The following is a 61,067-nucleotide window of genomic DNA, read 5'->3' as shown; positions in this document are numbered from 1 at the left end:
AGAGATGAGAGAGGAAGCGTAGAGAGAGAGAGAGAGAGAGAGAGAGAGAGAGAGAGAGAGAGAGAGAGAGAGAGAGAGAGAGAGACGAGAGAGAGAGAGAGAGAGAGAGAGAGAATGAGAGAGAGAGAGAGAGAGAGAGAGAGAGAGAGAGAGAGAGAGAGAGAGAGAGAGAGAGGAGAGAGAGAGAGAGAGAGAGAGAGAGAGAGAGAGAGAGAGAGAGAGAGAGAGAGAGAGAGAGAGAGGAGAGAGAGAGAGGAGAGAGAGAGAGAGAGAGAGAGAGGAGAGAGAGAGCGAGAGAGAGAGAGAGAGAGAGAGAGGGAGAGAGAGAGAGGAAGAGGGAAGAGAGAGGGAGAGAGGGAGAGAGGAGAGGGAGGGAGAGAGGGAGGGAGAGGGAGGGAGAGGGAGGGAGAGGAGGGAGAGAGGGAGGGAGAGAGGGAGGGAGAGGGAGGGAGAGGGAGAGGGAGGGGAGCTGGGGTAGAGTGGAGCTACAGTGGGTGGCAGCCTGCTCCAAGCCTATGACCTAATGCATGTAAAAAGTTGGTGATGTTGGGAGCCACAGTGCGTCCCTCTCATGAGCCCTGCGCCCGCTTGGATATTTATTGAACCTCCTGCGCCGTAACCGCTGGCGAGGGGGAGGGGAACATTGGGTGTTAGGCCACTCGCAATTTTCCGTGCGTGACAGGCAGTAAAAGCAGAGCCCCCCCGCGCGACTCCAGCCAGCCGGATTCCAGCGCCATTTCTCTGGAGGGACTTTAATGAAAGCTATGACCGTAGGCCCGTACTGAATGATGTTGGAGACACATCATTTTAATTTGAGGGGGAAATTAAAGTCATCTAAACAGCAAACAGTCAATTTATGTTATAAATAGAGCTGCCGGGTCACACTTCACTCAATTCCATTCCCAATAATAATTAGGCTAAAGGTGTTCCGACTAGATACGTAGGCTACGATGTGAAGGTAAATAGAAACACAAAGTCTGACAGGTAAGGCTTGGTTTGGAGAATCGTATTAGTTATAAACTGTTTGTAAGCCTATGTTGTTTGAAATATATGAACAAATGAACAATTCAAAGAAGTAATTTAACATTCTAATTCAAACGGCAGCAATATTATTATTTCATTAATTTCAAGTATGTTTTATATAGAGAGCACCTTAGAGATCTCTATGCAGTTGCAGTTGCTCCCTATAATAACCTACCTTTAGTTGTTCAGAAACCGATTGGTAAGAAATGCCCTCTGCTGCTGAAGCACGGTACTGCCATGGTAAATAAGTCCGCTGGAAGTTAAATCAAATGTGTACATAATATAAAAAAGAGGCATGTTAAGAAACCTTATATGTGCGGTGTTGTTTTCACAGTGATGACCACTAGTTGTGAAAAGTTGTGTCCACTGGTTTGAAATTGTCATCGATAGGAAATACAAACAGGCCAACACACTACTAAAGTTGGTCAGAATGGGTCTGACCCCGATGGTCGTATTGCATGTGATCATGTAGCCTGACTCAGCTTAGGCCTAACAGATACCACTTTAGGTAGCTCACAATATCTGGGGAACTACAGACCAAGCCAACGGAAAACTTTAGGAGAAAACAACTCCTCAAACCTCTCTTTGGACGGTAGAATTGACGGTAAACTGTATACAAAAACAGTAAAAAGGAAAATAACGCTTCAGGAGAAGGAATAGCCTCTCTCGGTTTACATTTGTAATTTTCACAACGTTTTTTTTTATTTCCGTGAACAAACAGAACAACGGATGACTGCCTGGGCAGCGAGAGTGGCAGCGCTGTATCAAGAGTCAATCCTACGCTGGGGAATAAGATATTGCTTCCAACAAATAACAGCTCCCCACTGAAAGGAAATTCCTCCACCTCTCCTCTGGGCTGGAGCACACAGCGCTCTTAATCCCGCACTCGTAATGAGGTCATTTCAGAATGTAATTTGCTGTTACCCCCCCCCCCCCCCCCCCCCCCCCTTCTTCCCCCCCCCCCCCCCCACACTTTTCTTTCTTTTTTTTATTCAACACATTGATTTCTGCTGTTGCCCGGTTACAGAAACACACACACACATACACACACACACACGGAAAACGTATTTTGCCACAATCATCATGAAAACAGCAAACTGAACTGTGTGGTGGGGGTGTTTTTTTCCCTCTAATGCCCTCTGATGTGCGCTGGGTCTTTCTTGCGCCGAGATCACAGACCCTCAGCAGGGTGGGAGCGGATGCAGCAGAGGTGGTGAGCCAGCAGTGGAACAGACAGAGATATTGTTGAGGGCAGACTCCTGCCAAAACCAACTCCCATCACTGCTCCGAAAAACATGTGATGGCCGGAGGGTGCGTCCGCGGCCCTGTGAGTGGAGGTGACAGTGTGTCCCGGGGACAGGCCGCGAGGCCCAGGAAATTGGAGATAAACTGATTCAAGGAATGCAATCTCTGCTGGCAGCAGCAGGGGGCCAGGCGGGCAGGAAATAAACCTGCATTTAAGCTGGTTACCCCAGGACTCCCGGGCCCTTTCAGCAGCCCCCTCACTGTCCGCTCGCCACTACCACTGCTGTTAATGAGAGATCTGCTAGGGGGAAGAAGGCAGCCTTGTCAGACCTGCGGGAGTGTTAGTGATGGCTGGCTGGAGGGGGACATGCAGGGCTCCTAATTGGGTCTGTATGCTGTATCGGTGGCTGGCCGGAGTGCCGGTGATGATTGCTGTGAGCAGGTGGCCGTGGTGGCAGTTCCATACAGGCCGTCCCAGGCCAGCCTGTCTGTTCTTGTCAGGACCCGGAACACTGAGCAGACAGCTCCCGAGCCCCGCGCTCATTACGCCCCGGGTTGCCCTGCGGCGTTGCCTAGTGACGGCCCTCACAGCACCTCCGCCAGCGCTTCCTAGACCTCGCCTGTTCCCACATTGTACCTTTCGCATGCAGGCAAAGTGTCCGTTTCCTTGCATCCTCCTTCCAAAGCACAACATTGTGCTCTGCGCCAGAAACCATCCATTATCTATGTGCATCATGGGGTAGTACCGTCCAGGGAAAGACACTGTAGAGGCATAGCACTGAGTCATGGCTGTTCATACTGTCTAATTATCCGTCTTAAAATGACCCTGACGACTTTGAAGTGTTGGGTATTCATCTCTCTCTCTCTCTCTCTCTCTCTCTCTCTCTCTCTCTCTCTCTCTCTCTCTCTCTCTCTCTCTCTCTTTCTCTCTCTCGCTCTCCCTCTCTCTCTCTCTCTCTCTCTCTCTCTCTCTCTCTCTCTCTCTCTCCCTCCCTCCCTCTCTCCCTCCCTCCCTCTCTCCCTCCCTCCCCCTGCTGTCAGATTGGTTTTCCTCAGCCCTCTCCTGGCTCAATGTCAGACATGCCAAGACTAGAACACTACATACATAACGGCAATCGAGATCTTGCTGAGGAACATGTGAACCTTGGGACGGGAAATGGGATCCATACGCACGGTAATCTAGCCAGTACACGGAAAAAAGTAGTGTAAGTTCTTGTAAGCGCTCATGTTAAAGTCTATTTCCCCTCCAGGGATTCCTGTTGGCACCCGGACTTGGTCAACGTGAGCGAGGAGATCTATGGGTCTGACCTCGAGAAAAACAAACCTGCAACCATCACGAGGACAGACACATGGAAAGTCAATGGAACTTCATTTATTATTTAATTATAAGTATTTTCATTCAGAGCAGGGATGGGCAACTGGCGTCTCTCCTCACTCAGTGCGGCCCGCATCCTCACTCAGTCAGGCCCGCACACAAAAAAAAAAAAAAAAAAAAAGAAGAAGAAGAATTGATCGAGTTACAGAAAACTCGGTCAAGAAAGATGAGAAGAATTCATAGAATTCGAAGGCAAACCCATGCGTCTAGTTTGCTTAGAAGCGATATCAGTCATTAAAGATATCCACTTAAGTCGCCACTACAACTACTACAACTGCTTGTTGGGTTTGAGTTCATTGAGTTGTTGCACTTAATGTTGGGCCACTGTTTTTCAGTTTTTTGACTTCATTGAATGATGATGTATGTGAGCCCTTTGCACTGATAAAAATACTGACCATTCATGTGGCTGTTGCAGCATGGAAAACATGAAATTAATGTATGTTGATTCAATTAACATACCGTACATAGGTTATGATTCTGGATGATTTTTTAAGTAGTGGCCATCCCCAAAATGCACCAGAATACAGGAAATCATATCTACCAAATTCAAAATTGTGTAGCTTCTCTCAGCTCACGTTTAGTTGAAGTGTACAGTCATGTGGCCCTCCGATGGTTATGATGAAAAATGTGGCCCTCTTTATCATGAAAGTTGCCCATCCCTGATTCAGAGCATGTCTCGTAAAGGGAGTTCCAAAAGCACAGCAGATCTAATGATAATGATACAAGGATTAGGATGTTTAGCCCCTGGGTAGAACACATCTTGGATGAGACATTGTCTTCATGTCAACCTATCACATCACATGTCTTAATTAATTAAATCCTGCGCCCCGGCAGAGATCCCACCATTCCTACTTGTGAGAAGGTGAAATCCTCCCCCTTCTCACTGTCCCGCATTAGAGGAATTATTATTATTATTATTATTATTATATTGTGTGTGTATATATTAGATTGGGCTGGTATAGAATTGGTCTTCCGTCCCGGTAGGGGGCAGTATGCTAAGGGAGCTTAGGATCAAAGTATCAGGGAATAGCCCAGGGGGGTGTTGATAGAAACAGCTGTTTTGTAAATATCTTTAGGTTCTGCACAGGGTGTGGGTATATATGTATTTGGTGATTGTTTGTTTAGTATCATGTTTATTTAGTATTCACACAATGTACTTTCTGTTCAGTTATGTTGGATTGTTAGCTTTAGGTAAATGTTCCCCCAGTTAATGGTCTGGCCCATATGGCCGTGATTGGTCCAATTACCATTTCCCTATTTAAGGGCCTTTTCATTTGGTGTTTGGGGCGGAAGGTGGCGCTGGCTTGGAGTGAGGCCAGTATGAGAAACGTATGTTATGGTATGCTATTTTATGTTATCTTAGTTTGGTTTGCTGACTGATGCAGTCGTTTCCTTTTCATTTTGAACGTTGCTCTATTTTTGTGAATGTTTGGAGAGATTAAAACTTCACTTTTCTTAGTCGTCAGTCCATTGCCCTCATTTTTGCCCTCACTCGCGATACCCAGTTGCCCGTATCCCAGATACGTGGGGCGACCACGTCGGTCCCTCACATTTGGTGGCAGTGGTGGGATATTTTTTTTTCAACGCCATCTGAGAAACTGGAGAGACGAGGGGGAAGACGAGGACGAGGCCGAATCTGGCGACGAATGGAGCAGAGGCTGTCCAGAGGGGTTCTACTGGAGATGGCGGAGGAAGACGGCCATGGTGAGGACCAGGCATCCGGCGGAGACCCGCCTGAGGAGTCGGACCTTACCGCAGTGCGTAGGCTCTTCGAGCGGTAGGCGTCCAAGCAGGAGCAGCGCTGGTGGAGTGTCCAGATGCAGCTGAACCAGATCAGGGAGGACGTCGAGGCTGACCGGAGGCCTTCATCTGCACCGGATCCGGCACCAGCTCTGGCATTCTCACACTACTGCTTCGGGCCGCAGTCCGCCCCGGAGTTTCACAATCCAATTGAAGTTAGAAAAATACTGGAAATGAAGTGTAAAAAGAATAAATCCCGGCCTGTGACAGGGCCGCTGGAACAGGCGCGTGGAGCCATGCCTGGGCTGGAAACAGGAAGGCAGAATGACATCAGTTATGGCGCAGCGCGATGCCTGTTTAATGAACTGGAGGAATCAGCCGGCTTCCAGGACACCCTTTCAAACACGCAGCACACCTTCAGAGAGTTCACTTGTGAATTAAAAAAGAGGGACATAAGCCTATTCTGTGTGATTCCAGGAGAAATGGGAGTGAAGCTGGAGGGGACTCAAGACCCACAGCGCCCGCTAATACTTAGTGACTAATCTGGCAGTAGTCAATGTTATTTTCTCTCTTTTTTTCGCAGGGTTATGGCTCGCAACTTGAACCGCACTAGCTTCGTTTTGCACCCGGGCCTATAGAATCGGCTATAGTCAGGCAGATTTCCTCCACTCAATGGTCCACACCAGTGACACACAGCCCCTCATAGGCTTGGCAGCGGCTTCGACTCGGGCAGTCCCAAGTTGAGGAAAGGTCAGTGTTAGATCACAGCCCCGCCCTGGAGGCCTTAACCAATGCAATAATCCACAAAATCACCACCTCTGTCTCTGTCTCTCTCTCCTCCCCCCCTCCTTCCCCCCTCTCTCTCGTTCCCTCTCTCCTTCTCTCTCTCAGGATGAACCCATTAGAGAGGGGAAGACCCACACCAAGCCAATGACACACAGACAAAACCTGGGGAATAAAGCCATCACAATCCTCTCAGATGGTGTTGATGGACAATGTCATGGGCAAACGATCACAAATGGTGGACCTGGAAGGTCTGTCTTGTGCTCATGTTTCTCGAGCTCAGAGTGTCGTTGTGTGTCTGGCCCGGTCAGCCCTGCATCCAGACTCCCCCCGGGGGTCTCACTTGAGCAGCAGGTGTCAGCCTCTGTAAATAGACAGTTCGGTCGTGGTGTTCACACCCTCATCCCCCCGGCACGCGGGGTCCGGTTTGGCCTGGTTTTACCGTCTTCTCCTCAGCCGACTCAAGTACACACAGTCTTGCATAAACAGCTACACACAAGCATGCACACGCATGCACACACACGCACACACACACACTTTCTGTATTCTACACCTTTTTCGTCCTACTTCGTCAGAAAATGAAAAACCCCGGGAAGTTCCCTTTCCTACTTGCGCTGTCGGAGCCCGGTGTTCAGTGTCTAGAGATATCCAGATAGCGGCTGAGAGACACTGTCTGTCTGCTACACAATAGGTGTGCTTCCTGGAATGCGGAAATGGGATACTTGTTCGCACTGCTAGACTACACTGACACTGTGATCTGATCCCTCCCCCATCACCTCCAAGTGTTTCTTTAGGACTCAATCCTAATGCCTCCCCAATGAGTTCAGCCAGCACTTGCACCTGATTCGCTCACTGCTCTGTTGATATCATAACCCCAGACACATTTCTAGGCATGAACAACCACTATTAGTCACTCAATTATAATCCCAAATCATGCCATGAAATACGATATAACGATATAAAACGTGGCCATTTGCGTCATTGAGATTAAAAAAGATTTTGCAATATCAGTTTATCCGTTCCTTCATCCCAGCCAAACTGTTGGTGGGTCCTCTGTTTTTTCTTCAGTGGCTTGTGTGAGTGCTCTGTGTTCAGGCTGGCAGGTCATGGTCAAGTCAAAATGTATTCGATACTTTTTTTGTATTGCCTTTTATGACAGGATGACTCTATATCGTGAAATTAAGAAACATCTGGTTTCTTATTTCATAAGAAATGGAAATATAGTGCAACTGGCATTGTTTTGCATATTTTGTCTCCTTAAAAGTTCAGTTCAAGCTTTGTTCAAAATATCTTTAAAGACATGGTGAGTGAAGTGAATTGTCAAACCCCTGGAACGACATGGATTACAGCATCCTCATAGGGTGTGTAGTGGTGGGGGGAAATGGTGGGTGAATGAGAGCAGGAGTAACGTTGGGCAAATGTTGGAGCTGGATATCTGTCCTGAGGTCTTCCTATGAGGAAAGTAAGGAATACCCAAACCTCCGCTGAGTCAATATTTAAAGGTGCAGTTTGTGAGATTTAGGGGCATCTAGTGGTGAGGTTGCAGATTTCAACCAACTGATAGTCCCTCTCCTCCCCTCACCCTCCCTATGTAGATATAAAGGGCTCATTCTAAGGTAACATAGTAACTAATCTGATTTCCATTGGGTTATACACTGAATAAAACATACTTTTCGGCCAAGTCCCTTCCACTAGATTCTACTCAATTCTACACACTAGACCTTTTTAGATTATATAATAGAGCTATCTCTACCGCTCACTGTAGACACATGCTAGACTCAAGTATTCTCAACATGTCCTAAATTATAATGTAGTATATTAATTATTCATTTATTTCATTATTGTTATTTCATATTTCAATAAACTGTGAATGGACTCTTCATTTAAGAGAACTACTGTACAAAAAAGTGAAGCAACGATGGTAGTAAATAAGACAATATTGGCTTCCCTAGCTTGACCTTAAGCATGAGGGTGCTTAATTAGTGTGCGCAGGGATTTGAAATACAGACACCAAAAGTACTGCTGCTGGGGGGGGCTAAAGGAAGTCATCAAGAAGGAAAGAATAATCCAAGATAGTCAACCAGTCTGCAGAGGTGGACATGAGTTCTATTGGACATTGTTTGGGGGTCCCAGAAGCGAGGCGAGCGGAACAGGGAAGCAGGAATGCTGTTTGGGTGGTCAATTAGTTGACAGATTTCAACTGTGACAGAGACACTCTCCTTGGCTTTCCGACCAGCCCTCCCTGTCCCCATACCGCCAAACCACATCGTATCAAGGTCCAAACCGCATGCCATGATCTAAAGCATTCCTCCGGCTGGAGCATAAAGAAGATCACTCCATTTAGCCCAAGCTAAATCAACAGTTTTTTTTGTGCTGTGGTTACATTAGACTGCCTCGCTTCCAGAATGTACCCGAGCCCTGTGCCCATTGCAGGCTTCCATGCAGCCGCTGAACGTCGACGCGCCAGACCTCCATCAATGTCCCATTTTACAGGACTGCTACCTCCCCCATCACAACCTCTACCCTTCAACCTAACACACACACAGCTTCACACGGTGTGCAGGCTAACCTGCTGAGGGGATTTTTCCTTCATTTGACTCGCAAGCAAGGATCCAATCAAGAGGAGGATCAGGAAAACAGTCATTTTGGGTTTCCTTGTGGGTTCCTCTTGCTAATAAGGTGAAACAAAACGTCTTGTGTGTTAAGGTGCTACACAGAACAAGCTAATAAACAAATCAATACATGGCCTGTACAACAATTGTAGAACACATTCAGTACCTGCCTCTCTCCCTCTCTTTTGTTAAGAGGTACTGAGGCTCTATGGCTTTTAAAAACATCCATCCAACTATTCATGTCTAAAATACGTACACACATAGTTTCCTGGCTCTGTTTGCGTGTGGATGGGGGATGGTACTGATTGCTATGAACCCGTTCCAATGCACAGCATTCCCAGTAATTGTGCGTGCCACTTTGCATGTACTTTATGCATACAGTATGTTTGGGATGTTGGGGCAGGATACGTGAAGGTTGAGTTAGTTTCTTGGAAACAAAGGCTCTGGCAATTTCAGCAGAGGCTTCTCTCCACTGTGACTGTTCATGCTTCAGGGGCCCATATACCGACCCCTACCGAAGCCCCCCGTCTAGCAGTACCTCCCCGTCCGACCCTACAGTATGTACACATACACTCCGGAGGAAACCCAAGAAACCTTTAACACTTAACACGTTTTCATCAGGGTTCATGGTTTAGTTCTAAAACGGTTTACTTTAATTAATTTTTACAAAATGCTTTCAATCGCTCTTCGTTTGAATCTCAAAAAAAAGAAGTTAGAGGTTTAATGCTCCGAAAACAAAGAAATAAGCCGTTTGAGACGGTGGGACCTATTGATAGATGTGGAGCTGGGTGTCTGCCTATCCTCAGCTGCTACTCCTGGAGGAGCCCTGATTCCCCGGTGGCTCCTCCACCATCATTAACACTACCAACCCCTCCCCCCTGTCCACACACAATTATCTTTTAAATTTTACATTAAAAAATCCCCCACCACCCTCCACACCCCATCCCTACTCTGCCTCACCCCCTTTTTCTCCCCTTTCCATTTGTCTCCCTTTGCTCTATGTCTCTCTTTCCCTGTTCTGCTTGAAAATTGAGTCATAACTTCCTGACGGCGCTATTCAAAGGTCAACCCCCCCCCCCCCCCCCCCCCCCACCCTCTCTCCCCCTACCTTCCTTTTCCTACTCTCCCTTTTGCGAGGCCCCTCGTCCAACACGCCCAGCCCCTGCATTCCACAGACGGTGGGAGCCCCTTTTCAAACGGCTAGCCCCGGCAGAGGAGCAGGCACCTCGACCCACACGAGTGGCAGCGCCGCACAAGGCCCAGCTGCCACCAGGCCTCAGTGGGGCTCCTGGGCTCTGCTGGGGAGGGTTTGTTGGGACAGGGAGCGGGTGTAAATGCCATGTAGCAGCAGCAGCAGCAGCAGCGGCAGTGGCGGCAACACTGTCTGTGTGTTGACAACGAGAGAGCAACTGCAGTGCTGTAGGGGGAGTGATATCTATGGCGCATTAGCTCTCTTTATGCTGCTGAAGCCAGCTCAATGTTAAGCCCCCCTGCCACTATGAGGGGAAGGGAGGCGGGGGCGGGGGGACTGCCTTGTCTGCGCGGGAGGCTGGCAGCTGTGTTACTGGTGCGCGGACCCTGTGGTACCTCACCCCCTGACCCCTAAAGCCCGGGGCGCTCCCATACGCTGACAGACAGCTCCAGTTTCAGCCTCCCTCTAACCTGGGATCAGCTCTCAAAACACTAAAACTCTTATGCAGGGTCACATACCATAGGATGGCAAATGTGATGGCCTGTCTTGACTGAGCCCCGTCTTAAGACTGGTGTTACCAGAGAGACAGAGATGCAGGAGGATACCAGACAGGTATCCAGGGAGGGAAGAGAACTCAGTGTTGCTCATTATTACACATGAACGTACGTCAGTAGAACTAAGTGTATTTATATAGCACATTTTCAAAGGAGGATTCACAGAGGGCTCAATCGACGGTAGTCAATATTGAAAGGAAGGCTATTTCAAGTACCACAGAGGCAAAGTCCCCAACCCCCCCAATGTGACTGGGACAATCAGCAAACCCTGATTCAATACATTAACTCTAAAATCGGAAATGTACACAATTCTTCTCCACGGTAAATGACCCTTCCTCCTTCCCGGTTCCTCTCTGATCGAATGGGGAAACAGCCCCATTTGTACTCTTTTAAGCCCCGCCACAGGCATGCGTAATGGGGTGTAACAAATCATGTGTGCTGCTGCTGCTTCTATGAGTAAAAAAGGAAGAGAATATTCGACTGAACAAAACAACATCCGTAAAAAAGCTGACCTCAAAAACAATGTCAGTGAAAAGGCCTGAACGGCGGCGTGCTCAGAGACAGGCACGTAGATCCACAGACAGGAAGGCCATGAAATACCTCAAAGGGAGTACACTACATCCTATCCTGATTCAACAATGGGACGCCGTGTGATTTAAGGGCTCACCTATAGTAAGTAATGCAGTTCATATTGTGGTTGCAGGATATTACTCGCTGTCTTTAGATAGGGGGGGATGTATAGAAGGCTTGCATCATCGTGTAAATATCCTCGCTCTAGGCAATTCCGCTTTCCATTCTGGACCGAATAGTTCGTCCAATCAGGAAAGAGATGGTATCTAATGATACTTATTTTCTCTCATCTTGAGGGCAGCTCTTTTTATGTACGTGAAACGAGACAGGTAGAGGTTAGAGCTGTCATCTTGGCCGGTCGCCATACTATTTCAAGTGCCGCCTACATGCTGTGATAATCAATGCACACATCTGGAGAGACTTAGCCAAGAAATCCTATAAAAACCCTAATGGGGTCCTCTTTACATTTCTGAAGACTGATTAAGAGCTGTTTTAGATCTGGTTCTCATCAAGGGGTTCCATCTGTGATTTATTTTTTAGTTTCTACTGAATTTGTTATCTTCTTAAATGGCTCCCTTTCAGTGTGAGGGAGTGGTTGTTGGTTATGTTAGATTCAGTTACTTCAGTGCTTATTTTGTCATGGTAGATAATGAGTTATTTAGGTGTTGCAAAAGACCTAATTTCCGAATAAGCCTATTCGAAAACATGTGAAATTGTGGAACTTTTATAAACTTGCTTTCTCTGACAAGACTTCCTCTAAAGTTTGACAATATTAGCCGCATTAGTAGAACAAACATATTGCTTCCAACATTGTATCCTTTATATTTTTATAAGGGAGCATGTTACTTTTCTGGACTGTTGAATCCTTAACGTGTCTTAAAGGCCCATTCACACCCTACGATAAATATGGATAGGAACCCTTTCAGTGGGTCTGGAGTGGGTCATAGTATGGAGTTAGAATCATGCCAAAACCCTGCACACATGCAAAACGTGTTTTGCTCAGGCATAACGATTCACACGCACACAAAACGTGTTTTACTCACGCACAATGATTCACACACACACGCTCAGTGTGGTTTGCAAATATAAAAACATCATTCACAAACTAATGCATTTTGCTTCAGAAACAAATACAGTATGTTTTACACAAAGTACAAAAATAAATGCTTCAAGTACACAAAACAATTCTACAAGTACGGAACACGAAAGCTGCGCGTGGATCGGAATGCATTTGCGCACCGATCAGCAAGGCGGAAAATTAGTGCCAAAAGTCACGTGACAAATAAATGTCCTGTGATTCACACTACACAACAGCAGGTGGCGCTGTTGAGTCAGTCTAAGGCCGCCAGGACGATCTTTTTTTCTCCCCAAAATCTTTATTTGATGCCGGCCAACCGTGTGTGGATTCTATGGAAAGCCAAGAAGGCCACTAACTGGCCCTAGAATGGCGAGGTAAAAGTGCTAAACCGCACGGAAACCGTACGGAAACCTTACGGAATCCATGCGGTTTGGCAGGAACAATGCCACCTGTTTTGTAGTGTGAATCACAGGACATTTGTTTGTCACGTGACTTCTGGCACAAATTTTCCGCCCTGCTGATCCGTGCGCAAATGCATTCCGATCCGCGCGCAAATGCATTCCGATCCACGCGCAGCTTTCGTGTTCCGTACTTGTAGAATTGTTTTGTGTACTTGAAGGATATTTTTTTGTACTTTGTGTAAAACATACTGTATTTGTTTCTGAAGCAAAATGCATTAGTTTGTGAATGATGTTTTGTATTTGCAAACCACACTGAGCGTGTGTCTGAATCATTGTGCGTGAGTAAAACACGTTTTGTGTGCGGGTGAATCGTTATGCGTGAGCAAAACACGTTTTGCGTGTGTGCGGGGTTTTGGCATGATTCTAACTCCATACCGTCGCCTCCTTGTTCACACTACATACGTCCGTCGACGGATCACATTGACTTTGCATGGGGCACTCGCGAAATGCATTGTGGGTCCGTCCGTAATTTAGGCTCCGTGACCTGCGTCAAAAAGTTGAGGAATGTTCAACTTTTCAGGCAGCGGCGGATCCGTCGGCCAATCAGATCGCGGTATTGCAAATAAACTCCACACGTTTCCTGGATCCATTTTGCAATAACAAGCAGGGAGAAGCAGGAAAAATCCGGCGGAATGATAGGATTGTTTTTAGCCACCTGTTGTTTGCGTCATCTTTTCTATCCACACATCGGCTTTGTAGTGGGAAGCGATTTGATTGGCTGCAGTATGCATCTACATAGACTAGCCCCCTATACGTCAGACACACCCTCGGCCATCTGTTAACGGCATGGACATATTAAAGGATGGACCACAGACTGGAAAATGGCCGCCCATTCATTCCTATACAAACTGCTCAGTGGCGCAGGGTAACATACAGGAGCGATTTGCTTCCGCGTTATGTGGCCAAGACACGTGACCTAGTCCGTGACGTACCGGATGCAGAGATCTTCTTCTTCTTCTAGTTTAGTGGAGTATCATAGTTTTTCCCCATATACCGCCACCTACTGGACTACTACACTAGGGTTGGGCAATCGTCTACAAGCTTCCATCGTCCGATAGCGCCCCCTAGCGATCGCCGATAGTCGATACTATCGGGGGTCATCTTTATAATAATTGTATAATATTAATTATTTATAATAATTTATCACTTTGAAAAAAATCGCGTTTTTATTTTTCGAATTTTTTCTTAAAAACAAATACGATGGTCTTCCCCTTGGACCAGCGTGAGCCATGAGCCTCCGCTGATTTAAGTTTCGATGCGTCGGCGCCGGCGGCGCTGTCATGACACACGCTGATGACACACAGCTCGTAGCTGTGTTCGAAATCGTTCCGTATCACGGATATAGTGCACTATATAGGGTGCTCGCTATTTTGTAGTGTTGTTCGAATTCTCACTGGTTAATTTCATGCCCTATATAGTGCACTTAAAATACCCAAAATGTGAGTGTACATATGATGTTCCCTACGTGTTACTCCCATATACCACAATGCAATGCAGTCGTGTTTTTCCGGAGAAGAAGAACCTCAATAACCGCAAGCGGCGAAAACGACTACATTTAATGATGGAGTCTCCGGCTTTCGTTTAGAAATATCAACAATTTATTTGGGATTTAACAAGAAAATGAAACATTAAAAATTAATAAGAAAAAACTTGTTCAAGGAAATGTAACATTCAACATCAATACAACCTCGAGCTTTCCTCTAGAGTGCCCGGTTTGTTTACACAATCTGGGCGCATCTGTCTGCGTCACACAAATACCCGGCGCATTTACTGACGCAAATGACGTTTAGAAATGTTCAGCGTAGTGTCCGAATTCTCGTTTGTACGTTCCCTATGTAGTGCACTATATCATGAACACTATAGGGAATAGTGAGTGAGTGAATAGGGAACGATTTCGAACACAGCTCATGTACCACAGCTGTGACCCGGAAATGGTGCAGCGGGGTGTGATGTCATTTAGCCGTGCGAGCAGACCGGTAGGTTTCGAGCCCCTCCCCTCTCCTCTCGCAGCAGTGAGTGAATAGAGTGGCGAAGTCACGCCCCTTCCGGTAGGGCTCATGGGACCTATGAGATCGAAAAATATGAATGGGTGTCAATGGAGAGAAAATAATTATTTTCTGGTCCCGGTCTTTATATGCCCTGGATTACACATATGTTGTTTGTGGATTTAAAGGATAATTTTTCATGCAAAGAGTTCGACAGTTTATTGTGCAATTGTTCAGATAAAGGCTGTAGAGAAAACACAACGAGAAAGACTACACGGCTCGTATGTGACGTCACGCTCCCTGCGACTGGCGTGGAGAAGACCGACAATCTTCCCATCGGCATAACTGAAACTCTGCACGTGCCCCGACTTATAATGTTTTTCACCTCTTTCGATGCTTTTATCCTCCCCTTGGAAAAAGCGGTGAAGTGGGGCAGAGAGATCGCCATCTCTGTGCCGAGTTCCAAGGGCGGGTGTGGTGACGTATATCATATGCGTCGAGAGCAGCGAAGAGCTGTAGTTCACAAAGCGGCCTCACATAAAACCTAAAATTATCAAACTTCTTCACGAACATTTTTAGTTTTCTTTGCATGAAAAATTATCATTTGAATCCACAAACAACATATGTGTAATCCAGGGCATATAAAGACTGGGACCAGAAAATAATTATTTTCTCTCCATTGACACCCATTCATATTTTTTGATCTCATAGGTCCCATGAGCCCTACCGGAAGGGGCGTGACTTCGCCACTCTATACGGCAGGTCAGCGCTACATAGTATGTTTTCCACCGGTGCCAGTTAATTTCAATTACAATTTGCGGGGCTTTTTAAGTTGAAAAAATAGCTACCACAGCGCTTTTAAAAAAAAATAATATATATATATATTAATTATTAAAATATAATTATCGCCTTTTTATCGGCTACTTGAGACGATCGACGATGGAATCCATCTATCGTCGATAGTCGATAGAATCGACTATCGGCCCATCCCTATACTACACAGGAGTTTGTGACAAGGACGTTGGCAAATGATACTTTAAATCATAAAAATAAATTCAAAGAAAAAACCAAACTAACGAAACAAAATAAACAAAATAAAACAAACTAACAAACGAAATGAATAAATAAAAATATATATACTTAAGGTTAAATTCTTCTAATTAGGTTAGTATCTTTTAGCTAATTTATCAGCAATTTCATTGCCATATATTCCATGGTGGGCTGGAATCCAACAGAACTGAATAACTAAACCAAGGCTTATAATATTTAAAAGAAGATGCTTTACCTCTATCACCAAATCTTCACGTATTGAATTATCTGTTATAAAACTTAGTATCTACAACCCATCTAAGAGCGGTTATTTTTGTGGCCATCTCGATTGAGTATACTGATAAAGTCACCCACTCTATATCCATATCCTTTTTCAAATTCTGGAATATATATGCCAATACCACATTGTCACCAACTTAGTATCTACAACCCATCTAAGAGCGGTTATTATTGTGGCAATCTCGATTGAGTATACTGATAAAGTCACCCACTCTATATCCATATCCTTTTTCAAATTCTGGAATATATATGCCAATACCACATTGACACCATTCTATTATAGCTGATAACCAAGGTACACACTGTAATACTATAATCAAGAGGACATACAGGCAGTTCAAATAAAAAGAGATAGAACTTTATTGATCTGGAAACTTCATAAATATGTAAGATTGCTCCATATAATACCATAGTAACATAGTAAACGTATGTAGGCCTAAAAAATTCAGTTCAATGTTATTGCTTAAGAAACAGATTCCTTCCAACTAACTATTTACGAAAAATGCAATCAATAATTTATGTAAAAGTAAATCTTTACATATCGACCAGCAACGAAGTTGGAGTAGCCTACCCAAATAATGAATTGTAATACACCAACATTGTCAACTGTCATACATAGCTAACCATAACCCTGTCATACATAGCTAAACAAGCAAATGAAAATGAAATACCTACCAACGCAACTGAAATGTTAATATTAGACAATTAACAATATTATGAAAATTACGTAGGTCTCCCATAATCATTCAGGTAATCAATACGTCCGTGCCTGTTACAGCTATTTCAATGATATGTGTGTTATATATCCGTGTTCAACGCCATTCATGTTAAGTAAAAGGACAAATCTCAGACTTTGGAAGTTAATGGAGTTAATGGAAGTTAATTCGGAATTTAATTTAATTCGGAAGTTAATGGAGCCGTGCACTTCAAAATAGGACCATAGCAAGGAGCCGTTTGTTTCAGTACGGCTCCTTTCAGCTGCCCACCCAACATAAACTGCTAATAAAACGCTTGAGGAGGCGTTTTGAAAAGAAAAAACTTATTTTTTTTTAGAACAGGGTTGAAATATAATTATGAGCCTTTGATTGACATTTTTTGCGGAGACACAATCCTGTTCCCCACTTGTATTGGAGTGGACGGCGATATCTACTTCTGGGCCACATGAAATGACGGACCCCCGTCCACTCCCAGTTTAAACAGCTGCAATACCAGGCTTGGCCTCTGAGCACTGGTGGATTGCGGAAGTATGCGCCTATCCTGGGGGCCTGGTTAACCCAGGCCCCCAGGACAGGCATATACTTCCGCAATCCACACGTACACTGATAGCGTGAACCTGTCTCTGCATCTCAGACATCGCTTCCCTTTCATTCCAACCCGTGTTTAACGCTAGTCTCCCTTCTCTGCCGTTCTCTTTGGAAATGATATAGAGGTCAGTGTCAAAGAATTCAAGAGATGTTTCATCCACCACACTTTATACACCACTGAAATGTATGCAGTAAATTTTAAACGCAATAATTCTTGTGTGGCTCTAAAAAACGGAGAGCATGGTAGCATTAAATCCATACTACTTTGTAAGCTCAATTGTGGTTGCTTATCAGCATGCAAGTGTGAAGAGCTGTACCTACAAATTTTTAGATTAAAAAAGGATTCCAGACAATTAAGAATCTATGATGATTTCGCTAAGATGAATACTGCTAAGCAAATTGTGAAGTTCAGAAAGACCCATGAAATACTTCTTTGCAAACCTAATGATATTTTGTGCAAATGCTTTTGCTACGTACACGATGAGTCAATTATTCGTATCAAGATGCCTGTTTTAGAAAATGTTTAAAGTTAGTAAGGCTTCAATTGTACTCTCTTTCATTGTTATTATATTCTGGCTGTTGTAACCTATGCAAGTTGTGCATTATGTTTTATATTTATGTGTGGTTTATGTTTCTACAAAAAAATCTCCACATAATACAAATATTTGGCTTATGTTTCACATATTCATTTTAGGACAAATTACAGAATGATGAATATATATATAAAAAAAAGTATATTATAGTTAACTATAGTAATCTATACTACACTTTGTAGCGACTTACTATAGTATTTACCATAGTACACTACAATGTCTAGAAAATTACTATGGTAAATCCCACACTATATTGTAGTATAGTATAGTAATCTATAGTATACTACACTGTGTAGTAACTTACTATAGTATTTACCATAGTACACTACAATGTCTGGAAAATTACTATAGTAAATCCCACACTATATTGTAGTATAGTATAGTAATCTATAGTATACTACACTGTAACTCACTATAGTATTTACCATAGTACACTACAATGTCTGGAAAATTACTATAGTAAATCCCACACTATATTGTAGTATATTATAGTAATATATAGTATACTGTAGTAAATGCTGTAGTAAACTATAGTATTTTTTCCCCTGGGTAACCTGCAGAAGCAGCTCAAGCTGCAAGACCTAATTACTCCCAGTGAATTTAAAGCTGTTAAAGAGTAAAGAGTTTGATGTCGGACTCCATTGGAAAATGCAAATGTTTTAGTCAATGATCTAAATGTATTATTACTTTTGCACTTAGTATTGAACTTGTACTTTGTCTTGTGTTTAATGTTGCAACTGTGTCCATCTTGGCCAGGTCTCTCTTGTAAAAGAGATTTTAATCTCAATGAGACTCTGGTGAGACCTGGTTAAATAAAGGATATAATAATATTATAATAATTGTTCCCCTGCTTTGGTAACGAGTTGTAACAGGTCATTTAAAAATGGCGCAACATTTTGAGGAGAGAATCTGCGGGTTGGTGAGGGGTGTCACATGCCACCGCCGCCTAGGCCTACACTTTTTGTACTTTTTTTTTTTGCCGATTTCGGGTGACACAAAGCAAAATCATCTCTACAGATGCCATGTTTGCGATTGTCGATGCCGGTAATATGTGACACGACAGTCACTGCCCTCTAGAGGATGTATTGTGTAACATCCATAACAACGCTGAAACCGGACGGAGGTAGTACCGGAGACAACGTTTGGTACGGACGGACGAATTTCGTCCGGATCTGGACCTGAAACCTCATATTTCTGTATCTGATGTTCATATTCGTGCCACGCGGTGTCGCCATTTCGCCGTATTCCGAAAAATATGGGCGTTGCCATACTTTTCCGGATGTGACCTCAGAACCACGTGAATCAAGAAAATTGCAGCAAAACATTAGTTGTCATTAGCAATTCAGCTAGAAAAGATAATACGGGTTCAGTTCAGTTTTAGGGCGACATGGAGAAATAAGACAAAATATATAAACCAAGGTAACCCGTGTGCGATGCTTGCGTGTGAAAGGCTGAACGGTGCTGGTGTTAGTCACGTCTCAACCTATCTGTGAACCCCACAGCTAGCTAGCAGCATCAATGTTTAAAGTATACAACCGTTATGTCTTCATAAACTGTCTATGACGACCTATATACTGTCCTCAGTGCTGCTGCAAAGCTGTGTTGTAGCTGCACTTCCTTGATCAATGTGAAATATAAACGAAATAAACGCTAGACGACGTGTTGCATACTGGTATCTGACCCAGTCTGCTCAGTGGATGTGTACTAGGATTGCATTGTTTTTCTTAATACGAATCTCCGCTTTTTCCTTTTTCAGTGTCGAGTGATGTTCAGACTGCAACCCTAAACATGCACAGTCGTCTACAGGAACTGAAGAAGGAAGAGGAGACTCTGCTCAAGATCAAAGTCATGTTGCAGGACCAGCTAAATCGGCTAAAGGTAAAAGGAATAGTCTAGGATTGTATTAATATTAATGATTTGGCAATACAATAATCTGTATTTGTTGTTTATGTTTCTATTGTATACCTACATACATAATCTGGTCTCCCTGTGTTTAAGTTTGAAGAAGGAGCCCTGAAATCGATCATTAATGGAAAGCTAGACGATGGAACTGCGTCCCCCATATCCCTGGAACCTGAGGTAAGAGAGCTATAAAAATAATATATTTCATATACTTTTAGTTTCTGGATCAAACGCATGTTTTATTCTATGGATAAATTGTATATTGTTGTCTTTCTGTGAAAGTGCAATGTCATCTACAGTTCATCTATTCTAAAGCCATAGTTAAACTAGGGCTTTATATATGGCTGGGTTTGTGTTTGTGTATGTGTATAGGCAATGTCCTCATCAGTTCCAGAAGGGTGATATTGGACTAATTTATTGTCCTTTCCATGAATATTTAGGTTCAGGTCAACCCTGATGATGCAAGCGAGATCAATCAAACCAAACTCCTCCTGAGTGCTCCTATGGATTACGATGAGGAGGAGGAGGATGAAGACGATGAGGACGATGATGACGACGATGAAGAAGATGGTGATGAGGACAATGATCTAGAATTCGCCCCTGAGGAGGATTACGAAGAATAGGAAGAAGATGAATAATATGCTAAACTGTCGGTCAGTATTCTAGTGGTGTTTATGCCATTGAAAGACGTAGGGCAAAGTTTTGGTCTGTTGACCTGTTTTGTATCTCACATGAGTCATAATATTTATTTCAGTGGTAAGGATGAACATTTAGTGACATTTTGGTATTGAGTGGAGTATGTAGATGATGCATTTGACCTTTAACATGTGTTATGCTTTGGTAAATTGTCTCATTGTTGCAATATACCTTGTTAGTTTTCTGTTTCTGTTGTATATGTGTGGGCAGAGGGCACCAGTGAAAAGAACTGTGGATGTGGGTTACTTTGAGCATGAGAGCATATGGCTGGGCCATATAAGAATGCAGACAATCTGCGTTATGTAATTAGAGAAATAATAAGCACAAAATAAAATGTTTTGACTGAACTTCCAATTTGTACTCCTTAACCCATCAGCTCACATCTTAAGCTATAGATGGCTAGAAATGAATGTCTTTCCATGGGACCAAGACAATACAGTTGTGTCGTTTGTGTCCTAACCTGACCTATGCATTTACTTGTACCAAATAGGTAATGCAGTGCAGACAGTTTCCATTCAGCATTTTCTAAACAGCAATAGAGAGGGACACAATGGAACCTGCTTTCACACCAATGAGCAGCAGAACCGGAGGCAGGCTGCCACAGCAAATGACATACAGCAGGGAAATTACAGATTCATATACCTTCTGCATGATCCACTACTGCTACAGTGGAGCTTGGCTTAGTCCAGGGACTTAGTGCATTCTCGGGTTCCTGAACACCTTTCTAAGGCACACAGGTAATTCAAATGATACATTTTAATGCTATACCGCTGCAACATGTTTAATTAAGATTGATTTAATAGCTGCAAAATTGGTATTGTTATTCAACTGGAATGGAGGCTGCTTGTAGGTTAACGGTAATCTGTGTTTAAATAATCTGGTCATATTGAATCAGTCTGCAAGTCTGCAACCTAACAAATAAAGGATGCCGTAGGTTACAGACGTGGGTCCGCAAAGATAATTACCTGTCATATTACTCATTCAAAGATAGTGCTAATGCAGATAATATGATTATATACACATGCAGGGTAATTGCTCAACTATATGGTCTATTATACTGACGAAACAGATTTATGTAATCCAAAATCTGAAATAATCATTAGCTAGGGGCTTTCCCATTTGAAATGTGACAAATCAATCACCTTTCCTTTTCAGTCCATGGCAATAGCTTTTCAATTGTTACATAACATTGAGTTACTCATGCTAATGCATTGTACTGAAATCCAAATAGCAAATGCAAACTGTCAGAGATAATAAACTAGAATAGGCCTTCATCATAATACAAATGCTGTTACTGTATCTAAATACACTTTAATGAAGAAATGTGTGAAGGCATGGACTAAACAAAATAGAGGCAAACTTTTCTGCTAGAGGTGTTAAGATAATTTGCCCGCATACCTGATTTAGATGACACAAAATATCCATCAAGCAATGGCTTTGTAATTTGTACCAAAAAAGATCACGGAGAGACTTCATGTGCGTGCAGCCAATGCAATTCACAAGTACTTGGAGGCAGTCAGCCCGAATATAATTGTATTTGTGTTTTGTCATATCTATCAACTCTTCGTATAGTCACTCTGCTTACAAAGGTGAAACTATGTTTTGTAAAGGACACGTCCACCTCAGCAAAATGTGCTCACACTCGGTTGAGCCTGTATAGCGTTATTTGGCTCTGCACAAGGGACATGGGCTCCCCTTTGATCTAGCTCCCTTTCATCGCTCCTGATGGCCTTTTCTGTATTGTAATTAACTATTGCAGTTCAAGGGTTATCTGTCCTACAACAATGCTTCACATACATTCTCATATATTATAGATGTTCCAGTGGTACGATCAATGACAAGATTAAATAATTTGTATTGATAAAATAATCACTGATAATAATTCGATGGTGATTTATTTTCCTGCTAAAGTCTGTGAGCGACTGTAGTGGATCGAGGCGGTAGTAGTGCTGCCGGACCAGGGATACGATGCTGCCCCGCTGTGCAGCCCCGGTGTGCCATGTGCTTCTGTTGGTGCTGTGTTTGTCTGCGGCTGAGGACTTCGACTGGACAAAGAACGACCGCAGCAGCTCCTTCTATTACGGCACTTTTCCAACTGGTATAACTCTACTACACCCATAATGTGAACAACAATAATGAGGGGTGGGTGTTTGCATGTAAATGTAATATTGAGTGGATTTTAGTGTTGGTAAAATGTTAAATTTTCCAGGATTTTCGTGGGGCGCCGGCAGTTCGGCCTATCAAACAGAAGGAGCCTGGGACAAAGATGGAAAAGGGCTGAGCATCTGGGACGTGTTCTCCCATAAGAAAGGGAGAGTACTACGCAATGACACTGGAGACTCCTCTGGCGAAGGCTACTACAAAGTCAAGGTGTGGACAGGGCAAACACCACCTCTCGTTTGTGTTGATCCTTCATGTGAATGATCTCTGCGGGTGTACATTGGGTCATAACAAGTAGCCACTCTGTCTCCCATTGTGGTTTCCCTGTTAAGGATGACGTGTCCTTGATGAATGAGTTGAAACTGAACCACTATCGCTTTTCCATCTCCTGGCCAAGAATCATTCCCACTGGGATTAAATGTAAGTGCTTTTTTATTTTTTCCCTAAGGGCCACAAAGCCATTTCTATGCTTAAAAGACAAGTACAAAGTGCTGTAATATATTTTGCAGCTGACCATATCAACGAAAAAGGAATACAATACTACAATGAACTAATTGACCATCTGTTGGAGAACAAGATCACTCCCATTGTCACTCTGTATCACTGGGACCTTCCACAGGTGTGTGTATAACCAACATCCCAGACTGATCAATATCCTATTCCGTTTCAATTTTACATCTATAAATGAATTAATTGCTTTATAATCTTTTTCTGATTGGTTTACCGTTTTCTTATGTCTAGGTCTTACAGGAAAAATATGGTGGCTGGCAAAATGTTAGCATCGTCAATCATTTCAATGATTTCGCCAGCCTGTGCTTTGAGAAGTTTGGCAACCGGGTGAAATACTGGATCACTTTCAACAACCCATGGGTAGGTTCAAGTAATTTCTTCATCCTCCACTCCAATGTTGTAACGTATCCATCCACAGCCCCCCCAGTTAGCCCAGTGAGTTTGAAATGATGCCCTCGGGCACTAACACCTATTGCTATCCAAACGTTGCTTTACTGACTTTAGTCTGTAGCTGTGGAGGGATATGAAACGGGTGAGCATGCACCTGGCCTCAAGATGCGTGGAACCGGTGCCTACCGGACTGCCCACAACATTATCAAGGTGACCAGGAGCATAATATACAAACATATAATACAGCAAATGAAGTAAAAATCTCAGTTGATGTCTTAACTTTAGTTCAAATCTAATATGTAAAGCTATTCTGTTTCCCATCATTGCCACAGGCCCATGCTAAGGTTTGGCACACCTATGACACTCAATGGCGGGGGAGACAAAAAGGTGAGTTAGATTGCGGATCTTCTGATTAATAGATGGAACCCATTATATATCATGTAGCCCATGTGTTTGAGCACAGACTGACTTAAGAACATGTGCAGGTCTGGTGGGCATCTCTCTCTCTGGGGAATGGGGAGAGCCTGTGGACATCAACAACCAGAAAGACATTGAAGCCGCTGAGCGATACGTGCAGTTCTACCTGGGCTGGTTTGCCACCCCTATTTTCCACGGGGACTACCCCCAAGTGATGAAAGACTATATCGGCAAGTAAAACTCTACTCGCTAATTCTCAGCCTTTGTCAACGTGAAGCCATGTTTGTAGTTTCTGGACTGTATCAGGTATTTAACCATGGCTGGACACACGTGGTGTATGCAGGAAGGAAGAGCACCCAGCAGGGCCTGGGATCATCTCGTCTGCCCAGCTTCTCCTCCCAGGAGAAGAGCTACATTAAGGGTACTTGTGACTTCTTGGGCATCGGCCACTTCACCACCCGCTACATCACCCAGAAGAACTACCCAGCGAGCCGCGGCGGGGCCAGCTTCTTCACCGACCGGGACCTGGCAGAGCTGGTGGACCCCCGATGGCCAGACCCCGGCTCCGAGTGGCTCTACTCCGTGCCCTGGGGGTTCAGACGCCTTCTCAACTTTGTCAAGGTGACGAGCTATCTTTACCTCAGACTTTCTCGGTTAATTTGTCCACAAGATTAGGGAACCATGGAGAAAATACGATATTTAAATGCTGTAGTTTGCACGCAGATGTTGTGATATGCTTGTTTAGGATCCATGTTACAGAACAGTGTTGTTCATCCTTTTTAAGGACCAGTTTAACAACCCCAATGTTGTTTGTTCTTGTTCAGGCCCAGTACGGGAACCCAATGCTTTACGTGACGGAAAATGGAGTCTCTGAGAAGATGCAGTGCACAGAGCTCTGTGATGACTGGAGAATAAAATATTACAGAGACTATATCAATGAGATGCTCAAAGGTGCGTAAGTATGCAACTCTACTCAGTGAGAATCACCAAAATGAAGGGCCTCTCTAATTCAAGGGGCTGTCAAGTTTGTTTGAAATAAATTCATACTTCTTTGTGACTTATAGCCATTAAAGATGGAGTCAATGTGCGAGGCTACACCGCCTGGTCTCTGCTGGACAAGTTTGAGTGGGACGAGGGCTATTCCGAGAGGTTTGGCCTGTACTACGTGGACTTCAGGAGCAAGAACAAGCCCCGGTACCCCAAGGCTTCTGTTCAGTATTACAAGCGTATCATCAGTTCCAATGGCTTCCCCAATCAAAGAGAGGTAATAGAAAGGCTGCATGCCAATATATCTTCAAGCCCTTTCCCTCCTATGTTGTTCTTAACACATCCACTTTTGTTTTTTTAAGGATTAAACTTCAACTTTCTCTTTCAAAAATGTAACTTAGTTGCCAGTAACCAGTTCCAACACACGCCTCTTGTGATGATACTGAATGCATAAGGGTTGAGTTACTCCATTGAAACTTTATCCAAGGTGGAGACCTGGAAGCGGAGGGCCACTGAGACCTGTTCTTCTAGCAACCAGCTCCTAGCCGCAGGTAGGTTTACAACTAATGATTGTCATACAGGTAGTAGTGGTGACAGGAAAAAACAAACTAGCTGGGGTAAACAAATAAAGATTCTAGCTTAAAATAATCCAAAGTTATTTGATTCGAGTAGAAGCAATGAATCGATTTGACTCGGAACAGGAGCTATTGTTCTTTATTTACTTTAAATAAAGACCAATGCAGACAAGTTGGTCGGATCAAATCAGCAAGTTCCCTTTAATAAAGGTAAAGACTAGTTACCAAAGTCTCTAACAGGGTTTTTCTTTGTTTGCCTCTCCAGCTAGAAGAAAAGCCAAGGAAAATGCAGAAATGCCAAAGGTTTGGCCAGTGCATGATGAAGTTTAGAGATTAAGGGGTACATACCAATAACTCGTTTATTGTTGAATAAAACGTTATTATTTGCTGATGTGTGTGTGTGCCTTTGTGTCTGACTTCAAGAACGGCACTCGCCAAACTGTTTCAAACTAACATTGCAGTACAACTTCTGCATCTGTGCATCGTTTTCTTCTTCTTTGCTTACAATCTTTTTTTTGATTCTAACCTTTTAACAAAAACAGGTTTTAACTTTATCTGGCTGTACTTTTAACGCTTTTAACAACAAAGCTGCTGCAACATAAACCTGACACGTGCACAATGTGCCTGCAGTTCTCAAAGGGTTAATGTGTTTTGGTTCAATAAGTATTTTCTCTTTCTTTGTTAGAGGAACAGCGGAGCACTGCTGCCAATATTCTAAGACTTATCCATGGTAAGGATGCTTATTGTAAACAGTCCAGTACTGTAGGTGAAAGAAAAGAGAAGATTAACCCTTTGAGGGCTGTGCTTGAGCATGGTCAATCTGTCTTTGTTTGCCCTGTACATTGTTCAGTTATTGGGTTGTTAAAGTTAGTCTCCGTGCATTCTTCCAGATCCCTTGACCAGCCACATGGAGATGGTGACGGAGATCGTTGTTCCGACCGTCTGCACTCTCTGCATCCTCCTCAGTGCCGTCTTCCTGATGTTCTTGCTGCGGAGAAGGAACTAGAGAACAGCTCTTAAAGCAATTTTCTAGTGAGTGCCTGGTTGTTGCAAATAGACTTATGGCAAAATAAAAGAGGCCTATAAAGTCAAGCAATTCTCCTCGGTTGCGCTTTGCATGAATTTTTTCTAAATTATTTGATTGGAATGATCCCAATAAAAAAGTTAAAACATTTGTATTGGATTGTTTTGATCTGACTTGTGGAACATTGTTTTTTAAGACATGATTGAAAGCTCCAGCGGCTAGGCCTTTATGAGCCCAATAAAAGCTATGTTAGGCATAAATGTGTCTAAGCCAATTGTGTCATGGGTTAGCCCAACACAGGCCCTGGTCATGGGAGCACATCAGTATTCATAAATACAATAGGGGTCCACAGATTCTTTGTGAATACCTCAATTGTTATCCTCATCCTCATCGTCATCCGCTCAATTGTTATATTAAAATATATTTGATTTCAAAACATATATCTTTGTGGATGAAAGACAAATTACAAACCACATTATATGTAACTAACAAAAAGAAACACAAACAAAATGAATTTCTTATTGACACCGTTGCTTGCATGTATGTACTTATATTATTCAAGCAATGTATGCAAACCTCAAAACTATTCCATGATAACAAATAAAAAGCATTTCAAATGAATTGGTTAAAATACCCACGTAAGTAGTTCGGTCAGTTCTAGGGTACATCCGCTAACTCTTTCTTATAAAAGTAGTTCCGGATATTAGCTATTTAAATGCTCGTTTTGAATATCGTATATTTTAGGTGGATGAAGGCACTTATAATATTTAGTTAAATCAATTGTAATGAACCTGCATTGAATCAAATCCAATAAACTATTGAGGGGTGCCATATATGTCTTACGTGTCCCTCCGCTGTTCAGAGAAGCTATTTATTCCATCACTTCAGAGGTTCACTTCCTCTTCGCTTCGTCTGCTGTTGTACGAGCATCCTGGCTAGCGAATGAGCTGAATAAGGGATCAAATACGGTGAGATTGGTCTAATTGACGTATTTATGCATTCATTTCTGTCCAGCCAAACAATTAAACAGGATATTATGAAAGCTTTGGCAATGAATCTAAAAAAATATCATACATGAAACCTTATTGATAGCGAAGTAGATCCATGCTACTACACGTGGTAAATGCTAGGGGACTTTAGGTACACGTTATATTAGCCATCTGCTTGTACAAATGTACCAACTATATTGGCATATAGATTACTATACTTCAAGGCATCCAGTGTTAGTCATTAAACGTCGACAATTGTGTACCAGTTATGTACGTTATTGCTCCAACTTGTTTATTGTCTGTTTATAGAGTTGCATGATTTATCTCCGTCGTATACTAAATTTATGTTATTGATCTAAGGTATCAATGTTGTTGATCGGGCATCCATCCCTGCTCCTTCTGGCTGCAGTAGTGGACGCGGCAACCTGTACAGACGCGGCAACCTGTACAGACCATAAATAGTAAGTAATAAATAATATTTTGTTAAACAATAATCTGTTATAGAAAAGGGTGTACCCCTTGCAGTGATGAGCTTCTACTTCGGTCCGTGTTGTTGAAACTCTGTGATAATAACAGAAGTTCTGAGCCTGAATGACTTGCCATATATATTGTTGGAACGGATGAGAACATCTTGACTAAAAGTACACTTTTTGCTCTAGATTGCCAAGACTCATGACCTCCAGAGATGAGACCTCTGAAGAGACCCAGACAAGGATGTCAATTGGTATTCTACATGAAATGGTAATCTTTTGGCACATGTCAACATCATATCAAATTTATATTTTGAAGATTAAGATGTAGCTTGTTTGATTATCCTAATCTTGCTGTGATGGTGTAATTTGCGTCCTACTCTGTGACTGGTGACGGATGCCTACTGTCATATGCCGGCACAGATGGATGACGAACCTTGTTGCTGAGCAAGCTTTCCAAATAAATAGACACTTTGTCAAGGATTATTGTAGGTTAAGCTTATTGAAATGGTTAGAATTTGCTTGCAATTTCATTCAGTAACCTGTATTTCCTTGGTGTCCTCTTCTGCCTCAGGTGTCATGATGAACCATCTCTACCTTAATTCCCAGATAGAGTCTGGCCCCAGCCCATAGGATCAATTTGAAGTAAGTAGTCATCTTTACTTAGGGGAAGCTATTGAACTTTGATCTTTCACAGTGATGAGCTTTTACTTCGGTCCGTGTTGTTGACACTTTGTGAGAATAACAGAAGTTCTGAGAACGACCTTTGATGTACTTTGTTGGACCGTTGGAGACCATTTTACTGACTTGGCCATGTCTTTACTTTAGGATCCCCAAGATGCCTGACCTCCTGCAGAGAAGAGGATTCTGTAGAGATCCAGGCGAAGGGATGGCACTTTCCTTAAAAAGGTATTTTTTTGGCACTCATTTGGGGAACTAATGAACTTTGTTAACAGTGATGAGCTTTTACTTCGGTCCGTGTTGTTGATACTTTGTGAGAATAACAGAAGTTCTGAGAACGTTCTTTTTATGTACTTTGTTGGACCATGTTAGACCAGTTTACTGACTTGGCCATGTCTTTACCTTAGGACCTCCAAGACGCGTAACCTCCTGCAGAGATGAGGATCCTGACGACGCGATGGCAATTTACGCATGATGGTAATATTTTGGGAGTTAGTTCTAAATAGTGGATTGTATAGAATGAAAAGGCTTTTCTATTGCTGTAGAAATGTAGGCTGTAGCTTGTTTGGGTATCTTAATCTTGCTGTGATGGTGTAATTTGCGTCCTACTCTGTGACTGGTGACAGATGCCTACTGTCATATGCCGGCATAGATGGATGACGAACCTTGATGCTGAGCAAGCTTTAACTTCTCGACTTAAGTCAATGTATGTCGTGTGGTTTAACCAAATACATTCAGTGGCCTGTATTTCATTAGTGTACTCTTCTGCCTCAGGTGTCATGATGAACCATCTCTACCTGGACACCCAGATGGGAGCCTGACCCCGGTCCATAGAATCAATCTCAAGTAAGAAGTCATCTTTACTTTCACACGATTATACTTTGTTAACAGTGATGAGCTTTTACTTCGGTCCGTGTTGTTGATACTTTGTGAGAATAACAGAAGTTCTGAGAACGTTCTTTTTATGTACTTTGTTGGACCATGTGAGACCATTTTACTGACTTGGCAATGTCTTTACCTTAGGACCTCCAAGACGCGTAACCTCCTGCAGAGATGAGGATCCTGACGACGCGATGGCAATTTACGCATGATGGTAATATTTTGGGAGTTGGTTCTAAATAGTGGATTGTATAGAATGAAAAGGCTTTTCTATTGCTGTAGAAATGTAGGCTGTAGCTGGTTTGGGTATCTTAATCTTGCTGTGATGGTGTAATTTGCGTCCTACTCTGTGACTGGTGACGGATGCCTACTGTCATATGCCGGCACAGATGGATGACGAACCTTGATGCTGAGCAAGCTTTAACTTCTCTACTTAAGTTAATGTATGTCGTGTAGGGCTGTAACGATACGCGTTTTGAAACCAAAATCGCGACACTCAAAGCCACAAACCTGTCTCGCTGTGTGAGAAGGCAGAAGCGCGATGCGCCCTTTCTAACTCCGGTCAAATTGTCAGATTGAAATTTACTAATTTGTCTAAATAATAGTCTGCTGACACCGCCCCCCCTCTTATCGATGCCGTAAGTATGCAACGAGATGCCCTCTGTGATGACAGCTCTCCGTGGCTACGGAGGATTGCATTTCTCTACAGCCGTCGAAGTCCTCATGCGACATAAACGACATTTATCCAGAGTGGGCCAAGCGTGAAAAAAATTGCCTGTGTGATCCCCGTCTCTATTTTGTGTGATTTGACCGGCAGTTTGTCTGCTTATAAGTCGGAATGAAGCGGCCACCGATTATTGACAGGATGGGTACTTCATTCTACCGGACTCGTTCGCTTCTTCACTAGACGCTCACGCTACCGATCGCTCTCCTCGCTCGTCCACTCACTCGCTGACGTCACTCACACACATACGCACACTACAATTCTCGCGCACACACATAGGCCTACGCTACTCGTAACACTATGCCTCGTTATTGCGACGTTCATGTTAGACCTTCATGTTTTTTCCCCATCTATTGAAAGTTAGGCTATTAAACATGTTGCATTCTATACGGCCTGATTATGTCATTATTTATGCTACATAGCCTAATAAGCGCTGATAGGATATTTGACTAAACCAACCAAACTAGTTGAGGGGTTTTGCGTACCTGCAAGCATCTTCCAACTGCAATCTTTGGTTATTTATTAATTTAGCTATATTTTAATAGTATTCTTTCTGTTCAGTGTTCCAAATTATTTGTTATTAAATGTTACATTAAGTTAATTGTTATACAAGTTGTTTAAATAAAATGCTTTTTAAATTTAGAACAATCGTGGCATGTATCGAACCGTTGGTCAAAAATCGTGATACAAACCGAATCGTGAGTTGGTGTATCGTTACAGCCCTAATGTCGTGGGGTTCAACCAAATACAATTCAGTGGCCTGTATTTCATTAGTGTACTCTTCTGCCTCAGTTGTCATGATGAACCATCTCTACCTGGACACCCAGATGGGAGCCTGACCCCGGTCCATAGAATCAATCTCAAGTAAGAAGTCATCTTTACTTTGACACGATTATACTTTGTTAACAGTGATGAGCTTTTACTTCGGTCCGTGTTGTTGATACTTTGTGAGAATAACAGAAGTTCTGAGAACGTTCTTTTTATGTACTTTGTTGGACCATGTTAGACCAGTTTACTGACTTGGCCATGTCTTTACCTTAGGACCTCCAAGACAAGTAACCTCCTGCAGAGATGAGGATCCTGACGACGCGATGGCAATTTACGCATGATGGTAATATTTTGGAAGTTGGTTCTAATTTAATTATTGGATTGTATAGAATGAAAAAGCTTTTCTTGTGCTGTAGAAATGTAGGCTGTAGCTGGTTTGGGTATCTTAAACTTGCTGTGATGGTGTAATTTGCGTCCTACTCTGTGACTGGTGACAGATGCCTACTGTCATATGCCGGCACAGATGGATGACGAACCTTGATGCTGAGCAAGCTTTAACTTCTCTACTTAAGTCAATGCATGTCGTGGGGTTCAACCAAATACAATTCAGTGGCCTGTATTTCATTAGTGTACTCTTCTGCCTCAGGTGTCATGATGAACCATCTCTACCTGGACACCCAGATGGGAGCCTGACCCCGGTCCATAGAATCAATCTCAAGTAAGAAGTCATCTTTACTTTGACACGAATATACTTTGTTTACAGTGATGAGCTTTTACTTCGGTCCGTGTTGTTGATACTTTGTGAGAATAACAGAAGTTCTGAGAACGTTATTTTTATCTACTTTGTTGGAGACCATTTTACTGACTTGGCAATGTCTCTACCTTAGGACCTCCAAGACACCCGACCCCCTGCAGAGAAGAGGATTCTGAAGGGATGGGAATTTCAGCCTTTAGCTTAAAAAAGTAATATTTTGGGACTCACTTGGAGAGCTATTGGGCTTTGATCTATAACAGTGATGAGATTTTACTTCGGTCCGTGTTGTTGATACTTTGTGAGAATAACAGAAGTTCCGAGTTTACCAAACTCGTTTTTCGTTTTTGTGTCGGTGCCTGGAAAATCTAACTTGAATTTGTTTTATCAAGCCAGTGATGAGATCAAGATTCCAGCAGTGGGAATGAAGACCCAGAAAGAATATAAAAATGTAAGCATTAATCAGGTTCTGTCAAATGAAGATACTTGGCCTTCCAAAATTGGCAGTAACATTTTGGATTTGGATAGTTATAATTAAGCTGCACTTGATTTACTTGGGTCCATGTTGTTGAAACTCATTAGAAATGTTCAGTTCAGTACTTTGACTTCAGTCCTTAAAAGTACTGCTGCAAATGGCTATTGCTGTATGTATTGTGTAGGAGTTTGCATGTTATGATGGGACATCATTTGTATTTCGGGAGAAAGCTGATGTTACAGAAGCCTCTACCCTGAATGCTGGCTGAAAACCCTGGTCACCTGCTTATACAATGTTCTGTTTAACTTTTTTCCCTTGATTAAAGTACAAACGATTTAAAATGGTTCATGCACCTTCTCAAATTCTTTTAATGGCAAAGTTCAGTACATTTTAAAATTCCATAAACAATTTGTAAATCGATGTTATGACGCAATTAGAGGACCGTAGAAACTCCAGAACTCGGCGCAGAGGCTTGATTAACTTTGATCATACAATTCCTTGACACTTGATCAGTCACTCAACTTGGCCAAAGATGGGCTCGAACTGCATTTAAGGAGTCATTTGTATTTTATGGTTACACGGGTCAATCTATACACGTCTGCTCCCTGGACCACGTTATAATTGGTACTGGGTTTCCTCAGGCAAAGGTGACCAGGCTGCAGCAGACCACAGTGCTGAAGTAGGCCGGCTCCTCACTGTCTCTGTTCACCGTAGTGTTTGTGTAATCTGGAACAGAACGACAAGTCGTAGAGCAACATACATCTGGATGCTTTGACATTACCTTGGGTACCGCCCCCACTAACGCACATAAATAACTGGAATTCTCTCAGGTCACTTCAAAATGACTCCAGTGAATCAAAGCCATATGATGTAAGGGGGCTCATTTGTTTCTACAGTTTTCCATTGCCATATTGAAGTTTTGACTTGTAGGAAGAAGAGTCTAGGGGCTATGTCAAAGTGGTCTAGATTAAAAGCTTACCTGTATCGAAGACGATGTGATCCACCAGTGGTTTCTCACTGAGCTGCAAGGTGGTCTTGACCTCCCGGGGGCTGTGGCCACTCGACACCTCCACGCCCCACACCACCGGGTGTTCCCTGAGGAAGAGGATGGAGATGTTTCGGGGCTGAACGATTGGAGGAAATAATCCATTTGGGATTATTTCGAAGAATATTGCTATTCAGTATGCGATTTAAGTATATTATGTTCTGTAATCACTAAACAAGAAATATATAATTCTATAGTATGACCACAACATTGGAAGCAGTCAATATATAAACCGCTCTTACGTTAAGGTCAGGCCTATGTGTTGATTAATTGATATAACATCTACAAAATCTCGGTGGATAGTGAGATGAAGACGTTGGGAAAACACCCCTCAGTGGATTGTGAGATGAGGTTGTTAGGAACACGCCCATGGATGGTGAGCAGAAAGTGAGATTCTTACTTCTGGTACAAGTGGCTGATCAGGGCAGGTGTGATGGGCAGCTGGAACTGGTGGTCCTCGTTATAAGGGGATGTCCTAAAGTACTGCAAACATGACCTTTAAATATGAGAAAATGTTTATATTATGTTATGCATGCAACCAACCAAGCCAATGATTGGCTGAGATGTGTACAGTCCAACTGCTCTTACTGAGTGAGGCGGAACAGGCGATCAAAGGGCAGACCCAGGAAGGTACTGCAGGTCACCATAATCTCCAGCAGGTGGTGTAGTTTCCTCAATCGAATGACTTGCTCCTGCAACTCCACCTCTATGCTGAGATAGTAACTCTGTAAATTCAAAACAAAACATACTTAAAAAATATCAATTTAACAGCCAATAAAAACTGGTCTGCAGTAAAAGCTTTAAACTAACCAGGTGGTTCAGGGTTGTGAGTTCATTCCCTAAAACGATCAAATAAAGAAATGGTTATATCTGAGAACAGTTCGGCCTCCCGTCATTTTGTGAGGTTAAATTATATGGTTTGGTCTGGATGAGGTCTGAGGTACCGATGAGGTAGTTGATGTAGTCCTTCCTCATCTTGTCCAGGCCCACCTCCAGCAGCATGGTGATGGGAGTCAGACCCGTCAGTGACACATGATCCATGGGCTGCTGATAGGACTGCAGGAAAACCTTCCCGAGTGAACTGTTGCCGTCTCTGTGGATCTGAAAGGGGAAGGATGCAAAAACGAAATAAATATTCAGTGTTCCCCTCCAACACAGCTGTACAGATGTTAAGATACCCTTATCATTTGTGTCTTGTGCCTTTCTTCTGTATAACAAGAAAACAGAAGCGGCAGTATTGTGTAGTGGCTGTGCTGTTTGGAGCCAGTCCCTCATGCCTGCAGCATACCTGTCGGCGTCCTCCGGCAAGATAGCCCTACCTGCTGCTTAACGAAATCTGAATTTACCCTAAGGCGCTTTGGTGCCTGATAAATGATTAAATAGTAAAGTAGCATCCGACATACCCATGGTTTGAGGTCACCATAACTCAGGCTGTCCATGACCAATTTCAGACAGTCATGAACATCTTGATAGGAGGTTACACCTGTCATTGAAACATGCTTTTAACACAAAGCTCCATTTCTCTGCATATTGATTAATTTATATATTTATAGATAAAGTAAACATTGCACTCACTCTTCCTCATTCGCACCCATATCTGTTCCAGGAAGTCCAAATTTTCCCGTTCCATGAAGGCATCGAAGATGGAAGCTCCCAACTCAGTCTTTGCAGCCTCAGTCTTCACAGTCTGTATCGAAATGGAAGATAAGCAGGCCAAGTATTCAGTTAAAACCTACATTTGCATAAAAGGCTTTTACATTGTGATCTCCAGCATACCTCTGACTTTGCCGTCTGATCTGGAAGGGTCTTTCCAGTATTTTCAAGTTCTTTGGAATATAAAAAAACAATGTTAGTCTCGTTTTAAGGACTTGCCGGTTGGCTTAAACCCAGGGTAATTGTTGACATTGTATATATCCAGATGTAAGTCACCCATGTTTGGTTTTTCCACTCCCTTCATGGAGGTGTAGCGTGTTTGAAATTAGGCAGTTGGTGAGTCCTTCATATCCATTATATGGCAAAAGAGTGTCCAGCCGATGGTATATCTTTGTTCAGAACAACACAAGTAAACCTCCCCTGCTCGGTCATTTTCTTCAATAGTGCCAAGAAAGAAACCAAATGCACAAGTTTTGTTTCTGTATTCACACACCACTGTTAAATGTTCACAGCATGAGCAAAGATGGTGGTTGCGTTATATGCAATGTGATGATTCAATTTAACCTAGTCGCAAGGTTAAATTGTCTTGTCGTTTTTTAATGTACTTAGACGTAGAATGTACTTAGAATCATCTGAACATACCCTTAGTTTCCCTTTCTCCTCCTAATACCAAAAACAAATCTGATCCAAAATGCACCACCATGTTCATAACCAGTCTCGAAGTCCCCAAGCATGCATAATGGCGTGTAAACACAGAATGGAAACGTATGAATTGGTTGTTTGTGGACAATATTAGACAAAACTACCTCGACACGGCCATTCGCTTGCGATTACTTGTGTTGGACAGAATAATTATACAGCTGTGGAAACTGCTAAACACACGTTTGGAAGAAAATGGATGTACATTTCTCACAAACCACCCAGTTTGGGACACCTACTCGGCGAGAGTGGGGTGTGTTTACCAAATATCATGGCTGATTTACGTCTCCACATAGGCAAAGGCAAGAATCAACCTTCTTTCTTAGCAAACCGGCCAAATCCTTAACCTCCTTCTTAGCTATACACGTTTTAACACACAAATGATGATTGATACAAATCAGATAGGTCAATAGCCATGCCTTCCAAGTAGGTCTTAATAAGTTCTACAGCTGAGGTGGTCTCCAAGGGTTCCATCCACTCCGTTTCTCCAGTCCTTAAACCAGCCGCAAGAAGCTGCAACAGCACGTTAAATCAGTAAGTACATCAGCACATTCCCTTCGTTAGTGCTATTCATTAGAGGGACACACACACACACACACACACACACACACCTGCAAGAACTCAAGCTCTCTGTACTTTTGAAACATCGGGCTCCTCATTTCGCCAGAGGTGATCTTGATATTCTAAATGAAAAGAAAAGAGAATCAATGAAACTGATTATAAATATAGTAATATCATAGTCACGTTTCTTACAGTTTTATGCTTTCCACTGTAGTTGATTATAAATATAATGGTACCATAGTCAAGTTTATTATTTTCCTGCTTTCCACTGTAGTTGATTATAAATATAGTAGTAAATATAGTAGCATCATAGTCACGTTTCTTATGGTTTCATGCTTTCGAGCTTGGATAACATAACTTAGGAGTGGCATTGAAATCTACATAGGAGTACACTTTTATGCTCCAGAGGCCCTATTGCTTATGAAATTACAAACGAGGCGGTGCGTTTTATTGGCTGCTCACCAGGGTGGCTTTAGAGGACAGGGGCGGAGTCTCCAGGATGCTTTCCACATGGCTCCATTTGAAGTCCACCGTCACACTGCTCTGGGATTCGATGGTCGTGTTTTCAACCACAGTGGACCCAAATAAGTTGTATAAAGCATTGCCCTTAATAGCCACCTGCAAACCCTAGAAGTTGAGATTTGCGTTAAAGGAGGTGTGTATTTATTTTGATGATTCATAAGACGGAGAGAAGAAGGGGCCTTACGCTGAAGGGATGGTGGCGTTTCTTGTGCTCCTGCTTTAGATCATCCAAGGTAATGGATGACCTTCTCTCCAAAGATGGCCCTGAAACAAGACCAATCAAACACACAGGATGGTCTAGTGGTTGCTACTCACTAGATAAAAGGGTCTGGGTTTGAGTTATTTATGTAGATAAGACACCCTTAGGTAACACCATATCCTTATAATATGTATCTGAATTAACATAAAACGGTCTGGTATATCAATAAAGGCTTAATAGAAACAAACACATCAGCTTTAAAACAAAGCATTGATCTTAGATTGTAGATAAAGGAAGCTGAAACTTCCCAGAATACCTTTGCAGGTGACGGAGTACAGCTTGACACCAGTAACTTTATTGGCCAGGTGGACCGTCTCTGCTCCCAACCAGGATGTGCCAGCCAGGTCAGACATGTCACAACGCACCCAAAGAGGATCCAGGGGGCCATCGTCCTCTGACAGCTTTTGGTTTTGTGACATTGTATACCAGGACAAAAGTTGTCTTTGAAATAAGAGGGTGGGGATAGGAATTGTAGAATTTTAGATACAGACAATACTTGATGAAATGAAATATGAAAAGTCGGATGTGGCACCTTGCTTTCATGATGCTGACTGGTTGAGGCCCCAAGTTTCCAAGAGATACATTATCCTCGTTTTCAGAATATGATGACTTGTCAGCTTCATCCCCATCAAGTTTAACAACCTTCAATACGGGTAAAATTAATGTTAACAATATAATATTGGAGCCAGGGGCCTTGCTTGAAACGGAACTCGCTCTTGTCGTCTATTCATCCTGTCGGGTATACCGTTGAGTTATATTAGAAAGACTCACGGTTTTCTCGCAAATAAAGATACTTCGGTGTCCAGGACACCAAGATGACACTCCGGAGTCTTCCCCACAGATCTTCAATATCTGTATTTCTTCCTACAAGTCAAAACATCAATGTCATGAATTAGTGTGAATTGACAACATGGCACGAGAAAACCCTAATGTACGAACAAATGAGCTCCCCTACCTCATAGGGGTTTGATTCAATGGGTGGGTCCTTTTGAAGTGACCTGAGAGAGGATGCGATTAAGAACATGCGATATCTTTCAATTAACGATGCGCGTTAATGAGCGCTGCTGTAACCTGAGATAACGTTATGGCATCCATAGTATGTTGTTCTACGACCATGTCTTCTAAATGGGATTATGAATACTCACCGAAGAATAGAGGAAAACGTCCTAGCCTTGGTGATGACCGCGGACATTTCCAGAGAACAGTGACAGTTGTTCTAACAGAATTGATGTAACGCAATAAGTAAAAATTTCGTGTTTGTAAGAAGATTCCAAGAAGATACGAATTTGACAGTTGCGCGCTAAAATCTACGCGACGTGATGAGGTCATCACCATACGTCACGTTATTGAAATAAACGATTACGTTTCGCCAAATTTACAAATAAATGTCAGAATGAAATAATGTCGATCGTAAAGATCAATAACTTTGTAACCATCTGCATATTTTAAAACTACAATTATAAAGATGTGTGTGTATGTATAGTCATCTGGAAAGTAGTTCGGTCGGTTGTCATCCGCACATCGTCAAAGCGAAAAAATAGTGCGAGTTTAATAGTGTCATATTTCTTTAAAAGTTGTTTTTTTCTCTAATATATATTTTATTTAGATATCCTCATAATCAATGATGATTTATACACGTGGAACTGTTTGTGTCAAATCAATGGGAATGTTTTTATGGTTCTTGTCGGATCTCGGAAGTGGATACTTTTTCAGCGGAGGCATATATCGTGTGGGTTATTTTCCCTGCTTCCTTTTCACTGTGGCCGCCATAGCGTGTGGAACGTGTAATACCGGCGAGCCGAAAATATTAAAGAAATATGGTGAGAATATACAGTATTGTTGATTGAAAGCGTATATTTATTGTGTCGTGTGTTTCTGTTCTTTGTCTGTACGGAGAATGTGTCCCTTTCGATCTGTAAGATCTATGTTAGGATGGTTAAGCCTTGAGTAAGGTATGCTATCAAAGCTAGCACAGGAGGCCATTTTGGTTACACGTGTGTTGCCTTCTGCAATGTGAGGGCATCGAAAAGACGAGCCGTTAAGGTGCGTTTATTTGAAATGCTTTAAACGTTCAAACCGTAAGTCAACTAGAAGTACTCCAGCAAGTTGTCAACCAGTAACCTAAATCCTGTACGAAACGTGGCTCGCTGCGTGTCATGTGTGCATGCTGTTGGGGAAGCAGATACGCGTTATAGCTGACCATTGGGGCGCTGTCCTATGTTAGGCTATCAGCCATTTACGATGAATTAATGTGCTACGGTTTATGCCTCTAAGGTTGGATGTCTGCCCGTTATATTGACGCATGTGTTTCAAATCGACCTATTTACCGTACATATCTTAAACTGTGTGGCCTACTTACTTAAATTGTGCAAAATTGTTATCAACATTCAAACTTTCTCAACTCCTAGGCTTGTACCCGTCCCTTGATCTCGGTTTATTCCGAGAAAGGAGAGTCTTCCGGCAAGAATGTTGTCATGCCAGCCGTGTTCAAGGCTCCCATTAGGCCCGATATTGTTAACTTCGTGCATACCAATATGCGCAAGAACAACCGTCAGCCTTATGCAGTCAGCAAACTGGCCGGTAAGTAACCTTTAAACTTATTTTTGGAACAATATTATACTTTATTTTCGACAGTTAAATTTGATTTCCCACTTGTGTTATCCAGGACACCAGACGAGTGCCGAGTCCTGGGGAACAGGAAGAGCTGTGGCCCGTATCCCACGTGTGAGGGGAGGTGGAACGCACCGTTCCGGCCAGGGAGCCTTCGGAAACGTATCCTTTTCACCAGTCTTGTGGTTCATAAGTAACGTGCCACTCTTGTTGTCACACACTTGCTATGATGGTGTAATTTGCGTCCTACACTGTGCCAATGACGGGTGCCTACCGTCTAATATTGGCACAGCTGGCTGACGAAAAACGAGTCTGAGCATACTGGGTCCATGTTGCTGCATTCCGGTGGGTATATTTCTGCCTTTCATAACCTTGACTGCTCGTGTAGATGTGTCGTGGAGGTCGTATGTTTGCGCCTACCAAGACTTGGCGCCGCTGGCACCGTAGGATCAACACCAACCAGAAGCGCTATGCCATCTGCTCTGCACTGGCCGCATCTGCCCTGCCTGCCCTGGTCATGTCCAAAGGTGAGTTTCCTATGCTGCTCAACACGGGCTCATTTAATTTATTCTGAATAAGGTAATGCAAAGTACAGCCATCCAATTCTAACTGTTAATGTGAAAGCTCAGTTTTTGTGTCTCGAGAATTTACAGACTTTGTAATTCCTTCAGGGCACCGCATCGAGGAGATCCCCGAGGTCCCACTGGTGGTTGATGACAAAGTTGAGGGATACAAGAAGACAAAGGAGGCAGTGCTTCTGTTGAAGAAGCTGAAGGCCTGGAACGACATCAAGAAGGTAAGTCATGACACTTTAGGATGGCTATTACGGTTGCTGGAGGTAAAGCTGGGACCTAGTCGTTTTATTGTTTGCTTATTTATTATGGTTCCATCTTTTGCATTAGGTATACGCCTCCCAACGCATGCGTGCTGGTAAGGGTAAGATGAGGAATCGTAGACGTATCCAGCGTAAAGGACCATGCATCATCTACAACCAAGACGCCGGTGTCACCAAAGCCTTCAGAAATATCCCAGGTTTGATTTTGTTGTATAAATTCAAAGTGACAATTTCGCTAGGAAATAAAGTATTGTGGTCGTTGGTTTTGTCGTTGGGCTATTGGACCGTCATTACACTCCTGTCTTTTGTGCTCCAGTCTTTGTTTACAACGTGTCCATTTCTCAACAGGCATCACACTGCAGAACGTTAACAAACTGAACCTCCTGAGGCTCGCCCCCGGTGGCCACGTCGGACGCTTTTGCATCTGGACCGAGAGCGCTTTCCGTAAGCTGGATCAGCTGTATGGCACCGGCCGCAAGACCTCCACCATCAAGCTCAACTACAAGTGCGTTGGAATCGGTTTCTCATTAATAGTTTCACATTGGTGTTGCAGTGATGATCTTTTACTTCGGTCCGTGTTGTTGAATCAAACTGAGAATAACAGAAGTTCTGAGTGCCTATCACACATTTGTTCTGTTTAATAATACAAATATTGGATGATATTGCTGAACTTGCTCTATCTGTGTTAGTCTCCCAGTGCACAAGATGACCAACTCAGATTTGAGCAGAATTCTGAAGAGTGAAGAGATCCAGAAGTCCCTGCGTGCACCAAAGTAAGCAATAGAAAAATCTCATAATCCATACCGCTTCAGGCATCTGCAATTGAACAAAATTCCTCATACTGTGATCATCTTTTGTTTATGCAGCAAGAAGATCAACCGCAGAGTCCTGAAGAAGAATCCTCTGAAGAACCTGAAGATCATGTTGAAACTGAACCCCTACGCCAAGACGGCGAGACGCCGTGCCATCCTCCAGCACGACCCCACCGTAAGTAGCCTGAATCTGACGCTAGTCTGAAGACCAGGCTGGTGAGCGACTCCATTCTCACTTTGTTTTGCTCATCTTCACAGATCAAGGCCAAGAATCTGAAGCCCAAGAAGAGGCCAGCAAAGAAGACCAAGAAGGTTGCTGCAGCCCCAGCCCCTGCAACTGCATAAGCCCAGGTTCAGACAGGCGGTTGGGTGCAATTCGGGTTTACAATAAAAAGGCTCTCGTAAATACATGCTCTGATTCGTGTTTTTAATGACGAGATTTAGGCACACTTGCACAATAATGAGTAGAGGCCAACAGCACATACAAAGCAAAAACAAAACTGAACACTTAGAAAAAATGTATTTTTAACGGGCTTGCGAATGCAATCCAAGGATTTGAGAAATAATATATTTTCATTTGTCATCTAAATGTTAAACCACAAATATACACTTTTTTTAATTTAGCTTGTAAAAAAAATCGTATTGGAACGTTGCCCATACAAATGTACTTTGGGGTGTTGAATGAAGCATGGCTGTGGTTCCGGTTGAATGTAGTGTGCAGGGGGAAGTTTCCTGGTTACACCCCTGCACTGTGGGTGGGGGTCAAAGGCTGATTCAGGCCAATGGTGTTGCACAACCATCCAGCAAAGTCCACCTCCTCTACCTCAGACTCCTTGATGAAAGGGTGAACCTGGAACGATATGAAGTCATGAGTTACGATAGGGGCGGGTTCTCTAAATGTATTGATGCATGGAAAGCACTTGCCATCAATTGTTTCAGGTCTGCTCGTTCTGCTGGATTCTTTATCAGGCTGAAGAGAAAGGTGATGCATCAAAATGAGAAATTGGTCATTGTGTTTGTTAAAATGGCCACTAGGTGGTAGGTTTTCCAGCAAATGGGGCTCTACATTGCTATGTAATTTGCAAAGGAGCAGTCAAATATGTAGATGGGCAACAACACAGCCAATTTAAACATACACACATTTATACTTGATGGGTAATCAAAAAAACGACAATGCATACCATTTATTCACAAAGTCCTGGAATTCAGGGCCGAATACGCCAGGCAGTTTAGGTGGAGGCTGTGACCAAGATGTTACAATCATCAATGAACAAGAAAACACAGAAAGCAGTGAAAATCCTATTTCCAACTAATATGAAATAACGGGCCTTCGACTCACCTCGTTCACTATGTAGTCGAGCAGCTCAAAAATAGCCATGGGAGGTCTGCTCTCTGGGCCATGTGCTTATGAACGAGAGGAAACACTTGATATTATGGTGCATTGGTGCAATACACAGGGATCATAAAGCCGTTATCGCTACATATCACAGCTTGGTATGAAAAAAAAAAAAATCTTCTCTTTTAGTCAGTCCATATTATAATTACCAAAGCTTATATAACTCTTTACAAGTGAGCTTAGTCACTATCCCCTAATACTCACAGTTCCCTGAGCGTCCAGGAGGCCGGGGCCTGGCAGCGCACTCCCCGGATGGGGCTTCACCCTCCACTGGACAGCCAAAGATCTGCTCCAGCTCCCTGGAGTCAGGAGGTGGGATGGGGAAGCGGCCAATGGCCATCTCCACCAGGGACAACCCCATGCTCCAGATGTCCGACTGGACAGAGTAGTGAGTGCCCTGAAGGCGCTCCGGCTGGGACACACGGTTCACTTCATAGTTCATTACATAGCTAATTGATATTTGTTGCCATTGATGTTACTAACATAACCAACCAGATAAAAACACTTTCAATTCGTTAGCAGCAGGAAGGGAGACTCAAATCAGATACATCAACTTATGACCTGATGAAATCACTTAAAAAAAAAGGTGGGAACTACTAAAAACTAAAACTAAAGAGGACGTCATCACAGCCCTGATTCAAGTGCTGATGTGTCAGGCTTCTCTGGATATGTTAGGCTCAGCCTCCAAACCAAGGTTAAGAAGCCCAAGTGGTAGGCCGTGCTTGGGCTGTCAGGGCACTTCATGGACACCATGAAGCCCACTTTAGGCACTGGACAAAACGTTTTGCAATGTCTAATGAAAGTGGTTGATCATATGATTGTATGTCGAGGTGGTGTCAAGCTGTGGTTACGGAATAACCGTCAGCGTATGATGAATACATGCATGCGCACACAGCAGGGGCGAGCCACAGCCATTGGTGAACCCACCGACATGTAAGAGCGAGTGCCCACGAACGAGTTGGCCATGGAGTCGATGAGCTGTCCGCTCACACCGAAGTCACACAGCTTGATCTCCCCCCGGGAGTTCACCAGGATGTTGGAGGGTTTCACATCTGAAGGAGGAAGAAGAAGTGGGGTGAGTCTTCACCATGGAAACAAGCTTCTATAATGGGGCCCTGGTGAATGCGTGAGTGTCGGTTGGCACATTTCCTCACACTAAAACACATAACACACTTTACACACCACCCAGGAAAAACATTAATGCTCGGTTTATCTCACCTCTGTGCATAATCTTGTGTTTCTCTCGCAGATAGGACAAACCTTTAATAACCTTGGAAGATAGATATTACATATCAGCAAAAACATGCATAAGGGAGTGCATGATTAATCTTAAAATAAATCATGGTGTACTAGTACTAGTGCTGGGTTTGTTCTAGGGTGGGTGTGAGGGTTACCCACAGCAATGCTGACTTTCCCCAGAAACTGTTCAGGGATTTTGCCCGCTTTCTTCAATGACTGGTCCAGTGAGCCTCCATCCTAACAATCAGAGGAACTTCCATTTAACGTAAATTAAAAACATTAACACTTCTTAAATCGTTGTACCTTTCTCTATTAATTGAATGTAACCGTGGTCAAAATAAATACATTCGCTCACACAAACGCATATGGTCAGAGAGTAGGTGCAGAGGCCAACCATATAACAACAACGGTTTCTTATGGAGTCATACCATATTCTCCATACAGATACTAATTTCTCCATCACTGTAGAAGGCCCCGTAGAAGCCCACGATGTAGGGGGAGTTACACTCGTGCAGCACTTGCAGTTCCCGGATGATTTGGTTCCTGATGGCTGGTTTGATCTCGAGGTGGATCAGCTGGACGAAAAGAGGAACACGCAAGGATGAGGAACACACATGGTTCCCAAATGACATCTAGGTTAACGCTATGATGTGCATCAATTATTTTTCACTTAAACAATCAACAATGTACCCACCAATTCAGCCGACTATCTCACATAATACTTTTGCACACGGCATTTTCTTTTGTTCTCTTTTAAGAATGAATTCTTTAAGAATTTCCGACTCAATTCGCTCTAGTTTCATCAATCCACTCATTTTTACATCAACCAAGTATGCAACCAAAAGAAATGTAAGCTTACGCAATGAGGTAGTCAAACGGTGTGAGTACTGCTTGTATAAACAGGGATACGACCCATTGCATTCCTATCTATGTTTTCATAGGGAAAAACCCACTGCGGAATATTACAGTTACCCAGCCTGGCGGTAGGCTCTTCAAAACCAATTCTTGTGTAATATGCAAATTGTTGACGCTTGGACAATCAAAAGCAGTGAGGGACTACACTAAGGCATCAGTGTTGCCATAGCAACAATTCGCCGCGAGCATGGTCACCTTGCGAGCCATGATGAGTCCGGAGGGCCTGTGGGAGACCTTGAAGACCACCCCTCCGTTGCCGGCGCCCAGCTCACAGATCTTCTCGAAGTCATCGTCCTTCAGCTCCACCACCTTCTGCTTCTGCGTGAGGAAGGCCTCCAGGCGCTTACGCTGCTGCTCGTCCAACTCCAGCTCCTCCAACTTCTTCTGCAGGGACTCCAAGTTGGTTCTGGGAGGGAGGGAGGGGGAGGGGGGAGGGGGAGAGAGGGAGAGGGAGAGAGAGAGAGAGAGAGAGAGAGAGAGAGAGAGAGAGAGAGAGAGAGAGAGAGAGAGAGAGAGAGAGAGAGAGAGAGAGAGAGAGAGAGAGAGAGAGAGAGAGAGAGAGAGAGAGAGAGAGAGTGAGTGAGTGAGTGAGTGAGTGAGTGAGTGAGTGAGTGAGTGAGTGAGTGAGTGAGTGAGTGAGTGAGTGAGAGAGACAGAGAGAGACAGAGAGACAGAGACAGAGAGATACAGAGAGAGAGAGACACACGCACAAACAGAGATGGATACAAGCCATACATGTTTTGACATAAAGATTAAATCTTTGTTCCCTTGGATCTTTCTTGTGTTCACCAAAATAATCACACCACTGCTTGCTTACAATCAGCTCTTTTTGGAGTGAGTCTGCCTCTATAATTTTAACATTAGTAATTCACTGCACACAATACACAACATAACGTATGATAGCTGCAATTATTTCTAATTCATCTTCCATACGCAGCAAATATTCATAAAAACTCCATTAAGCTGGCAGCCAGACAATAATGGCTTTGGTAGTTCAGTTATGTGTGTGTGTGTGTGTGTGTGTGTGTGTGTGTGTGTGTGTGTGTGTGTGTGTGTGTGTGTGTGTGTGTGTGTGTGTGTGTGTGTGTGTGTGTGTGTGTGTGTAGCCAGTAGCAGCCCCTCTGAGGATCAAAGCCCTCCCCTCACCATCTATCGTGTCAACACAATCATGAGGCCATTTCGTTTAGTAAAGTCCTCAGAAAGCTTCTCTATCCCATTTATCATATTTTTCCTTCTTCTTTATAAACATCCTCCTCAACTACCATTTTGGGGTGGCTAACCAATCATAAAAAAAACTTAAATATACTGTATCTTAGGCCAACGTCGTCCTGCATGAGAAACACTGGCAGTTTCAAACACAACATGTCACCCAATGCTGACTTATAAATTCACGATTAATTACTAAACAAGGACAAAAACACCATTACTACCATTAACATTCCTATGCTTCTATACTTCCGAAATGGAGGGAGGGATTGCGATCTGAATCACGACTTACAAGCCCTATGGGCCTTTATCACGGTGATTTACTAGTAGTGGTGAACACAGGTGTATCTCATGAATGGGCATTGGTAGCTCTAGAGCAGGGGTCACCAACACGGTGACCGCGGGCACCAGGGCGCCCGGAAGGACTATGAGGCGCCCGCAGGCCTGTTCTAAACATAGCACTACTCATTCTGGAACAACTCTTTCCCACCTTTTTTAAGTCATTGCTGATAATTATTGTGAGAAATCATTAACATGCTCAGTTTCTTCACATAGATGAATATCATTAATCAATATTAATAATATATAACTAAAGGCAAACTGAGCAAATTTGTTTGAGTGTATCAAACTGGGTGCCCTTCGTATGACTCAGTACCCATGAAGTAGCTCTCAGGTTCAAAAAGGTTGGTGACCCCTGCTCTAGGGGGACCCTCCAGTCATGCGCCCCCTATCATCAGACGGCTAACAGAGTCCAATCGAGCACACGTACACTGGGCAGTTTCACCTTCAATCTCCAACACTCTGCAAGGTGTGCTTTGCTGAATTGGTTCTGCTCGATATTGCATGTAGTAACACACAGAAAATAGTGAAACCATAACGCAAAACTACATTTTATTATCCTTGCATGCAATAAATCGTTAAATCTATGAGTGAGTGATTCCTGACAGAATGTCCACTGGCGCCTACAGACCCTTTATTAACTGAATGAGCTCTTTACTAGTTACACCTCTGTGATAAGGCCAATACTGTTGGACACAGGGTAGGAGAATACATTTTCTTTTGTGAATACTTCATCCACTTCCCCAAGCACTTACACCTACTACCTACAAAGGGAAGGAGAATATGGCTTTCCGTAGTCAAACTTCATCTATGTATTTACGATTTAGTCCTCTTTGTACGTTGTTAAATTATTTGGACCTTCTCATATTGTTGAGAATAGCATTTTCCGATTACTATTATGTAAACAGGCTTATCCCCTGCATATTTAAGCTTGTATTTTGTCTCGCCTTTTGTGACTGAAAGACGTCCCTTTCCTTTGGAATGAATACAAATGTCTTCATCGGCACACTGCTAACCAGAGGCTCAATCTAATGAAGTGCTGCTTATCATGCAATTATTAGTAGTTCTGCACTCGATCACGACGCAACGGGCCGAGGGCGCTGCGGGTCTGTCCCTGGCTCCCCCACACACCGCCGCGCTCACAGGGTTAAGGGCCTTTATGCCTGAAAGCGGACCGGCATCACCATGGATACGGCCTGCAGAGTCTGACAGGGGGGATGGGGGATGAGTAGTGTGAGTGAGTGTGTATGGAGGAGGCGTGTGTGCGTGGGTGTTTGTGGACTCGGGCTGGTGGTGGTGAGGAGCGAACTGTAGTAAACGCTCCACCCAGTGTGATGGAGGCCGATACAAAACAGAGCCCACACACAGCACACACCTCCCTCTGTATCGCTGCCAAGTATAAGAGAACGGCTCGGTCCTTAAGTGTCCTTAAGTGATTCACCCCCCCCCCCCCCCCCCCCCCCCCCACTCCAACTGGGCTTTAAACACAGTTTTACAGCTCCTGATCAGAGATATCTCAGCAATCCCATAACTTTCCTGGTCTGAGCCACAGAAATCACAGATTTCTCAGCTTGTCTGGCCTCCCACCATAGATCACAGTTAATTAATAACACTGACTGCTGTGGTGTCGAAGCAGTGATGGACATTTATTCCTTCATCATTTCGTCCAGCTGTCATTCCTCAGGTGGAAGATTTTCCAACAGTCATGGTTTAGTTAAGAACAACAACGGTCGGCCGCAGAAGACAGGGTGAGGCAGACATGGGTGGAATGTGGATGTCAAAACAAATTAGATCCCTAATAGGTAAATGAGGTAACCTTGGTCAAAGAGCACTAATGCAACAATGGAGAATTGACTGTGATTGGCCTTTGTGCAAAAATACTATACTATCGATCACAGCCTTTATTCTAAAACGTCAATATAAAAAAGGTATGTTCTCGAATATAAAACAAGGCAAGGAAAATGCAAAGTACGGTCCAGTACAAGAAACTTTGCATCACTGAGTTAGATAAAGTATGTGCTTATAGGTGTTTTATGTTGTTAATTGTATGTTATTTGTGTTGTGTTGTGTGTATTGTGCTGCTGTCTTGGCCCGGTTTCTCTTTTACAACAGATCATCTCAATGAGAGCTGGTAAAATAATGGTACAATTATAACAGGAAGGGTGCCGCAGCCTTGCTTAGCAACACATTAGGAATGCCACCTCCTCTCTAACTTACATTAGGCACAGCTAAGTACTGCGTGAAGTCGTTAGAATCAGGGCCCAGTGCACTGTAACACATGTATACTATTGAGTGCTACCAACCCAGAGTATTCGAGGAATGTCCAATACAATAAACATAGGTGATAGAACTGTGAAAGTTATAAATGTATAAATTGCATTGCAGTAGGCCTAACCCATTTTTAGTCTAGGAGTGTTAAAGTATTGCAAAAAATGCCTAATAATCAAATTGAATTCATAATTTCCACACAAGGCTTTTTGCAAACGAATTGAATGGTGAGTGGCTTTCTTGTAGGCTACAGTACAGTCAGAACATGGAGCTTTAAAAAGACACATTTGTTGCAATGCAAATGATGCTGACGACCTGATGCTATCTGTTATGTACATTCAGACCTCTGCAGCAGCAATTGAGCCATTGACCTCGCCCGTTGTTTCTATTGGAGGCTACTTTATTTACGCAGCAGGCTCATTTCCTTGTTATAAAACGATGATAAAGTTATCCTTGTTCAAATTGTGCGGTCTGGAGCCACGGCGTACACATTCAAAAGCGTACACTGTGTGACAGACGGGCACGGAGAAGGTACATTAAATAATATGTAATGATTAAGAGTTGGTCTAGATATAATAATTCCACTCACTCTGAAGCTCCGATGCCGTTAATGGTCTTCCCATCAGGAATCGGGTTAAGTTGGATAGGCTCAGGCTTCCTTCTTTTTTGCATCTCGATGACAAATAGACTAAGGAATAGATTCACAGGCGTGAGCTATCGCGTTATAGGTCGGTGTCAAATAGGGATGATATCAAACAGAAAAGGCTAGATAACTAGAAATGGATGAGATAGTATTGAAATGGTGTCATGTGTAAGCATAATCTCACAGGTATTTCTGACTGCCTACATGATGGGAGGATGCGAACGATTTTCTGCGTTGTACGTCACCCAAATATTTACCTTCATCTTCCGGACAGCATGGCTTATGCCTGGCAAAGCGCGACCCCTACTGGTGACTGGAGGTATCACCACCAATCCACGAACATGTAAGAAAACCACACATTATTTTGTCATGGTGGTTGTAGCTCTTGCGTTAGTGCAAGCTCCTCAAGAACCCAGGTTGTCAGTTCGACTCCTCATGTCACCCTAGTACTGTTTGTGGTCCCTTGCACTGCAGGGTGAGAATGTGCGCTGCATTACCAGTGGGACCACATAGAATAATTAATTGATTCTCACCGACAAGATGCAGTAAGTTCTTCTGTTTCAGTGTGCGATAGAATCATACAATTTATGTAAGCATCCATGTCTTTTAAAATAGGCCTTGTACATTAAATAAACAAACGCATTTTCATATCCTGCTCATTATTTTAAAATGTACAATTAATTCGGAAACATCACATCTGGAAGTAATGAACATTTAATCTATTAACCGAGGGACCCACTATTTATTTAACAAGTATCTTAAAATATATATTTTTTAATTTCATCATGGAGGGATTACATGTACTGATTCAAGCTTGGCTCATACTGTCACTTGAGAAATCACAGTAGCTATTGCAATACAATTTTAATAGCCCAGTAGCCTATATTTCTAGTTTAGGTTACCTTCATCGTTTGAGTTTTACAAATCTTCCCGGGAGATGAGGTCTACAGGTGAAACTGGCCTACTTTAGAAGTTCTGACTGACTGGAAAAGTTGTAACTGTAAAATTCATTTTTGCAGAAATTAATCCATACACTGTATTTATACAAATTATTCTGTTATAGCAATTAACATAATTATCTCCCTATACTAGTTAATATAGGTTATATAGAGGGTTACAGGAATAGCCTATAATGCTCTTTCAATTTATTCAGTTCTATTCTTATACGTCGAGTTTAAAGTTCATGGATGGGTTAAAATGTGTGTGTGTGTGTGTGTGTGTGTGTGTGTGTGTGTGTGTGTGTGTGTGTGTGTGTGTGTGTGTGTGTGTGTGTGTGTGTGTGTGTGTGTGTGTGTGTGTGTGTGTGTGTGTGTGGGGGGGTGTGTGGGTGTGCGTGCGTGCGTCTGTCTGTCTGTCTGTCTGTCTGTCTGTCTGTCTGTCTGTCTGTCTGTCTGTCTGTCTGTCTGTCTGTCTGTCTGTCTCTGTGTGTGTGTGTGTGTGTGTGTGTGTGTGTGTGTGTGTGTGTGTGTGTGTGTGTGTGTGTGTGTGTGTGTGTGTGTGTGTGTGTGTGTGTGTGTGTGTGTGTGTGTGTGTGTGTGTGTGTGCGCGCGCGCGATCTTTGCAACAGTAAAAGGGTTGCTGGCGCACAACATCAGCACCGGCGTCCGTGACGTCACAGGAGTTTAAAGTGGGCCGCGTTCCGTCCAGCGTGAGGCAGACGGCAGGGAGAAGGCAGCAGGGAAACAGCCGGTGCGTTCCGGAACTCTTTTTCACCTTTCTATTGCTTATTTCAGTTCAATTTTTAAAAAGATTGGTTGTAATCATAATTGACTCCACTACCGAGGCTTTTTAAAAACCACGCGAAATATATTTTTTAAACTTGCTATTTATATAAAGTCTCCAAAAGGTGAGTTGACATTTACGAAACGAAATCAAACTAAACAATGTTGAGCTTTGTTATGCTGGTGATGTTGCTCTTTGGTCCCCACTCGGTTGAAAAGCTCCCAAGGATGTGCTTCATCGAATCATCGATGTGCGTTTCATTTTCCCGTTCCACTGGACCCCAGTAAGATCCGTGGCATGGGTCCCAGTAGAAATGGTCGGTAATGCATGGCTCTTTAATAGCCGATTTAAAAAAGTTATTTCTGATGAATTGAGAAATTGACGTCTGTATTCAAGCTGATCTGTTAAACTGCTCTGCCAAAGCAAGAAATGCGCATTTTACAAATATATAGTCCAGCAATGTTTACGTCTAACATTGTTCGGTGTTTTCTTTACGCAGTAATACACAGCTTGGTGCTCACGCTAGAAGGATTGGGCGAATAATGTCATGAGACGGTGGGGAGCTTCTTAATTAGGACGCTAGTTTGCCTGCAGAGACCCCTTTACTGTGCAGGCTACTGTTATGTTATATTCTATTATTTTTGTGGAAGTTAGTGACACAATTTATCTAACAATTCTAACATCAGTGTTGGCCATTGCATCCTTCGTTGACGTGAAGTTGTGCGTGTTATCAATGCGCAATACTATTGATCCAGTGATTGGGACATTGGGGGTCTTGTGCGCAAACAGAGGAATTCAAAGTCACTGTTGGAGACGGTTGTCGACATCTGAAGATTAAATTGAGGATGCAGATAACATGCAATTTGCTATGTTATTTCCAGACCACTAGGTGACAATAGAGTGCCGGGTTTTGACATGATCTCTGTATATCTGAAAGTGTCTATGGACAGACAAACCTCGACTCACGTGGGAAAAAAAGGACATCATTTTCAGAATATTGTGTTTAGGTTTATTCATCAACATTTTAGCCCCAATCGCTGTTCATATTGGCCCTTACCCCTCATTCTCACACAAAGGCGGATCGTGGGATCCTCAAAGCTACTGGGTCGTTTTGGGGAGAACATTACATGGGCGTCTCACATAAGAGGGATTTTTTATGAAGTAATTTATCATTACTGCAATTTGTCACACTAAAGTAATGCTGACCCGAAGGCAAACCTCTTAGTATAATGAAACTCTTTGCTGTTTCATTTAGTTTATTAATAAAGTGAATATTGTAGGCCTGGTCCCACTAAGATCTGGATTCCTTACTTAATAGACACAACATTTTTGTGCATCTATATTATGGTGTACTTTATCTTTTTAAAATATGTATTAATAATCCATTAACCATGGTGTTTGCAATTTACACTACAAAATATTAATATTTTCTACATTTAGAAAATTTGATTTAGGCTATAACATAGACTATAGATTTACAGATTTACACCTTTCTCAATCTTACCAACACAGCCTTACCAAAGGCCCACCGTCACCAACTTCCTTCTAAAAAAGATTTTTCTATCCACTCAGCTGTGCAACTATGTTGCTTTGTTCTGCATTTCGTTGACAAACATGTCAGTATACCAAAGGTATAATGTTGTACATGTTGTTGTTCCATAGGACTGGGGACGACAAACGTTGTCATGAAGTGGTTATGGTATTTGCATTGTGAAATGTCTCGACTGAACAACAAGGTAGTCTTTCTACTTTATCCATTTGAAGTTTCCCCCAACATGTTTGGTTTTTTTGGCTGACTCTGATGTTATGTAGCTATAAAGCCAGCTTGAGCAGGCTCAGTCTTTACAGCAGAGCCAGCTGTGTGTACATGTTCCCTGGGCGGTACAACAGTGGCAGCATTACCTTCACGGCAACTCTGACACAATCACCTCACAGCCTCTACATCTACCGTTTTGAATTGTCTCGGATAATAAATCTTTTGAAGTTATCTCTCAAGGGTGTACCAGAAGTGTTTTGTCTGTTTGCTGGTGTTAGGTGATATATACACTTTCTGGTCTTGAGCCCTCTTACGCCTCCAACTGCGGGTGTTGGTCTCAGTCAAATTGTTTAATTAGTGCCGATAATGAAGAAGTGGCCCTGTGGAAAACTGACATTAGTTTCAATTTCTGAGGACTTGTAGTTTTGGTAAACACAAAACAGGAGTAATTGCCTTCCATGATATGAATTCTGCTTTCGACTTTTGATTTTCTTTCATGTAATTGCGTTTATGTTCATAGACTTGCCATTAATATGCAACAAATAGATAGGAATATTGTTAGAAAACACATTTTCATTTAGATATAAACACCATGAAATATGCTAGACAATTATAGGCTTTCAAATCCTTTTTATATTAACATCGGGCAGCATTTTCTACCAAATATGACAACAATAAAAATCAATTAATGCTTATGTTAATTATAGAAATCGAATTGCTGTTGTCATAATATTGAAATCATGGGCAAAAGTTGTGCCAATTATAAACATTGGATTGGAAAAGCCTATCAGTGTCTTTGCAGCAATGCAGCCCACAATTGTGGTGTTTTAATATTCAATACATTGCATCAAATGTATTTTAAAACTTAAATGTATTTTATCTTCCATACCAAAACTTTACAGAAAATAAAGTTTCTGCTTTAGCACCCTTGGAAATAATGGCTTTGATGACCTTTATTCAGCAAATGAATATGTTTTTGCTTGCAGCTGACTGATAGATGTTATTATTTCAGCAAAAGTGCATTGAGCATTGACCACGTACCCTGGAGGCATTGCTACTGCACTAACAAAGTTAATGAAAAACGTCATGCCAGACTATGAACCATTTCATTTCTCTACTATGACAAGCTTTGTTCAAGTTTTATTTACATTTCATTACAGAACAAAATCTTAAGATGTTTCTTATACTTTATGCTAAAACATTACAATAACACAAACCTCTTACTCAAGGGGTTTTACAGAGATAATATGTACATCATTTTATATCATTTTTGGTCAGAGAAGGTCAAGGTCATCTCAAAAGTATATTTAACAAGTAGCCAACAATGACATTTAAAGGCTGCAGAACACGACCAAAAATAAAAAAATCAGCAAGAAATCTGCAATTTAAATCTAATATCAATGCAGCTGTCCCAAAGGTCTGAACCATGCCTGCATCTTATTACACACTGTGCATTTAATTGATAATTTGACAATGCACAGCACTGGTGCCGGTCAGCCAGCACCACTGCAGAGGAATAGATTGCCTAAGCCTGATGTCTCGCCACAGTCTTCCTCGCCAGGAGGAGAAGTGATGAGCTAAGGCAGAATTCAGATCGAGGAGCTCCAGAGTGGAGCGGTGTTAATCCCCTTTCTGCAGGTGGGCGATGGGCTGTGGACTCTCCTGAGGAGGAGAGACTGTACACAGCGTAGCTCGCCATGCACCGCCATGGCTGGGCTGTCCTCTGATTAATGCACTCATCAGGTCTTTCTCGTTTGTTTTAATGACAAGCAATCTCCTCCTGGGAATCGGAGGCTTTTTTGCAAATACTGCTGATGCATCTGCTTACATCTGCCACTTTTTTCCCCCTTCCATCCTTCCTTCCTCTTCCTTCTCTTCTTCCTCCTCTTGGTGAAAGACTATTACCATAAAGCCCTCGGCCAGGCTCTCTGTTCTCAACGCACGGGGTAACCATGACACTGTTGTCCGCGATGAGATGCAAGATGAGATGTCAGGACCTTCTATGCGGCTTGAGGAAATTAGCATTGATAAAGTGTCAATGGGACACGGCGTTGTTTGGATTATTATTAGACTTTATGTATAAACGGCTAAGCTAACATTGCCTGTCAAGGATGCGCCCTGGCACATTCACACATTTGCTTTATGGATTCAGTAGAGGGAAGTTTTAACTAACAACTTCATCCATTATCTGACAGACGACAGAGAGCAAGCCCTAAATATTCTGCAATTGTCTTGTTTTGCGGGTAATCTGTTTCTTGGAAGTATGGATGTTTCCTGGGAGACGTACGCAGAGAGCATACAGATCTCTATTATCAAATATAAATTCAACAGCATGAAGATGTACTGAGCACAGAAAATTGGTCGGCCGATACATCTGCAGAATTCAAATTGTAATTGCACTCTTACCTTCTTGTCCTTTGGAGAAAGATGAATTGCCCCCATTTAGTAATGCCATCCAGAGTCATTCGACAGACCTATCCCATAATTATTTGTGTGAACCTTGGTAGGGGCCGGTGAATTTAAATTCGCTGGAACAGTTTCACTTTGAACCTTAAATAATTTACTTCACTCAGTCAATTCAGGCCCGCGCACGCCCATATAAAAGTAAAACAAATTGAAGTTGTAAGTTTCAGCATAATCATCGGGGGTATGGCAGTTAATAAAGTGAATCGCCATTGTTTTGGATGAAACGTCGTTCTTCTTAATGATTGATGATGGATGACTATCATTCAGACAAATGGGGCAAGGTACTCGAGTTGTACATGGCACATTTGGTGGCCCACGTGAAAGATTAATGATCAAAGTTGAAGAATGTGCTCAGCTGCCCATTAGCAGCGTACTTCCCATTAGGTAGTAACGCCTTGCCTCTGGCTCATCTGCACTGGTGCAATTGTATGTTGTTCCTCCGTGTGCATTATTGTTTGCATATGTGTGTGTGTGTGTGTGTGTGTGTGTGTTTGTGTCTGTGTGTGTCTGTGTGTGTATGCGTATGTGTGTTTGATTGTGCAAACACAACTGGGGGTTCCTGTTTGCATATATTTACGCTTAAAGCCTGTGTGCATCATTATGAATCGTTGTGTCCCTGTTACTGTACTCCTTTGTCGGGTTGTGTGCAAGTGTATTTTGATGACACACCGGGCTTGATTGACCGCAGTGTTTAACATGGGTGCTGACACATTACTGCCTGTGCACTCATGTCCTTCTCCTCTAAGCCCTGTGTCTTCGTCATGTCTCATGGGATGGGTCTCTTAGGCAGTTCCTGGGGTATTTCAAATGTCTAATGATGGATCTTTTGCTATAACCCGGGCCTATAAAGTCAAGCCCCCTCCGTGCTTATTCAGCACCTGTGCATCCGGCCTGTGATCACTGGCTGGCAGTCAGGACAGTGAGTGGAGCACAGATTGAGGCACATCTGGGATTTAGATGGGAAATAGCCGTCAACATAGATGGCCCATGAATAATACACCAGCCTACTGATGGTCCCAGCGCTGCTGCTCTATCTTCCCTGTCCAGATCTCTTCTGAAACAGAGAGGCCATAGAGTGCAAAGGGAGGCACTCACAGCACTTGGCCCTATAGTTAGCCTGAATGCTAACGAATAAGTAGGCCTGTAATGTTTTGGACAAAATGTTTATTTTCTGGGACATACTCACACTCTCACATACAAATGACCCCATGTGTTGAATGGGGCATCGGTAGCAATGATTATGAATGGGATAAGTGATTCTAATGTAAAATCAACCAATCGTTGCTCAGGACTGTGTTGGTGCTGATCTGCTGCGGAAGAGGTCATGTGAACATTCTCCAGGTAGACCCACTAATCCCAATACGCAGCTTATTAATTGCCTAGCTCTGTGGCTGAGCAAACGGCCATGAAAACACAAACTAAGCAACATGAATGAGGCTCTGAGCTCTTGTTGTCCCTGTCCCCAGGAGAGCCATGACCGACCGGTAAGCACTCCTATTGTGTTCAGGGTTAGGTTGAATAATTACTGCTTGAAAGAAGGATGGACTCTGATCAAAAGCTCTTTTGTGTTTTTATTTGTGTTGTTGTTGTTGTTGTTGCATGTCGAGTGCCTGAGCCTGATGATCAGAGACTTTCCTGTGGAACACGGATCATTAATCTCAAGTAGAGTAGGAGGAGGGGTCAGAGTGTACACGGCTCAAACGTCTTCATTAGTCTGTGATGCAGGGTTGCCATTCAGGATTAATTGTCTGGCTCTGTGTGCACATTTGATGGTCTATCAGTTAGTTATGTATTGTGTGTTATAGATATTATACATTACATTCGTTAAATTAGCTTTGCAAGGCATGAATTAGGCTGAACATGGTTGTTTGTGGCGGTGTGGTGAATAACGTAACGTTGATGCCTATAGTCATTCTTTACTGTGTTGTTTCTTTTTGTCAGGCATAACCTGTTAATGGGTTAGCCTCTGTTCAGTAGCTGTCTTTAGTTAATTGTGCTATTTAGTCATTTAGAATCAGACATGTTATCTAAAGTGACTGAATTAAGACACATGTCACATACGTGTGGAATGTGAGGGGGACGGCGCTGCCACCACACTACACTACTCTCGATACGATCATACTGCGGGATGGTGCCCAAGCCGTCCACTGGACCACATGGCCTTCAACAGGCCATGGGGTCAAACAGTGTTTCAATATTTTAGAAAAGGGTCGATGGGTCACTCATTCAACCACATTTAGCTGGTTCATTGCCAGCTAGGCTGAATATGGAATATAAAAGAAACGTCTAGAAGACCTAGACGAATATGAATTATAGACGAGAGACCAAAAGGTCAATATTACCGCGCTAATGCAACGTTCACCAGAGCAACTGAAGTCGTTTGGTAGAATATGAGGGCAGCTCTACAGTACTAATTGGCCCTTTTCTCCAGGAAAAGTAGGCTACGCTTAATTAAACTATCAGCGACTTCGTCTCCGCCGTGTGCTAAAAGTGTTATGACAGAACCTAAAGGAACATTTATGATGTTTCAAATCATGGCTTGACCTCGGTGACTACTCCAGCACACCATCTCAACCGCTATTCAGCAGAGGAAAAGTATGGATCCTCGGTGCAGCTCAACACCTCAGTGCTTCCCATCGCTTGCCACTCCTCGGCGGTGGACAGGTTTAGCCCGTCCAGAATGCTAAGGCTTTGAACGCAGCACGACTCGGCCTGCTCTTCTCCGTGGCCGTCTGTTTGCTTCACACACCGCTTGGTCGCCCGTGGCATTTCGGCGCGGCGTTCTGTACTGCATGGCTTCTCACATCTCCGGTAGGCTGACACAAAATAAATGGAGATACAAAGGCAGAGACACGTAGTTCAGAGTTGGGAGGGCGTTGGCTGAGGTGTGAAGCCAGCGGTGTGTAAAATTACCCTGGCAGACGCGCAGCACTTTCAGCATTTGGCGCTGAGCTCCTCCGCCTTCTTCCCGTTCTGCCTCTGCCATATCGTTTTTATACCCTCCATGAAACACCTGATGACTTTGGCGCAGAAATATGCACTAATTATAAAATAAATGGCAAATAGCCATGAATACCACGACCGCATTTAATGCACCGACGTGTGCGCTGTGCTCCAGGCGCTACCTGGACGTGGGAGGGAGAGAAGAGGCCAGCTCCGTCTGGCTCTCTGCTCACAGAGAGCCCAGTGGGGTGGTGGAGACAGTTCAATAGGCTAATACGAACGCTGCACATTTAGTCCAGCCACTTCCCAACCAGCACTCGTTACTGGCAATCAGACCTAGGGTGGCTAATTGCGTACAGGGCGGAAGGACGGTGAGATGGAGTGGGGAGGCAGGAAGGGGTTCCACGCCGGCCAGGATGCTCGGAGAGAGGACAGATGTAGCGCGGAAGGCAACACAAGGAGCAGCAATGTGGTTCCTGGGGTGGGCTATTAGAAGCCTGTGGTGAGACATTCAGAGCTATTTGACATTCACATAATTGCGTTGCCTGCTAATTAGTTGTATTTGGAAAGCCAGAAAAATGATTCTTAGTCCAAGGCTGATAATTACTCACATGTTCATGCTGTCATGTTTTACTTTATACTTTACTTTGTGACATGGATGAGTAACCAGTGTGCCACAAATGCCAAGATAAATTAATAAATTACTCTATTTGATGGTTTATATTATCTGGTCGCATTTCTCATGTTATTTTTTCTCGCTTTTCCCCTGAATGAAACAAAATAACACCTTCACTCAAAATGGCCAGTGTTGATGTGAATAGACAGCCTCTGGCAGTCGATTGTGCAGGACGATGTTTTTCTCGGGCCAGAAAAGGTAAATAAAAAAGTATTTTTGATTGCCCAGAGCCTGGAAACAGAAACACGGGATCCCTCCGAAGGGCTGTGTGTCTGGCACTGCCCTGCCCTGTGGTAAGGCAAGGTTATTCAGATGAAAGATTGTGTGGAGATTAGTGAGCCTTGCCCAGCGAGCTTGTGGACATCCGGAATGCCGCACTGCGTGATTTATGAGAGTCGTGATATCACTGGTTGCTGCATGAATAAACCATGTGGCCAGAATTAAAGCCTGTTAAATGGCCCAAAACAATATCACAGGTGCCCCCAACTTCCATTGGAAATTCCACAAGAATCGAATCATAGTTCCTGCCGTCACCTTTTCCGCCACAGGCCTTGAACTAGCAATTCCAAAACAGTCACTGTCATCGTCGTTATAGTGTGAAGAATTAAAGCGTATACTGGCTGCACTATCATGTTGAAGCGATGCTGCAGAAACAATTCGTTTAAGTGGACACACTAAATGACGACTGAATTTATTTTCATGTCATTTTGTTCATAACCTAAATCGATCCCCACATATATAAGTGCATCACTTTATGAATGGGTTCCCTAGAGATGGATGGACACAGAGCCTGATGTACACACATCAACCTCTAAGAATCAGCCAATCAAGGCGTTGCTCTGAGCGGCTCTAGCAAGCGATGTCAGAGCTGATACGCCAAGCCATTGTCCCTCTAATGAATGCTGGATCTTAATGACCCACCACCGTCCAGAGCCGACAGGGATGGACAGTGGGCCCTTATCTCATTGTCAGTCTCCTGCACCGTGGTAACACCGTCACCAGATGATAGCCAGATAGGCTGCTCGCCAAAGCCTTTCACACCGCCTTTCAAACGACAAAATCCACGCCAACATAATCACATGAGGAGCTGCCTGCAGCAGCCACGTGCCACACCGCACACCTCAGATCTCAACCACCTTCTTTGTTTTCCCTGTACCAAAACCGCGGCTGCCATTGCAAACCGGGTTCTCCCTCCGCCAGTTCCCGTTATGTAGATTCAGACCAACACAGGCCAGAGGACACGCAGATTGTTGTGACACGCGCAGCCAGGGCGCGGGCGGGAGGGGACAGGTGGACACGTCGAAGCGGAACCAGCCTCTGACTTTTGCCAAGCGTTCGCCCCCACTGAGCGTCATCCATGGAGCGCTGCAGATGCTCTGGACCCGCGGGACCGGCCTGGTGATTGCATGGCGCTTTAATAAGTCACACGCTGCCACTGCGCCGTGGCCTTCATCCTGCAGATGTCTCCGGCGCCTCCTGCTGGAAGAGGTGTGCCCCCCCCCCCCCCCCCCCCTGGTGGGAACACGGTCCAGCACACAGGTGTCTGGGAGGGGCCCCGCTCAGATCTCTGTTCGGCTCGCGTGAGCGTCTGCATTTTGTAAATCGTCTGCAGTGACAGCCGAGGAGGGGGTGTTATTTCTGCTAGTGTGGGGTCTGTGGAGTTCTTCTGTGACGTTGCACCGAGGCCCTGAGAGGGGCAGGCTCTTGGAAGGCGGTAAACGGGAGGGTTAGGGTGTTTTGTGTCGAGTCACGTACGGACGTTTGAAGTGAGCAGAACAAGCCGTTTCAGGCGAGGCTTTAAGAAGACACGGCTGGGAGCCTCGTGGGACACCTTTAAGTTAGAAGCTTTATCGAGCTGATTGATTTGCATCATGTTGCTCCACTGTTTACAAGGACTTTGTTTATCAGTCTGTTTATCAGATCCTCTGATAAATGGTCGCTCGGCCTGCCCGACAGTGAGGGAGTTCTGTCTGTCTGTCGGTCTCTGGTCAGTATGTCTGTCTGTCTGTCTCTTGGTCAGTGTGTCTGTCTGTCGGTCTCTTGGTCAGTGTGACTGTCTGTCGGTCTCTTGGTCAGTGTGTCTGTCTATACTATGCAAGAGAAAATAGCCTGGGAATCAGACAAATGTGCAAGCTCAGTTTTATTTGCTTTGGCACCTGGTTTGGCCCCCTTCCCATTCAGAGAGACTTCCAGCCAACCTGGCCCGGCTCGGACCAATCACAAGCACTTATCTAATATGGGGTTGGTTTGGTACGATGAC

The 61,067-nt window shown here is 43.4% G+C and overlaps 5 protein-coding genes, 1 long non-coding RNA gene and 6 other non-coding genes across 17 annotated transcripts; 10 read left to right on the top strand and 2 right to left on the bottom strand.

Annotated features, from left to right (window-relative positions):
* Positions 1-19,106: 19,106 nt before the first annotated feature.
* On the top strand, positions 19,107-20,789 carry snapc5 (small nuclear RNA activating complex, polypeptide 5). The gene is made up of 4 exons (XM_060062054.1): positions 19,107-19,263; positions 19,601-19,722; positions 19,843-19,923; positions 20,187-20,789. The coding sequence occupies exons 2-4, from the start codon at positions 19,633-19,635 to the stop codon at positions 20,367-20,369; spliced, it is 354 nt and encodes a 117-aa protein (XP_059918037.1). The 5' UTR covers positions 19,107-19,263; positions 19,601-19,632; the 3' UTR covers positions 20,370-20,789.
* A 117-nt stretch (positions 20,790-20,906) lies between these two features.
* On the top strand, positions 20,907-26,653 carry lctlb (lactase-like b). Of its 5 annotated transcripts, XR_009527469.1 has the most exons (16): positions 20,907-21,179; positions 22,354-22,540; positions 22,652-22,812; positions 22,935-23,022; positions 23,112-23,221; positions 23,344-23,472; positions 23,617-23,712; positions 23,835-23,889; positions 23,988-24,153; positions 24,267-24,540; positions 24,744-24,870; positions 24,984-25,183; positions 25,394-25,457; positions 25,747-25,821; positions 26,167-26,211; positions 26,372-26,466. XR_009527469.1 is itself a non-coding variant. In XM_060061939.1 (15 exons), exons 2-15 carry the CDS (start codon positions 22,411-22,413, stop codon positions 26,485-26,487), a joined length of 1,761 nt encoding a protein of 586 aa, XP_059917922.1. In that variant the 5' UTR covers positions 20,907-21,179; positions 22,354-22,410; the 3' UTR covers positions 26,488-26,653. The 5 variants fall into 5 exon arrangements, 4 of the variants coding, with proteins under 4 accessions (XP_059917922.1, XP_059917921.1, XP_059917924.1 ...); XM_060061939.1 differs by lacking the exon at positions 25,747-25,821 and having other exon boundaries at positions 23,988-24,149; positions 24,263-24,540; positions 26,372-26,653; XM_060061938.1 differs by lacking the exon at positions 25,747-25,821 and having other exon boundaries at positions 26,372-26,653.
* Positions 26,654-27,398: 745 nt separating this feature from the next.
* Positions 27,399-32,585, top strand: LOC132465230 (uncharacterized). 2 transcript variants are annotated; one of them, XR_009527471.1, is made up of 11 exons: positions 27,399-27,473; positions 28,154-28,235; positions 28,539-28,609; positions 28,793-28,873; positions 29,053-29,122; positions 29,420-29,491; positions 29,669-29,738; positions 31,041-31,112; positions 31,290-31,359; positions 31,663-31,734; positions 31,904-32,585. It is a non-coding gene; the product is annotated as an uncharacterized LOC132465230 (long non-coding RNA). The 2 variants fall into 2 exon arrangements; XR_009527472.1 differs by lacking the exon at positions 28,793-28,873.
* On the top strand, positions 28,014-28,083 carry LOC132465302 (small nucleolar RNA SNORD18). The gene has a single exon (XR_009527535.1). It is a non-coding gene; the product is annotated as a small nucleolar RNA SNORD18 (small nucleolar RNA).
* On the top strand, positions 28,317-28,414 carry LOC132465304 (small nucleolar RNA SNORD16). Its single transcript, XR_009527537.1, has one exon. It is a non-coding gene; the product is annotated as a small nucleolar RNA SNORD16 (small nucleolar RNA).
* Positions 29,227-29,324, top strand: LOC132465306 (small nucleolar RNA SNORD16). Its single transcript, XR_009527539.1, has one exon. It is a non-coding gene; the product is annotated as a small nucleolar RNA SNORD16 (small nucleolar RNA).
* Positions 29,843-29,940, top strand: LOC132465305 (small nucleolar RNA SNORD16). Its single transcript, XR_009527538.1, has one exon. It is a non-coding gene; the product is annotated as a small nucleolar RNA SNORD16 (small nucleolar RNA).
* LOC132465303 (small nucleolar RNA SNORD16) lies at positions 31,469-31,566 on the top strand. The gene has a single exon (XR_009527536.1). It is a non-coding gene; the product is annotated as a small nucleolar RNA SNORD16 (small nucleolar RNA).
* zwilch (zwilch kinetochore protein) lies at positions 32,585-38,312 on the bottom strand. The gene is made up of 18 exons (XM_060061943.1): positions 38,127-38,312; positions 37,937-37,979; positions 37,753-37,845; positions 37,514-37,623; positions 37,238-37,422; positions 36,907-36,986; positions 36,663-36,827; positions 36,251-36,322; positions 36,059-36,152; positions 35,064-35,113; positions 34,863-34,974; positions 34,691-34,770; positions 34,232-34,388; positions 34,098-34,126; positions 33,876-34,012; positions 33,688-33,783; positions 33,222-33,337; positions 32,585-32,968 (listed from the first exon to the last, which is right to left on the bottom strand). The coding sequence occupies exons 1-18, from the start codon at positions 38,171-38,173 to the stop codon at positions 32,880-32,882; spliced, it is 1,755 nt and encodes a 584-aa protein (XP_059917926.1). The 5' UTR covers positions 38,174-38,312; the 3' UTR covers positions 32,585-32,879.
* Positions 38,313-38,643: 331 nt separating this feature from the next.
* rpl4 (ribosomal protein L4) lies at positions 38,644-41,648 on the top strand. The gene is made up of 10 exons (XM_060062005.1): positions 38,644-38,801; positions 39,390-39,561; positions 39,647-39,753; positions 39,980-40,118; positions 40,263-40,387; positions 40,494-40,623; positions 40,775-40,931; positions 41,116-41,199; positions 41,293-41,413; positions 41,497-41,648. The coding sequence occupies exons 1-10, from the start codon at positions 38,799-38,801 to the stop codon at positions 41,581-41,583; spliced, it is 1,125 nt and encodes a 374-aa protein (XP_059917988.1). The 5' UTR covers positions 38,644-38,798; the 3' UTR covers positions 41,584-41,648.
* On the top strand, positions 39,814-39,910 carry LOC132465307 (small nucleolar RNA SNORD16). Its single transcript, XR_009527540.1, has one exon. It is a non-coding gene; the product is annotated as a small nucleolar RNA SNORD16 (small nucleolar RNA).
* Positions 41,645-49,491, bottom strand: map2k1 (mitogen-activated protein kinase kinase 1). The gene is made up of 11 exons (XM_060061991.1): positions 49,191-49,491; positions 44,984-45,194; positions 44,302-44,448; positions 44,033-44,110; positions 43,853-43,904; positions 43,562-43,686; positions 42,839-43,046; positions 42,578-42,642; positions 42,420-42,478; positions 42,163-42,208; positions 41,645-42,088 (listed from the first exon to the last, which is right to left on the bottom strand). Exons 1-11 carry the CDS (start codon positions 49,271-49,273, stop codon positions 41,975-41,977), a joined length of 1,188 nt encoding a protein of 395 aa, XP_059917974.1. The 5' UTR covers positions 49,274-49,491; the 3' UTR covers positions 41,645-41,974.
* Between the last annotated feature and the right edge of the window lie 11,576 nt (positions 49,492-61,067).

This window comes from Gadus macrocephalus, chromosome 9 (assembly GCF_031168955.1).
Source record: "Gadus macrocephalus chromosome 9, ASM3116895v1".
Taxonomy (NCBI): Eukaryota; Metazoa; Chordata; class Actinopteri; order Gadiformes; family Gadidae; genus Gadus; species Gadus macrocephalus.
This window is presented reverse-complemented; position numbering and strand designations above follow the sequence as displayed.

Excerpts from the sequence above, each read along its gene's own strand:
- snapc5 (XM_060062054.1), top strand. The coding sequence starts at position 19,633 with ATGCACAGTCGTCTACAGGAACTGAAGAAGGAAGAGGAGACTCTGCTC. Across the intron at positions 19,723-19,842 it reads ACCAGCTAAATCGGCTAAAG|TTTGAAGAAGGAGCCCTGAA; the intron begins GTAAAAGGAATA and ends CCTGTGTTTAAG. Across the intron at positions 19,924-20,186 it reads CCATATCCCTGGAACCTGAG|GTTCAGGTCAACCCTGATGA; the intron begins GTAAGAGAGCTA and ends ATGAATATTTAG.
- lctlb (XM_060061939.1), top strand. The coding sequence starts at position 22,411 with ATGCTGCCCCGCTGTGCAGCCCCGGTGTGCCATGTGCTTCTGTTGGTG. Across the intron at positions 24,541-24,743 it reads GCCTTCTCAACTTTGTCAAG|GCCCAGTACGGGAACCCAAT; the intron begins GTGACGAGCTAT and ends GTTCTTGTTCAG. Across the intron at positions 25,184-25,393 it reads GCTTCCCCAATCAAAGAGAG|GTGGAGACCTGGAAGCGGAG; the intron begins GTAATAGAAAGG and ends ACTTTATCCAAG.
- zwilch (XM_060061943.1), bottom strand. The coding sequence starts at position 38,173 with ATGTCCGCGGTCATCACCAAGGCTAGGACGTTTTCCTCTATTCTTCG. Across the intron at positions 36,323-36,662 it reads TGTCCTCTAAAGCCACCCTG|AATATCAAGATCACCTCTGG; the intron begins GTGAGCAGCCAA and ends CTTTTCATTTAG. Across the intron at positions 34,975-35,063 it reads ATCAGACGGCAAAGTCAGAG|ACTGTGAAGACTGAGGCTGC; the intron begins GTATGCTGGAGA and ends ATTTCGATACAG.
- rpl4 (XM_060062005.1), top strand. Across the intron at positions 40,624-40,774 it reads AGCCTTCAGAAATATCCCAG|GCATCACACTGCAGAACGTT; the intron begins GTTTGATTTTGT and ends ATTTCTCAACAG. Across the intron at positions 41,200-41,292 it reads AAGTCCCTGCGTGCACCAAA|CAAGAAGATCAACCGCAGAG; the intron begins GTAAGCAATAGA and ends TTGTTTATGCAG.
- map2k1 (XM_060061991.1), bottom strand. The coding sequence starts at position 49,273 with ATGCAAAAAAGAAGGAAGCCTGAGCCTATCCAACTTAACCCGATTCCT. Across the intron at positions 45,195-49,190 it reads AACGGCATCGGAGCTTCAGA|AACCAACTTGGAGTCCCTGC; the intron begins GTGAGTGGAATT and ends CCTCCCTCCCAG. Across the intron at positions 43,047-43,561 it reads GCACTCGCTCTTACATGTCG|CCGGAGCGCCTTCAGGGCAC; the intron begins GTGGGTTCACCA and ends CGTGTGTCCCAG.